Source organism: Rhinolophus hipposideros (assembly GCF_964194185.1).
Source record: "Rhinolophus hipposideros genome assembly, chromosome: 20".
NCBI classification, from domain to species: Eukaryota; Metazoa; Chordata; class Mammalia; order Chiroptera; family Rhinolophidae; genus Rhinolophus; species Rhinolophus hipposideros.
In genome coordinates, this window is record NC_138066.1 from 53,313,032 (window position 1) to 53,372,635 (window position 59,604).

The window sequence follows — 59,604 nt, forward strand, 5'->3', positions numbered from 1 at the left end:
ACGGGCACACGTCCCGCCCCCGCCGCCCGGTCACGCTCAGAGGCTCAGCGGCTCCGCCTTAAATATACATCCCTGGGTTCTGATTGGCCAGTTAGAATCATGTGCCGATCCCTAGCCCAATCGCTGAGGCTGCGGCTTGCTGTACTGTGATTGGTCAGGCCGCGTCAAGTGCCGGGAGGTGCGTTGCGGGTCCCCCGCAGGCTATCGCCGGTAAAGCGGCCGCGAGGGCCCAGGTCGGGCGGAGGCCCTCGGAGAGCCAGTCGGATGCGGGCTTCTCCGCAGCCTCCGGGCACGCGGGCCGCCCGGCCCCGCTCGGAGCTGCGAAGCCCAGCCTTCCGGCAGCCGTCGCCCGGGGCAAACCGGCCACCCAGTGGGGACAACCCCAAAAGACTAAGACTCCTGCCCGGCGCCCCATCCCGCCAGCGCCTGCTCGCGTTCTGCTCACCCGCCCGGCAGGGTTTTGTTTCGTGAAAAAGTTCGCAGTCAGCCAAGTGGAAGTAGTTTTACCTCGACCACCACCCAGAGTCTGCCATGAACAGTTCGTTACCTCCGTCAGGCCGTCGTACCGTTAGGCCTGTAAGCACGTCACAAACATTTAAAATACATAATCAGATACACAAACATGGGGGGAAACCTTTAAATCAAGAAAATGCTAACCTTTTTGGTGAGCAGGACAGGGAGAAGCACACGAATAGATGCAAATTAGTGGAAATGCTCCAGTTTGGGGGCTGGAGGTAGGTTTGCCGGTGCTCAGCATATAATTACGCCATTGTAGTAAACTATTGTTTTCATACGACTAAATCGCAAATATCAGTACTGCACCCAAAGTATTTCAGCGCACATTAGCATGCGGCGTTTGTTTATAGATTTGAAACGTTTCATTTACAATGAAGTACGTAAATCTTAATTATCCGTTCGCTGAATGTTAGCAAATACAACTGTGGAACGCAAGATGCCCATCACCTCGGAGAAATCCCGTGTGTCCCCCCCCCCGCCCCCCCGCCCCGCCCCTCGGGCAACCCCGCCCCTCCCGCTCTGGCTGCTCCCCCCACTCTGTCCCGCACCCTTCCCCCTCCCTCCCAGGCTGCTCCCCCCACCCCTTCCCAACCTGGGAGACGCTCGGAGCCCTGGACCGAGTTGGACGTCGGACGCCTCTGTTTTAGCGCCACGTGGTGGGCGGGTCTAACTCCTCTGAAGATCGCCTGTGGCGACTTTCCCTCCTATCGGTCTTCCAAAGCCGAAGAGCGCGGTAACTGTGCTTTCAAGTCAGACAAAGGCGCGTCCTAGCTCGCAGGCACCACGTCGCACCAGCGAGTCCCGTGTCCCTCTGTCCTGACCCATTTCCTACGTCATCATCCCAGGAATCACCTCCCCATTGCTCTGCAGCTTTGCCCACAACGACTGAAACAGTAAGGAAACGGAAGGATGACGACGTCCCCTGGAGAGTGGCGCAGCCGTGACATGAAGCTGGTGCTGCGGCCCCGCAGGGTGCAAGTACCCAAAGTCGCCCAGGGGACGCCTGCAGAAGAAACCTGACGAAGAGGGATCAGAGAGGAAGGGGCCGCGCAGCCCTGGGCCCTGGGCCCTGGGCGCCGGTCTCGGACGGCCAGGTCCTCCCCGCATGTCGCAGACTCCAGGATCACGGATGAAAAGTGCGTTTCTCACTCGGTGAGTCCTTCCCAGGCGCGGACACTCTGCCACCGGCTGGCTCTGGACCATCTCCTGAGCCCGAAAGGACCCAGGCCACTTGTGTGATCTCTTAGGAAGTCTGTGCTTCAAACATACTTGATACAAATACAAAGAGGCTTTCTATGTTTACATTCTTATTAAAATTTCTAATAAAGATTTTTATTTTCTTTTTATTTTTACTTGTGTGAATTATTGGTGATCTGAATTTAAAAATAAAAAAATAAAAGGGGACTATTGTCAGTTTCCTGGCACACAGGGCTGAGGACTGAGGACCAGACCACAGGTGGGGTGAGGGGAATGTGGAGGAGATGATGGAGGAGATGTGGCGCGAACCAGTGGGAGGGGTGGAGCTACGAGAGAGGCGGGGCTGGCAGGGGCTTGAGGGCGGGCGAGCAGGTTTCAGTGCAGGTTTCTGTGCACGACCCTCCAGAACCTTCACGCATGCCGCATGCCTGACAGTGGGTCTCCTGAACCAGGAGAGCTTCTTTTCTAGTTACTTCCGACGTGAGCTGAGTCATCTCGCAAGGATGTTTATGTGCCTGACAAGCAGGTTCCCATACTCAGTACCCCTGACTCCCCAGACTCATTAGTGAGCCCAGGCCAGCATCTACCTGGATGTGTGGGCTGGGAGCTCCTGGAATGTGAGCCGAGGGACGGAAAAGATAATGAAAGATGCTAAACCCAAAGTCTTTACTGAAACCCAGAGCCACTCTGCTTGAGAACTGTGACACCCCACTGTGCCCCTAGCCTTCCTGCCCAATGCAGGGCCACCCCTGGGGCTGGACAGAGTCCCAGTCAGAGCAGTGTCCCCCAGAAGCCCTTTCAGGCCTCAGGTGGGGTGGCTTTTTGGGGTCACTCTGCCCAGTGTGACCCGCACCTGTCCCCAGGCCTGGTGCAGGGCAGTGTCCACCCCCGGGAGGGGAGCAGCGGGCAGACTGTGTGGGGGCTGGAGGGAAGCATGAGGAGGGACAGCTATCTGTGGCCGCGGGATGTGTCCGAGGTGCCCAGGGCCTCAACAGATCAACACAGCCAGATGGTGGTTAAAGCGGTGAAAACGGATTTGGTTCAGTACGTGTCAGTGGGGACCAAGAGGAGCTCCATCCCAGATCTGAGGTCAGTGGGAGGATAAGGGAGCTGGGAGGGGGCCGGTTCAGGAGGGTCAGGCAAGTGAATAATTACAAAAGCAGGAAGGGGGTGTGTGTGAGCCCATGTGGGCCCCCTAACTGGTGGGAAGGCCCATCTTCAGGTGTTGGCCAGAACCACTCTCGGCCGTCAGAGGTCAGGAGTAGTGGGGTCTGGGAAGAGACAGCAATCCTCCATTCCACAGAACGCTGGCGGGGAAGGGGCAGGGACAAGCTGCAGGCCTAGGAGAGGGCATTGAAAACTTGAAGGGCAGTGGCCTTCCACACTGCTGCATACCCTGATATTAGCGACAGGCCTAACGCCCAGGCCATCACCATTACAGGTTTCATGCCCAAACACGAGGCCCAGGGATGGGAAGCTGACGGGGCCTCAGACCCTACAGGTGGTTGACTGTGTGTGTGTGTGTGTGGGGGGGGTGGACATCAAAACCCCAGCCATGGTCCAAGGAGCCAAGTGCAGGTGAACTGAGCCGGGCTCGGGCTGGGGGTGTTGTGCAGAGAGGCAGGGGCTCCAGATACGCTTACAGGTTCGCATGACTAGGGATTGTTTCGAGGATTCAGCCTCCACTGTCCATTGTGGGGCTGAAGGTCACAGGGAGGGCAGGTAGAGGTCGGGGGTCAAGGCCCCCTGCCAGCAGCTGGACCCCATGAGGGCAGCCTCCAACCTGGAAGAGAGGGGTATCCTGAGGAAGAAGCAGACGCCCCTTATCACAGAGCCAAACACACAGGCCCATCCTTCCTTCCTGGCAAGTCTCAGGGGTTACCTCATTCGCCTCAGCTGCTGTCAGAGACGGGGCCCCCCAAGCCTGGAGCCTGGTTAAGGCCGGGCTCAGGCCCCTGCAGAGGTTGCTGTGAAATGAACCAAACTGTGATGCCCCATCCCCCGAGTTCCCCCATGTCCCGGACCCCATTGACATCCTCTGTGATGGGACCCTCTAACTTCGCCCAGTTTGAGGAGTTTAAGTGCCCTCCGCCTTTGTGGTCATCAGCAGGAGGGCACTGATCTGTAAACCAGACCTTGTCCCCCACAGCATGGCCCATGTGTACTATGGGCTTTTGAGACATTTGCTAATTCTCGGGTGAAGATGGCATCTGGTGCCCGCATGTCTTTAGTTACAAGTGAGGCCGAGAGCTTCATGCCTGGCTGTGTCATTTCTTACATGTTTGAGACCTGCCTGCTCATGTGTCTCCTTCTGATCGACCTCAGAAGCTCTTTCGCCGTGAACAAATCGGGCTCTTTTGTCCTCTGTCTCCTGCAGCTCCCCACAGCACTGACTCTGGGACGTGCTCCCTGCTGTCCCCTACAACCCCAGATTTTAGGTTGAATTTTTTTCTTTTAGATTTTATTGGGGAAGGGGGACAGGATTTTATTGGGGAACAGTGTGTACTTCCAGGCCTTTTTTCCAAGTCAAGTTGTCCTTTCAGTCTTAGTTGCGGAGGGCACAGCTCAGCTCCAGGTCCAGTTGCCGTTGCTAGTTGCAGGGGGCGCAACTAGCAACCGCCAACCTTGTGGTTGAGAGGACACGCTCCAACCAACTGAGCCATCTGGGAGCTCAGCAGAACCCCTCTCGGCAGTTCCTGCCCACCAGCTCAAGGTGCCATGTTCAATCTTAGTTGCTGGGGGCGCAGCCCACCATCCCTTGCAGGACTCGAGGAGTTGAACTGGCAACCTTGTGGTTGAGAGCCCTCTGGCCCATGTGGGAATCGAACCGGCAGCCTTTGGAGTTAGGAGCACGGAGCTCCAACCGCCTGAGCCACCGGGCCGGCCCTAGGTTGGTTTTTAAAGTTCTAAACCTCAGATCACCCAAACTATCACGGAATGTTGTGGGGCTGTTCACTTCTCAAAGAGAGGGTGACAGCCTGCTGAGACCCTGTCATTGGCCCGTGACCCTCACCCAGCACATGGGGAAATAGTCTCAAGGCTGGGAGGCTCCATCTCTAGTCAAAGCCCCCTTCCACCTCTGGGCCTCAGTTTCCCCATCTGTCAAGAAGGGCTTGGACGCCAAGAATTTGGTGCTTCCTTCCAGGCCAGGTGGTCAAGCCAGGAAACACTGGCTGAGCCCTTCCCTCCAATGCCCGATCCTACCGCCAGAGGGCAGGCGGCCCTCCCGGGAGCCCCAGGGCCCTGAGCTGCATCGCTAGAGGGGAAGGCAGTTGCCACAGTGAGAACCCCTATGGGTTAGGGTCCCAGGATGCCCACAGGGGGCTGAGGGACCCCCTGCCCTGCTCAAGACCTGTCTCAGCCACCGTGATGCATGAGACAAGGTGCTTGGATGCTGTTGGGGAGTTTGTCACCCACGTGCAATAAAGGCCTGCAGAGGCAGGCCTGGGGCCCCAGGGATCCAGCAGACTGAAAGGCCAGGGCGGAGCAGGCAGGGCATGGTGGGGAGGGGAACGTGCAGTGCAGGGTGTGCCCTCAGGGCCCCTACCTGGTTTGGACCCCTGCCCTGGCTCCCCAGGAGCAGATGGACAAGCCTCAGGCCCCACAAAATGGACTCTGCCTGGCAAGGGGCCCTGGGGTCAAGGGAGGATGGCCAGCTGAGATGGGTGGTACCCAGGGTGCTGGACAGAGATGGTGGGGAGTAAGGGACCAGGACACATGGGCTGCACTGGACCATGTGCCAGGGGGTGCTGGGGCAGGACCAGACAGCAGTGGGAGCACAGAGAAGACTGGATGGGGCCGTTCGGTCCTCAGCCCTGACATGGGGGAGCAGGGATGGTGGCCTATCAGGGGCCGATCCAAGCTCAGAGCGGGCTCTCTGGGTGAAGAAGGAGCGATCCCTGCTCTCCACCCTGGAAAGAAATAGACGAGGCAGGGAGGGGCAGCGGATGACGATGGGCCTTACAGTCCTGGCACTGGAGCTGAGGGGGTCCAGCACACTTGACAGCTAACCTGGAAGATACACAATGTCACGGGGAGGGGACGTGAGAGACAACCCGACTTCTAAGCAGCCTGGCTACAGGTGAAATGATGTGACTGACCATGTCACAAAGGCCACCCACCAAGCTCGGTGACTGAACGAAGAGTGTCAGTGTGTCCCCAGGACTCATGGTTGGAGGATCAGAGGCTTACAGCCGGCTTCCAGGGCTGAGCACTGCTCTCCAGCCCCACGGCCCAGCAGGTGACAGCCCCTTAGCAGGGGGAGGTGGGGCCCAAGGAGATGGAAGACCTGGTGGGAAGGTCTTCTCAGCCTCAGCCTGGTCCCTTGGGCCAAAGTTGTGTGGGGTGAGAAAGGCAGGTAGAAGCCTCTGAGGTCAGGCTGGTCTCTGTGCTGAGTGTATCCTGCACCATATCTGGGAGAACGTGGATTGCCGCAAATGCTCTGCTCCTCCCCCAGGAATCCCTCTTTCCAGAGATCACGTGACTCACCCCCACACCAGAGGCAGAGCTGAGGTCACTGCTGCCACCCCCCTCCCCCCACAGCCCCCGACACTCAGATTATACACAGTTTGGCAGAACAGCTTTACCTCGTCTGGTGAAATCACTTCCATGGCGTTTGGGGTCCCTCCTGCAGGGGTCCCTCTTTCCTGGGTCACCCACTGGGTGGGGAACAAGTGGCCTCAAGCGGGTTGGGCCTCACTCTCCTGGCCCACACACCAAACTCAAGGCAGGCGCCTGGCCTTTAGGAAAGCCTGAAAGCTCCATCAGACCCTGCTGGGGGGAGGAGGAGTGTGGTCTCACAGGATGGGGAATCCTGGGGGGTGGGAAAACCGGCAGTGGGGAACCTGGTTGAGGCCAAGAACCAGGGCGAGGTGGGGGCCCTGGGGCCTGAGAGAACAGTGTCCCAAGATGAGTGTTTTCACAGACGCAAGAGTACTCCCAGGAGAAGCCGGATGTAGCCTTCCTGCCCACCTGCGAAGATCAGGAGAGAAATAGGTAGCCCGCCCTCACGGCATCAAACTGTGGGCCCTGCACCTGTGGACTTGGCCTTGAGGGGCTGTTGGCTGGCTGCCCACAAGGGTCACCCATGAGGCAGGCAGGCATCTCCTCTGGTCTCGAAGCTGTTCCCAGATCCCGCAGCAGCACCCCCAGCCCTGCCGTCTGTGGGTGAGGGAGAGGAGGGTGGGCCACAGTGAGCTTATGACACAGGCCACAGGTGACTCCTGTGCTCCAGGCAGCTGTGGCCTGGAGACCCCTCAAAGACCCCTGGGATGCCAGGCACCACATGTCCCCCAGCTGGCTGTCAGTTGTCAACAGCAGCCATCCTCCCACGTCAATGTGCCAGCTTTGGCAGGAGGATGGCTCCCAGGGGCCCACAACAGGTGTCCCCGTTTTCCGGTACCTTCCCTAAGGTGTCCCTACGGGCTTTGACCTTTGACTCAGGAAGCCCGACACTGTAACTGAGCTGAGATGTGAGCACAGAGAGGACCAGACCCCTCAGGGCCACAGTGTGAGAACCATCTTAGCCATTCCCTGTGTGCCACTGGCCTTCTGGGTCCCCATGTCCATTTGTCGAATGAGGAGATGCCACCCCTCTTGGAGGTCTTTGATTGAAGCAGAGCCCACTCCCCACACCCTCTGGGGCTGCGCTTGTCTGAACAGGGGAGGGGCAGATTTTGATGCTGCCCCTGAAATGCTTGTGAGGCTGAGGACGCAGGACCTGGCTGTGACTCCCCACTTCCTCAGGGGTGGGGGTCTCTCCTGAAGGAGCCTGTTAGGCATGGCCGGAGGAATCAGTGGAGGAATGAGTCGCAGGAAAACAAAAATGGTCTATAGGAATTTGTTTGGCTGTTTGAGCTGCGGGAGGTCAGGCTAGAGCCAGCAGAGGGAAAAGATCATAACCTCCAGAGCAAAGGGGGATGGAGTTTTATAGGAGGGTGAACGAGGCTGTGCCCCCGTCAGGGACAAAGGCTTTCAGGGCTTGACCGAGCCCTCCGGCTCCACACGCCGCCCAGGCCGCTGCTGATAGGGCTGATGACAGGCCCCGAGGAGATAAAGCGAGGCAGGATCAAGACAAGATGGCTTTTTTATTTTTTAAGATTTTATTGGGGAAGAGGAACAGGACTTTATTGGGGAATAGTGTGTATTTTTCCAGGATTTTTTCCAAGTTGTCCTTTCAATCTTAGTTGTGGAGGGTGCCATTCAGCTTCAAGTTGTTGTCCTTTCGGTCTTAGTTGTGGAGGGTGCAGCTCAGCTCCGGGTTCAGTTGCCGTTGCTAGTTGCAGGGGGCACAGCCCACCATCCCTTGTGGGATTCGAGGAATTGAACCGGCAACCTTGTGGCTGAGAGCCCGTGCTCCAACCAACTGAGCCATCCGGGAGCTCAGCGGCAGCTCAGCTCAAGGTGCCCTGTTCAATCTTAGTTGCAGGAGGCAGAGCCCACCATCCCTTGCAGGAAATTGAACTGGCAACCTTGTGGTTGAGAGCCCACTGGCCCATGTGGGAATCGAACCGGCAGCCTTCGGAGTTAGGAGCACGGAGCTCTAACCACCTGAGTCCCCGGGACGGTCAAAGACAAGATGGCTTTTAAGATGAGGTTTCTGCTCCTGGCCTAAATATGGCGTAATAGAGCCCTCGTCCTCCACAATTCATCAGGGTGGGGACCAATGTGGCCAGACCAGTCATTCAGCAGGCTCCTCTTGGCTCAGGCTTAGTTTTGTTAAAGGGGCTGGCGGGGCCCAGTGGGCTTGTGAAGACTAAATGCATTACATGATGAGTGAAGCCAGGAGCTTGGGCCTAAGAATCAGGAAGGTGCCTCGGGGGTGGGGGGGCTGAGGAACTGAGGGAGCCCCGGCCTGTGTCACCTGAGTACACAGGCCACCCGCCATGGCCCGTCTGTCCCTGGGAGATGGGAAGCTCCGGGAGGCCCTGGACGCTGTCGCTGTCCACGGACAGCAGGACAATCAGAGAATCTGAAAAGGGCTTCCTTCAGCCAGGGGCCTAAGGGGGAGAGGGGGAGGAGGAGGGAAAAAGAGCCGTCAGGAAACAAGCAGCAGGTGGGGGGGTGGAGCTGGCAAAGGGCTGCAGAGGCCTGGGCCCCAGGCGGAAGTGGTCTCTAGGGAACGGACAAGAGGACTACTTTTGCAGAAGGAAGTAGGATAGGAGGTTGGGTTCCCAGCCTGCTGCCGCCAGACACAGAGCCGGGCACACGTCAATCACAGACTGTCCGAGGCCCACTGAGCACAGAGTCCACTGTGGCCATTCCTGGAGCTAAACCTATCACAGAGTAGCCACAGGCTGTATCTTACAGAAGTTTCAGGTAAACTGCCCCTAGTGTGCTCTTGCCTTGCACAAGGCCCCCATACCAAAAGTTTCCATGAGGCAGAAAACACACATGAACCCCAGCTGGGGGTGGGGGGGTCTGTCTTCCACTAGCGATTAGAGAGCGCCACTGCCTCTGGGGGTGGCCTTTCTTCTCTTACTTCCTCTCTGCTAAGTACACTTATTTTCACTTTAAACTCTACACCCGCTCACATCTGAATTCTTTCCCACGTGAAGCCAAGCACCTTTTCAGCCCAGGTGTGTCCCCGCTTCTCGCCAGGCATCAGCGAGAGCTCACCCAGTGTGGGGGTGGGGTGGGGTTGGCGCTGGCCCACCAGGACTGTGGCCAGGGCCCCCCCAGGTCCCGGCCCACGTTGGGGCTGAGACCCCAGGCCAGGGGACTTGGGCTTGGGCCTGGCCTGCAGGTGGCTGTGGCATTGGTCTGCCATGGTGGTGTGCATGGGAGAACGTATTTTACTTATCAACCAGTTACCTGATTTAAGAGTGAGAAACACACAAGCGCCAGGATGTGGGTGCCACTTGTGATATTGCGGGTGTTGGGGGTGCTGGGCAGGTGGGGGTGACTGGGGGAGAGTGACGGGCTCTGGAGGATGGGCAGTGGGGCGGATGTGAAGCCAGTGGGTGTGTGAGAACTCGGTGGGGATGCAGCAGGCCCAGTACCTCCTTCCTGCCCCTCCCCCCCTCCTCCACAGCAACCCCCAGCCCAGTGGAACCGCAGACAGTTCAAAGAAGCTCGGCTCTGCACTACAGTGAGGGGCATGTGTGGGGGGATCTCCTGCCCCTCTCCCCAGGTCTGGCGACCCACAGGGGCAGTGAGGGGAGCAGATGAATTTACCTGCTGCGCTGACCCCTCTGCCAGTGCCGAGGACGGGCCCTGCTGTCCACTGAGGTCCTTCTCCTGCCCAGGACATCTGCTTGTGGTCTCACACCGACGGGCAGGGGCTGCATCCCGCTCTCTTTTCAGCCCGGCCAGCCCAGCCTCGGCCATGACCTCTACCCCTGCCATGCGCCAGGCTGTCCAGACTGAACGTCCTCAGTCTCCGTCCACTCCCTGCACTGCTGTCTTGGGCCGAGTCACTGCCTGCTGCCACCCTTGTCCCCAGCCAGCGGGACCCTCGGTGGGGTCACACATCTCCCAGCCCTCCAGGAGTGAACGTGGGGCCTGGCTTCCCCTCCTCTGTGCCACCTGTCCCACCCCTCCTCCCTGCACTCCCGCTAGGTCCCCAGACACTCGGGGAGCCCCCACCCAGTCAGCACAGCGCCCTGCTTCTCCACCATCTCAGCTATTTCTCTGCTGATGCCCCCTTGCCTCTCGGATGCCCGCCCTCTGAGGACAGAGTCCCTCGTTGGTTTACTCGCTGCCGTGCCCCCAGCACCTAAACCTGCACCCATGCAGAGGCTGCTCGGTCAGCATCCGGATGGATGTAGAAGTCACTCGTTTACAGGAAAGAGAAACTGCGGCCCTGGTCCCACCTCGGGCCCCACACTGATCAGGCATGGCCAGCCTGTTCCTCCCGCCGAGCACCCACCACCCTGCTGTTGGGGGGCCCAGAGCCGACCCACAGCAAATTCGGTGTGCGGCAGGCCTCATGGTTCCTGCAGTGGGACAGGGGCTCGGGCTGGCCTCAGGCCCACAGTGGGGTCTGTGCCCCGGGATCAGGGCTGCCTCTCAAGTACCCTGGCCCCGACCATAACAGAAATAGCCACTCCACCTCACTGTGCCTGGAGGCTGTGCAAAGGTGGGGCACACTGGAGTGTCACAGCACCTCCAGGAACAGGCCTCAGCCCCTCCCAAGACCTGGAGGGCAGGTGTGCTGTGAATTTGCTGGAGAACTTCTAACCACAGTGGAACCCCGCCTCCTTCCACTGATCTCGTGTCAGGCAGCCTCGAGGCCTGGCCACGGGGGAGTTGAGTGGGGACCTGTTAGTGGGGCTTAGCGGGGTCTATTTATGGGTGTGCAGTGGCTCCAAGATAGATGAAGTGTTTGCTACCTGGGGCCTCTGCTCTTCAGCACCCGTGAAAACACACGTTTTCAGCTCCAGGAGTGGGCTCCATGATGCAGCCTGACGCAACTATAACCACAACCCCTTCCTTTTTCTGTTGATGAAAATCTTGAAAAACAGCATTTCTGGGGTCCCTGTATCTGTGGGCACTTGTTATGTGTGTCCCCAGCTAGCCCAACACATCCCCCTCTGCCAGCACCTATTGTCCTGGCCAGGGCTATGCTTTCAGATGAAACAGCATTTAAACTGTGCATTCTCTTTAGAAAACCGCCTCCCAAAATCAGTATCATCTGAAGGGGCAACCAAAGAGGGGGCAGTGAACTTATGCAGCAAAAAGTAGAATGACTGGTGGTGTCCGCTAACTTAAAAATATTTTTACTTCCAGAGTATTTTGGATGCTTTCTAAAATCTGTGATTTCTTGTCTCGTACTAAGTATTCGCTTTTGTTCCTGATCTTGGGCCTGTGATTTCATGTTTGTTTCTCTCGCCAGCGCCTCTGTCTCCATGAGTTCCGGCCCTGGGGCTAGACCTGATTTTCCCCCAGAGCTGCTTGTGCTGCTCTATGCTTCCTCCTCTGGGGGGAGAAGGGCGGGGTGAGCCCCAGGTGGTGCAGGGTTGAACACATGGCCCCCAGGTGGTGCAGAGGGTGACAGAGGCCCCTCCAGATGTTCCAGGATAACTGAGTCCCTCCCTGTCCTCCTCAGACACCCTGGCACTCTCTCCAGTTCGGCCTATTACTTGTTACTCCTGCTCTCCCACCCCCTTCCTGCTCTCCCTTTTTTTCTCCCAATATTTAAGGGTATTATTCCATGTCTTCTTGAATTCACAGCTGTATCTGAGAAGTCTGATGTCACGTGAGTTTTGGTGTTCCCTCTACTTTTGAGGCACGTGTCCCTGGGATGTCTAGGCATGGGTTTCTGTCCCTCTCCTGGTTGTCCTCCACAATTCCTTTAATGAGAGTGCCCTCCCATCACCACCCCAGGAGCGCCATCCTCACCCCCTCTGTCTCAGGCCTCTGGTGGCTGCAGTTCCTTCTGTTCCCTGTGTCTCTCAGGGTCCCTTCTGTCTCTCTCCTTCTGGAGGATTTCCTGTCTTCCTGCTCACTCCGCCTATTAAGTCTTGGGTGAGCGATGATAGTTTCATCTCTAACCTGTGCACATGGATGTTTGGCTGACTCCTTTTTCCTGCTGCCTGTCTCTGAGGATGTAGGTTACTACCAGGTGGCTATCACCTCCTGCTGGGGCCGCCCTGCCCAGGACTGTAGGTGTCACACCACAAACCTGGAGGGGCCCAGGTCTGGCTGAGAAGAGAACACTGGAGTCGGAAAAAGCAGAAGAGAGGCAATTTATTCTTGGCAAGCCTGGGTTGGGGGCCTCTCCCCACCCTCTGCCAGGCTCCCCGCTGTCCTGGACCCAAGTCTGTCCAGCAGAGAAGTCCCTCCCACCATGTGAGGGGAGGGCAGCAGCAAGATACGGAGGCATTCTCCCTGGTGACTCCAAGGTGCCAGGGCAGCTGAGCAGGGTGAGCAGGGCAGCCTCGAAGGTGGGAGGCAGGCACGGAAGGCTTCCTGTAGGAGGTGCCAGGAGCCACGCCAGGCCCACTCCTGGTCAGAGGGAAGCCTGGGGCCTCACTGATAGTGGTTGGGAGTGGACATGGTGTTGTGACGGCTACAGGACATATCCTCGTACACCACACACACTGAGCTCTTATCCTTCACACAGCAGAGTTTCTTGATCTGAAAGATAAAGCCTGTCTTTCTCAACTGGGGGCCAGCTGGCTCAGCGGCCCCCTCTTTTTTCAATGTACACCCTCTCAGCAAGCTGGGCCTGCATGAAGCCAGCTCACTAAGGGCCTCCCAGCCCCCCAGGTCTCCTGAGTTGCCCTAGGCCTACTGTGTTTCCCTGAAAATAAGACCTGGCTGGACCATTAGCTCTAATGCGTCTTTTGGAGCAAAAATTAATATAAGACCCAGTGTTATTTTAACATAATATAAGACCGGGTCTAATATAATATAGTATAATGTAATATAATACCAGGTCTTATATAATGTAATATAATATGATATGATATAATATAAGACCGGGTATAATATAATATAATATCGGGTCTTATATTAATTTTTGCTCCAAAAGATGCATTAGCGCGGATGGCCCGGCTAGGTCTTATTTTTGGGGAAACACGGAAGGTGAGGTGGAAGGGGCTGGGCACAGAGGGCAGCAGTAGGGAGGTGGAGGATGGCGTGACCTTGCCCCTAGGAATCTGAACAGATACAGGCTTGGGCTGCTGCCAGGGAATGTGGGGCTGGTGGAGCTGCGCAAACAGCTGAGCGACCAGGGGCCCAGCTGACCCTCTCCTGACTCCTGTCTCTCACGACTTTCCCTCCCACCTCACACACACTCGCACACTGATTTCACTCCTATAGACCTCATACTCACACTGTCACACACGTGTTCACACGTGCACACTCTCAGTCACATGTAGGCATTACGATCTCTGAACCGGTCTTTCTGAACCGTCTTCTCAACCCCTCCTTTATACGTTTGACCAGCACGCATATACAGGCCCCGTGCCCATCCCTGCCCGCCTGCGAGTCCCTAGGACTCCTTGAGGCTCCAGTTCTGGGGTTTTCCTCCCGCCTTGGACCCTCAGATCTCCCAGGGACCGTGATGGAGGGGATGTAAGGGGACTGGGGTTTCCCACGCGGCCAGCTCCCTGGGACTTAACCACTCTCCTTCCCTCCTTGCTCTCTGAGAGGAGCTGGCTTACAGGGACACAGGTAACAACCAGGGCTCACACTGACCTGCGTCCTCCTCTGGACGCACACGGCCCCCAGCCCCAGCCCGATGAGGAGGAAACCTGCAGCCAGGGCCACGGGGAAGGCGACGTGTATCAGCCGAGCCTCCTGGCATGTGTTCGCTGCTTGGGACAGTGTGTCTAAGAAGAAGGAATGGAGAGAGGTAGGGGAGTCCATGAGAGCCTTCGGGGTTCAGGGCAGGGAGGGGCTCTGAAGTGGGGCAATCCAGGAGGCTTCCTGGAGGAGGCAGGCTGGAGCTGGAAGGAACAACCACAGCAAGCGTAGAGGGAAGGTGCCCCAGACAGGAGCAGGTGGAGCCGGCCTGGCCAGCAGGCTCTCAGGGGTGGGTTCGCTCCTACCTGTCACCACGACCAACGTACTGGAGTCACAGACATTCATGTGCGTGACGCGCTGGCAGACATAGGTGCCGGTGTCCGCCAGCTGCAGGTGTTGTATGGTGATGGTCAGGTTCTGCTGCGATACCAAGAAGGTGATGCGGCCCCAGAACCGGTCGTCCACAGTGGGTTCCATCCCATCCTCATAGTAAATGACGTTGGCCTTGTTTGACCCCCAATTTTGCTTCAGGTAGACCCCGCGCAGGGATGGATCGAAGGAGCAGGTGATATTGATGGAGCCCCCCTTTGGGCTGATCACATAGGGGGACTGACACACCTCTGCAGGAAGGACCCGCCACTGTCACCACTGGCCTGGCCAGAAGGGGCATGACCATCCTCCCTGCAGGGGACTGTGGCAAGAGGGAGAGGTCTCGTTCACAGGTCACCACAGACTAGGCACCTTGTGGGAGCCTTGGAGCAATTCAGGGTGCCAGCACCCGGTAGCTGTACTCAGTTCTGACGGGTCCTGCCAGGCTGCCTGCAACCTCTCCCCCCCAGGGTCGGGGGAGCTGGAGCAGGGCTTCTTTTTTCCAAAGCAGCCAGCCCTTCGCTGAGTGGCTCTGACCACTCTCCCTGCCTCTAAGCCTGTCTCTCTTAAATGACAGTCCCCAAGATAGCCGCAGGCACTGTCCCATCTCCCTCTTTCTCCAACGCTGGCTGCCTCAATTCCCCCAGCATTTCCAGTGGCTCTGTTAGGTGGGCACATCTTTGCTTGTCTGTGGGACACGCAGAAACACCCCTTGTCTGCCCAGTTGGGCTCAGCAAAACCACCTTCCTGATGCAAACACAAACCTTCAACGTGATTCAAACCTCAGCTTCTCTGTAAACTAAATTCTGCAGTGTTTTGTTTTGGGTTTTTTTGGCACAAGAATTGTGCCTGTGAGTCCCCCTGCAGCCCCCACCCATGTAACTGATCTTCCTGTCTTACTGCAGAATTTCACACACAGCTGTTGAAAAAAGCAAACTAAATTGTGGAAAGCCCCAGACATTCAGGCAGAGAACAGAGATGAAAGCCACGGGGTGCTGTACGAGACACCACCAGCATCTAGGCACTGGCTGTTTTGTGTCAGGCTCTGTGCGAAGGTCAGTTTCAGCATCCCCGACCACCCCCTTCCCGGGAAGGAGCACGCCCAGGCAGGTGGGGGCACTGAGCCCATTGAGGGAGGCTGCAGTGGGGGATGTGATGAGGGACAGTTGGGAGCGCTTACCTTCGGTGGCCAGGGCCCCAGGCAGGGCCCCTGCAAGTCCCAGGAGCATGGGGAGCAGACAGAGCCCTAGAGCCATGCTCACGGCCACCTCGCCCAGTACTGGGGAAAGGCAAAGTCCCTGTCTCGGTCAGCAGACTCTTCCTGCCTGCAGCAGCCAACCGTGTGCTACTACCTAGAAGGTGCTGCACCAGTGAAAGGTCAGCTCCTGGGGCGGTCAGGGTGGGGGTGGAACAGAAGGCAGGCAGGGAGGGGGGCTGGTGGGGGCCCCTCTGGTAGGACTTCCTGGAGGCAGTGCCGTGGTGAGTGGAGGCCCTCGTGCTCTCCCACAGTCCCACTGAGTGCCCACAGGTGACTGACTGTCCCAGCCCCCACCCCTCCTGCATGTCCGCAGTACACATCAGGGGATGGAGACAGGACGGTGCGAGGCACATGGGCAGGAGAAGGGGGACCTGGGTGGGGCTCAGGCTCCAGCTGCCCTGTCCTCTGGGTCACTTCCTACGAGGACCTTATTTGTGCCCAGGAATCTGGCCTATCACGTCAGTCACTCCCCGCAATGTGGGGGCTGGAGGGGGGGAGAGAGAGAGGAGGGGGACAGGCTCTGCACTGTAAGGGCCCAGGACTAAATCTCCTTTAGAGACATGCTTGAAAATACAGATCAGCAACAAGAAGAAATCACACTCGCGGACCCAGACCTGCTGTCGCCTTCCAGCTTTCCTGTTGGGGGTGTGCTGGGGTCACAAGGACTCTCTGCCCCCCCCATAATCTCAATATTAAAATGACCTTTGATTTAATTTTGAATGTAGAAACATTTTTGTTCTGTTTCACGAGAGATGGAATAGATTTCTGTTGCCCCCCCGCCCCCCCCGCCAAGCAGGAAGGCCCCGGGTGCCTTGCCCACTGTGTCTGACTGGCCTGCCCTGTGGTGGCACAATCCTAGCATTGCAGTAGCTGAGCCTTGTTTTAACACGCGAGATTCAAAAGCAGCCGGTTCCCGTGGGGCCACAGGTGGCAGCACCAACAGGGACCCCATGTGGGGTCCTTGTGGTGAGTGGGAACTCCCACAGGTCTGCGTCTCTTGGATGCCTTGGAACGTTGTGCCACTTTAAGACATGTGGCAGCTTCTTTTACATCTTCAGGTATTTTTCCACTTATTAATACAAAATTTTTATTTCCCAGCTCATTTGATGGTTTCTTTCTTTTCTTTTCTTTTTCAGAAAGATTTTATTGGAGACGGGGAACAGGACTTTATTGGGGAACAGTGTGTACTTCCAGGACTTTTTTCCAAGTCAAGTTGTTGAACTTTCAATCTTAGTTGTGGAGGGCGCCGTTCAGCTTCAAGTTGTTGTCCTTTCAGTCTTAGTTGTGGAGGGCGCAGCTCAGCTCCAGGTCCAGTTGCCATTGCTAATTGCAGGGGGCACAGCCCACCATCCCTTGCAGGAATAGAATTGACAACCTTGTGGTTGAGAGGACGCCCTCCAACCAACTGAGCCATCAGGGAGCTCAGCGGCAGCTCAGCTCAAGGTGCTGTGTTCAATCTTAGTTGCAGGGGGCACAGCCCACCATCCCTTGCGGGACTCAAGGAACTGAACTGGTAACCTTGTGGTTGAGAGCCCACTGGCCCATGTGGGAATCGAGCCGGGAGCCTTCGGAGTTAGGAGCTTGGAGCTCCAACCGCCTGAGCCACTGGGCCGGCCTCATTTGATGGCTTCTTGATTGTGTTATTTATTTTATTCATCTTAAGCATTCGTGTTATGGATGCTTGTCAAAGAATTGAATGTACAACTTGTAGAAAAAGCCCTCCAAGAGCTCAATAAAAGTGCCAGCTAATTTACCTACTTTCTTGTTTACATGTGGGGGCTTTAAAAAATGTATTTTAAGAAAATATCAAGGATCTGTTGCCATTAAAAATGCATCTATAGGGCTGGCTGGCCAGTGGTTCAGGTGGCTGGAGCGCCCGGCTCCTAAGGCCGAGGACACCGGTTCGATTCCCACATGGGCCAGTCAGCAGCGCCCTCTACAGCTAAGATTGTGAACAACGGCTCTTCCTGGAGCTGGGCTGCCCTGAGCCGCTATGAGCGGCCAACCTACAACTGGCAACCAATTTCCTCAGCCGGAAGGGGGCGGGGCGGGGGGAGGGAGGAACGCAGGCACCTAATACCAAGGTAACTATCCTGAGAAACAACTGCTTCAACCAGAGTGGGGGGGCGGCGACAACAAGGGGGGAAAACAGCAAAACAAAAATGCATATATAGGTATATGCAGGGGCGATTATGAAGACATCTGGCATTAAACGGGTTTGGGGTGGGGGAGGGCCAGCAGGCAGTGCAGACAGGGCAGGGGGGCCCAACCTGGGACAGACACACGTGTGGCTCTAACCGCCTGAGCCACCGGGCCGGCCCAGGTCAAGTGGTTTGAAATTTGGGATTTTCACATTTTGGGCGGCAAGGAGAGGGAGCAGAGACAAAGAGAGACACAGGCACACTGGAGACTGAGGTGGGCGAGGGCCTGTCTGGGTCTCTGGTGTGAGTGGCTGGGATAAGGCCAGGACACTGCAGCCTCTGAGTGAGGTCACCGTCCCTGACCTCTGTGTAGGACACAGAGGAGACCCCCAGCACACCAGTCTCCTGCCAGCAGACAGGGACAGGGTCCTGCTTCCTTCTGCCACCTTGGGCACCTGCCAGCCCAACGGGGGAGAATGTGCCCACGCTGTGCAGGCAGTGCTGGTTGGGGTGGGGATCCTGGGGCTGGATTCCGGATGCCAGATGGACTTCATCACCCTCCTGATGGGCGCCCATCCTCAGCTCAGAACTGGCTCCTTTGGGGGGGGGATGGGAGGGATGAGAGCTGGCAAGGAGATGTGTGTGCACGCCCAGGCACACTGTCGCAGACACACCACGTGCCCCACATCCTAGGTCTCGTGGAAGTCCAGTCCCCCCCACTCCATGCTGCCCTCCAGGATGTGTGGGGACACAGTGACAGCTTGGGGACAGTGGGGACCTGGTGCACCTGGCTGGGGTCCTCTGGGGGAGGGCCACCAGTTCTCTGGGACCCGCACTCCCTCCACCTTCCCTTGGGCCCTGGTGGGTACAAGGCCATGGGGCCCAGTGTCCACACAGGGTCCTTCCTGACCTTGCCCAAGCAGCCCGCGACCCAGCCCATAGACCAGGCCGAGAGCCTTGTACCTGCAGGAGCTGCTGGGTCCTGACAGAACGGCGCCTTCTGAACCAGGACAAAACAAGGCCAAGCCCCAGGATGGAGAGGATGATGATGAGGAGGATGGGGCCCATGGGAGTCCGCCTCTGGCTCTGGGAGATGGCTTTGGGCTGGGAGAATGTCATCTCTGGGCCTGCAGGAAGTGGGCGGGGCCTCCATCATTCATCACTGGCTCCCACAGGCAGAAGCCATTGCCCACCTTGAGCCCTCCCTGGGGGGTCATCACCACCATAGCCGGGAAGCCCAGGGAGGGAGAATGGGCTGGAAAATGGGGTATACAGGCACCCCTGAGGGTGGGAAAGCTCAAGGGGAGACGCCAGGCGGCTCCTTACTTGTAGCTCTGGAGAAGAACGGCGTGAAAGGTAGACCCGGTGGCTCTGCTAGGGAGAAAGGGGAAGACAGCCCCCCAGGTGTCAAATGACACCTGGGTACAGGAGTCCAGGAGGTCTCACTGGCCCCCTCCCAGGGTCTGGCCAGGCTGGAGACCGTTCTCAGCCACTCCCACTGCCCCTGGGGGTGAAGGGGACCCAACCAGCAGTTCCCTGTCCCCAGAGCTCAGTGACCACAATGGCATTAGAACCAGATGTGGGGACCACAGGCCTTGGAGGGGGTGGTGCAGACGTGAGGAGTTTTGCAGCAACGAAAGAGGGGGCAGTGGGTGAGGGGGCTCTAAGGGAGGGAAGGGATCAGTGCCCTTGGGGAGGGCGTCCATGGTGCAGGGGCCGCCCTGGGGAGGACATGGAGGGGAAACAGAAGAGGGGAAGGTGTTCTCTGCTGAGTGTTTCCATTTTCTCAGTGAATCAAAGAAGTGGCCGGGTCCTAAGAAGTGAGGGAGGGAGGGAGTGAGCTGGCATTGAAGGTAGGAGGGTGGTCAGAGAGGCATTGTGGGTCTGGGGCAGCGCAACTGGCTCTTGAGGTGGACAGTGTCCAGGCAGGCTGCGGGGGAGAGTGAGTGGACCGAGGGCGACTGCAGGAAGGGGAAGGGGCTGAATCTTGTCTGGTTTCCTTTGCAAGAATCAAGCCGGCCGCCCCACTCACCCCGCCCGCTGTCCTCCCCCCACTCACCTGAAATGTTCAGGGTGGTATATTTAGACGTTCTTTGGTGTCCAACCATCTTCCACGTGTACTGCCCCGCCTGGGTGTCCTGGGCTCTCTCTGTCACCAACTGCGCCGTGCCTCCTTGAACTCGGAGCTGCCACCCACCCTGGGAGAAGTGTCCCTGGGCTACGTCTTTGAAGATGAGCTGACACTCCTTCCCGGGGACAACCAGGCAGATGGTGATGAAGACAAAGGGGTTGGACATGTTGCAGGCCATCTCAGCACGCTCACCCCTGGACACAGAGACCACGCCACTGGTGCAGTTGGGGTTGTCCCATCCTGTGTGGAGGGAACAGTCACACATGTGGGTCATGACTGGGCCTCAGGACATCCACCAACAGCCCTCCCTGGGTCATGGTCATGACCTGAGCCTGTGCCCCGCTCCCTCCACCCCTGCCCTGCAGAAAGAGCGGGACCTCAAGACTTACCACCTTTATGAACACTCAGGGAGGCGGGCAGGAGGGCCCAGAGCACCATGGGAACAAGCAGGGAGGGTGCAGAGGTCAGCATGGCCAGCAGGATCCCGAGTCCTCCTCACTGGTTCTTGGGACACTCCCTGAGAAGAGAAGCCGATGGGTCAGAGGCCCCTCTGGCTGTTGTACAAGTGGCGGCAGCCGGGCCTGGGCAGGCAGGGTCCCTGGGCTCCTCCCTCATTGTTGATGCTGAGATGCCAGCGCCCCTGCCTGACCCTGCGCCATGCCGCCGCGCCCCTCCTTCCCTCTGTACCTTTCCAATGTGTGCAGTGCTGGCCACTGCGAGACAAAAGGGACACGGAGTGGCTGGGGAGCAAGTCCATGGGAGAGAAGCCGTTTACCCCTTTCATCTCTGTGATTAAACATGTGGAACTGCTGGACAGTGCGAGCAAGAGAGGCGACTCGGGCCATGGAGGGTCCTTGGATCTCACACGATGCTAAGACCACATGGATAGCCAGCCTCTTGCCCCACTTGTGCTACCCACAGCCAGGTGCTCCAGCTTATTCTGGACCCCATTAGGGGACACTTTGCCCCTTGCCAGATTTGCTCTCATCAACAAGACGTGACTTCAGGAGGAACTCACGAGTTGTGATCTGAACGCCACGACTCCCACTTCCTGAAGTGTGACATTGATCCTCGCTGCTTCAAACTAGTTAAAAGTGCTTTGGAATTGCTTGCCACACCATTTGTTAACCCTTGGAGGTAAAAATAACAGACTTTCTGTTTTGTTTTTCAGTAGCTTTAGGTTTGCAGGAAAGTTGGACAGGAAGTGCAGAGAATCCCGACTGCTGACTGCCTGTGGTCTCGCCTACTCCTGGCCTCACAGCAGGGCTGGTGGCCCTTGGGCCTGCATGTCCCCGCCAGGGTACTGGGAGGCCCTTCCCTCCCACTTCAGCCCTACTTCACGACCCCACCAGCCAGCCCCAGGGTCCCTGGTGGGAGTGGGGCAGGGTGGACAAACCCGCTGACTTGGGGCCAGGCAACCCAACTTGCCCTGCACGGTCTCATGATGGAAGGAAAACGAGTATGTCCAGATCTTGAAAGAAACATCCAAGTTGAGGTTTCAAGAACGTAAAATGCAAACCCCACGCTCTGCCATCCTCCTGAACGCCAGGCCACACCGCTGGGAGGACAGGCGGGGACTGACACAGGGAGTGTCCATGGCCAGGGCTGGCCCAAGTCAGGACACCACCCACAGGCCGACCAGGCAGAACAGAGGGTCAGATGGCCAGGCCAACGGAGGGATGATGGGTTCTTCTTCCCTCGATCCACAGGGAATTCGGGGGTGCTTGTGCTCTGGTCTGCAGTGGACGGTGCTCACTCTGGGCATCCTGGACAGGAAGCCATGCCACAGCCAGAGTGGCCTCCATGTGGTACGAGCCTATCCTCCTACGAACAGACCCTGAGTCTCCTCGACAGGGGCTTTGATGAACGGGCTTTGCTGTGCACACCCAGGCATCACGAGACTGTATGAGTAGCCAAGTTCTGACGTTTCACAAATCAGAGGCAACCGCCATGACCCAACGGCCGTGCCTTGACTACGCCCGGCGTCTGTGGACTCAGCAGCAGGACCGAGGGCTGTGCTACCACCATGCGTGTGTGTCATTGTCACCGCCACCCCCTCCATCATCTGCTCATGGTCATCAGCGCCATGGGCCCCCAGCACCTAACCTGCGCCCACCACAGGCCTCTCCAGCCGCCCACTCTCCCTCATCACACACTTGCTGTGTTAGGCATTGTTTGGTGCCCCCTCTGCATTCCTAAAACACAGAAAAGCTTTACTTTCCTTGTTTCTAACAGTGTGGCTGTGCCTGGTGGGTGGGCCTCCTTTCGCCATCTTGCCAGGCCTTTGCGAGCCCTTTGTCCATTTTTTGGGGATTGTCTGTCTTCTCCTTGCGGGTTTGTAAGATTCCCTTGTTTTAAAGCACTGAACCGTCATCCACGAGGCAGAAACATTCCTTGTGCTGTCACTTCTCCCTAGATTGCTTCTGGAATAAAAGGACTCCACACGAATACGCGGTCCTGCCCGTCTTTTCCTTAAAGTTTCAGGTTTCGTTTTAAAATTGTTTTTTGTTTGTTTGTTTAAGTGTCCTTTTCAAAAGGCCTCCTAGACTGTGAAGCAGCCATGGGTGGCCAGACTTTATCTACTTTTACGTTCAAATCTTGAATCTACCTCAAAGTCATTTTGCAAGTGACATGTGACAGGGTCCGACTTTGCCTTCTTCCAGTCGGCTGGCAGGAGGGGTGTGCCCCAGGCATTTAAAGGGTGAGGTACCACATCCCCTCGCTGACGTGCCCCTGGCACAGGGATGGGGGGTCCAGGTGCTGCCCCAAGTTTCCAGCCACTTTGCTGTCTGTTCCCACCCCAGGAAGGCAGGGCCTCTCTCATCGCTCTCTTTATGTTTCTTAGATGTTTGTTTCCCCACAAGGACATCTGTGGCACTTTAATCAATTTTTCTCTTAGAACCAGGAGTTTGGTGAGTGGATGGGTGGCTACCTGATCCTGCCTGAACCTGCTCAGAAAAGCATGACACAGGCTAAGATTTCACAGTTGAATGCCAACCACAGGCAGCCTTTTCGTTTTCGTTGCCTGTCAGCAAACACCAGGATCAAACACCAGGATCAGCATAAATCATTAAATGTTGCTGGAAACCTTACGTGGATGGAAGGTTCTAGAAAGAAATGTCACAACTTCCTGTGCTGGGGCTTTTCCTGGCACTGTAGATAAGATCGGCTCAATCTTTTTCCTGAATACTTTTACAAAACAACTTTTCTTAAGTTGGAAAGGTCTGACACACAAAATACACCCAGCGGCTCATTGGGTCTAAAGGCTTCCTGGCTGATTGGCGGCCGTCATCCCTGTTCCCCGGACAAGAGCCCACTGTGACCTCTGCCCAGGCCCTGTCCTGCCCGAGACTGGGCTGTGCCCTGAGCTGCATGTCGCAGGGAAGGACAGGGAATTCACCTGTGTGGTCTCAGCAATGGCCACTGGCCAGGACCCCAGGAAGCCTGGGGCAGGCCATCTGCATTTCCGTCTCCTTCTGCCTCAAGAACAGTCTGTGGGGCCTTTACAGGTCCCCTCATGTCCCTCTAGGACTTCTCTGGGCCACTCCCCTGTCACAGGGGCAGGGCTTCTGCAGGTTACGTCTTCCTCCCCTGGCGGCCTCAGCCATCAGAGGACTCAGCTGTCTCTACTCTGCCATCTCCGGCCAACCTCGACCTTGCTGGAACCTTTGGCCCCCACACTTCCCGGCAGATGGATGTGGGTCCCAGGACCCCCGTCCCAGGGGCAGGGGGAAGCAAGCCAAGCTGTCCCCTGGCCGGACATGGGGACACGCTCCCCAAGAGGCCAGCTCAATCCAGCACTTGCAGAGATAGGTAAAGGCACACGTGAGCAGGTGGGCAGGTGTCCTCAGGGCCGTGTGGAGGATTCATCCCAGGGAACCCAAACAAGAACATGCCCTGGGCGACCAGGTCCTGGGCACTGCTAGAAGGGTAGAACATCCTGTCGGAAGCCTGGTGCACCCACTGAATGCCCAGCGGCACTGATGGCACCCTGAGTCCTCTGTCCATACCTGTGTGTGGCCTCGGGATATAGCGGGAAGGGCCGGCGTGACCCCGGCGTGGGAGAGCCCTGGCCCTGTCCAGAAGGAAACCCCCCCGGGAACCTTCCCGGCACATCTTCCCGGTTGTTTGTCCTTCCTGATAAATTGGAAGTCATGTTTTAAGTTCCATGTGAACTTTCTGAAATGGTGACTGAGAATAAATGAAAACAGATGGGTCATTGCAAACCCTGTGAACCACTGTGGCTTCAGGGCCTCAATCCCTGCTGGGGCAGGGCCACCCGGCGTGACTGGGCCACCTCCTCTGGGGACCCTCCTATGATCCTATCCCTGCTCTTGACCCCCTGCATGCCTGCCCCACCCACGCCCTCTCAGGCACATGGCGCTGGGGGTGGGCGGGTGCTGGTGTCTCCCTCAGGGCCTCCCCAGGCTCTGCAACCAGTAGGTGCTAAATCTCTGGGGACCGGTCCAGCCTCCCTCAGGGCAGCTCCCATGAAGGGCTCCATCAGTAGCCACAGTAGGTCCTGGGCAGGCCACCTCAGCCCCCAGCGGAGCTGGGCAGATTGAAGCTCACCTCTGGTCCTCACCTGGACCCAGGTGGTATGAAGAGTTGCGTTTATCTAACACATGCTGACCTGCAGAGTTGGACTTGGGAGGAGTGTGTGTTGACGAGCAAAGTGAAAGCAAAAGGAAGGCAGCCTGGCCTCTGTCACATGAGGCAGGCAGGGTGAGGACAGCGACCTTTGCCTGCATGGCCGTGGCCGTCTGATGAGGTGGGCGTGCAAAGCCCCGAGCCTGGGTAAGTCCCGGCCTGGGCAACCTTTGCTCTCAGGTGTTCTGTCTGCCTGCCAGCCTCCTTGGCCCCGCCAGCCTGTGTGTTCTCACGACACCACGTACCCTGAAATCCTAACAATTACTTTACACTGACTCATTTTTCAAACCTCAACATGTTTTAGCCTCTCCTTAACAAATACACATCTGTCGTCATCGTGTGCTACATACACATAATGAAGTGGCTATGGGACAAACCGGGAAGTGCCATGGGCCTTCCTCCCCCAGCTGGTGTCCTCCCGCGGGGGTGTGACCCCTGGAAAGATGGCTCTTGGCCATCCTCTGCTGTGACTGCCAAGGGAGGCTGGAGCCTGTGCCCGCGGAGGGCATGGGCTCCCAGACAGGTACTGGCTGGGGCTCAGGCTTCTCCTCCCATCCCCCAAAGCCTGTGGCCTTCTCTGAACCTTTCCCAGGCCCTGGATGGCCCTGCCCTCGACCCAGACACCTCCTGGTCACTCTTCATGTTTTTCCTATGGTCCTGCCTCTCTGTGAAAGCCCGTCTATGGTTCCAGAATCTGGATAAAGGGACACCCTGGTCAGAATCCTCTGCCCCAAAACTGAGCGACCCTTGGGCTGGTGCCACAGCCCCCATCACAGTCCCCATCACCATCTGTGACAGTGGGTGGCATGGAAGGCCAGCTCTGCATCTTTGCCAGAGCCTGGATGGATGAGACGTTTGGCCAAGCCACAGTGCAGCCCAGGTGTCTAAGTCTGCAGGGCCCTGGTGAAGGCGGCACGGGCATCTGGCTGCGAGCCAGGGCCTGTTTCTGGCAGGCAGCCCAGCCTTGAGGTGGGGTGAGCTCATCTGAAGCTGGAGCGAGAGAAGGGACACTGGCCTGCAACTGTCCTAAGCAGCCCTTCTCAGTGACCTCCCATGCCAGCGACCCTCACAGCGACAGGTCTCCACCTGGGAGCATGCTGGGGTCCCTAGGAGGGTCAGACATAATAATTGCTGCCTGGACCTGCCCTGAGGGTCCTCACTTATTGGTCTGAGGGGCTTGGGACTCAGAACAGAGTCAAGGGGCTGGGGGAGACCCCGTCGGGCATTCCAGGGAGTCACTTGCTCCAGGCTGAGATGGCTGTTTGGTATGCAGGCAGTGCAGGTAGGGAGAAGGGGCTGGGTGCAGGGAGCAGCAGCACACCCTGGCAGGGGTCAGGTGTCAGGAGCAGTCCCCCTTGGGGCCAGCCCTGCAGACCTGTGTGCGGCAGGTACAGGAAAGCCCTGTGTCAGGAGCAACCCCCTTGGGGCCAGCCCTGCAGACCTGTGTGCGGCAGGTACAGGTACAGGGCTGCACAGCCCTGCAAGAATGGGCCCCCAAAATTGTTATCCTTAGTTTGAAAAGGACTGAAGGGCTGAGGAGACAGGAGGAGGGCAGCGGGGTGGGGTGGTGGAGTGGCAGGTCTGGTTCTGACCTGTCCGGGGTCTTCAGGAGGCTGCCCTCAGCAGAGGGCCCTGGCTCTGTCTGGATAGCAGCCCAGGTTTCATGGCATTGGGGGTGCCACCCAGGACCAGCGACTTGTGGCCGCTTTGTGGAATTTATCAGGAGAAAAGGCACTCTGGAGAAACAGGCCCCTCTCAGCTCTCCTGGCGCAGTACAGACCCTCACTCACGTCTGATCATCAGGTACGTGAGCAGTCACGCTGTAGGAGGAGTACGTCCCGTGTGATATTTGGGACACACCTATATTTAAAAAGTGATTTATTGGGGTGGCTGGTTAGCTCAGTTGGTTAGAGTGTGGTGCTAGTAACACCACGGTGCCGGTTCAATCCTCGCATGGGTCACTGTGAGTTGTGCCCTCCTTAAAAAAAAAACAAAAAAAAAACACAAAAAACACCCCAAAACCACATTATGTTTAAAAAAAAAAGTGATTCATTATCTGATACAAATGTGTTTGTACATCTGGCAGCTCCCCTCCCTCTGTCTGAGGCCTCACAGTTGTAGTAAATGCTCCAAAAGACAGAAAAAACCAGAGAGAGGGAGGCCAGAGCGACAGGGAAAGTGCCAGCAGATGGCAGAGACCCCCTGGGTGCAGCACAGGGGGGTGGGGTGTGTGTGTGTGTGTGTGTGTGTGTGTGTGTGTGGCCAGGACTGCGGGCCTCCAGACTTTGGACTTGGGAAAAACATGGAACAATTCAGATTTCTCTCAAACCATCCACCCACCAACTGGCATCTGTGAGTGGCGGGGCCAGGTCATGGGGGCCTCCATCTCCACAGCACCCCAGAGCACCTGGTGCTGCTTTAGGCGGCACTGGCACTCAGGCAACAGCCAGGCATAGGCACTGGTGTTCACCCAGGGAGGCTGCATGCAGCACTGACCCGCAGGCCGGCCTTTCACCAGCCACGGAGAGGTGACCAACCACCTCCAGAAGACAGCTGCTGCCTGCAAAGGCCGTGCAGCCGCAAGGCTCTGTTGCCCATGTCCTGTCCCTGCTGCTGTGGCTGGGAGGGGACCCCAGCTAAGCAGGACAGTCCCCCAGGCTAGGGCCAGGCGAGGCAAGCCTCCCCATCTCTCACAGCTGTGTCCTCCGCTCTGCCGGGCTGTCTCCCCCACTCCCCAGGCTCGAAAGCACCTCCTCTGAGAACGCCCCTCCCCCCGGGGCCCTGGGGCTGGAAGTACATCTCCCCCCACCCCACTGTCGCAGGCCCGGGACAGGAGGGCCTCCCGGGGCTCTGGCTCCGCTACACACTGGCACTGACGCTGGCGCGGAAAAGGCTTTCACACTGCAAGTCGTTAACCAGGGGCGGATTACTGATTCCCGCTGCTCCGCAAACTGAAAATGAAAGGGCCGGTGGGGTGCCCCGCGCCTGAGTCAGGGGAACTCCAGGCGTTTCTTTCTGTTTTGGCGACGTGAGTCCACGGCATGTGTGTGCCTCCACGAGTGTGCACACTGAGTGTGAGTGCCGCCATCTTGGCCTGGGTGGGAATGCCTTCGCCCCACGCATGGTCAAGGGGAAATGTTCAGACTTAGGGGACCGGTGGCCTGAGATGCCGCCGGCCTGCGCCTCCAGGAACGAGCCTGGGGATGCCCTGCAGAGACGCAGGTCCTCACGGGGACTCGTAGCCCCTGTCCTATCCCCTCCCCTGGCGTGCACTCTGCGTCCCTGGTCCTCTAGCACACGGACCCGGGACCGGCACTGAGCCCCACGTCTCTGCGGCAAGAGGCCGACAGCGCTGGTGAGGGGCGTGGGGTCCGGCGCTCCGCACGCTCTATCCCCGCGTGTATCCGGCCACCCCGAGTACACGGAACCCCAATACCCGGAGCCTCGTCCCCGTCCTCGGAGCCCCTCACCACATCTCCAGCCCCCCCGGCTGGCGCGCCTCTCTCCTGCGCCCCGGCTCCCGGCCCGCGCGCCCCTCACCTGCGCCCCGGCTCCCGGCCCGCGCGCCCCTCACCTGCGCCCCGGCTCCCCGCCCGCGCGCCCCTCACCTGCGCCCCGGCTCCCGGCCCGCGCGCCCCTCACCTGCGCCCCGGCTCCCCGCCCGCGCGCCCCTCACCTGCGCCCCGGCTCCCGGCCCGCGCGCCCCTCACCTGCGCCCCGGCTCCCGGCCCGCGCGCCCCTCACCTGCGCCCCGGCTCCCGGCCCGCGCGCCCCTCACCTGCGCCCCGGCTCCCGGCCCGCGCGCCCCTCACCTGCGCCCGGCTCCCGGCCCGCGCGCCCCTCTCCTGCGCCCCGGCTCCCGGCCCGCGCGCCCCTCTCCTGCGCCCCGGCTCCCCGCCCGCGCGCCCCTCACCTGCGCCCCGGCTCCCGGCCCGCGCGCCCCTCACCTGCGCCCCGGCTCCCGGCCCGCGCGCCCCTCTCCTGCGCCCCGGCTCCCCGCCCGCGCGCCCCTCACCTGCGCCCCGGCTCCCGGCCCGCGCGCCCCTCACCTGCGCCCCGGCTCCCCGCCCGCGCGCCCCTCACCTGCGCCCCGGCTCCCGGCCCGCGCGCCCCTCACCTGCGCCCCGGCTCCCGGCCCGCGCGCCCCTCTCCTGCGCCCCGGCTCCCCGCCCGCGCGCCCCTCACCTGCGCCCCGGCTCCCGGCCCGCGCGCCCCTCACCTGCGCCCCGGCTCCCGGCCCGCGCGCCCCTCACCTGCGCCCCGGCTCCCCGCCCGCGCGCCCCTCACCTGCGCCCCGGCTCCCGGCCCGCGCGCCCCTCACCTGCGCCCCGGCTCCCGGCCCGCGCGCCGCTCTCCTGCGCCCCGGCTCCCGGCTCCCCGCCCGCCGGCTGCGCTCCTGGACGTTTGGCTCCGCGGTGGGTGTGCGCGCTCAAGCGGGAGGAACAGGAGAAATTTGAGGGCGGAGCCAGGGGAGGAGGCTGCGGGCACCGGGATCCAGAACCCGCGTGAGGCGCCGCACCCAAGTCCTAGATGCAGGAAGGGAACCGGGTTCTGGGAAGTCACCCAGTCTCAGGAACTGTCCCGAGCTCGCAGGAAGTGTTTATGACTTTCTTGGTAGTGAATTCCTCACGAAATTTATGAGACGCTATGGGGACAGAGCCAGGAGTGCAGTTTCCAGGCTCTCGGCCTCACATAGAAAGGTGTTGGCTCAGGTAGTAAATGGCCATCAACTGTGATTGGATGGACATCAGCTGTGGCTAGTTGGTCGTCAGCTGTAAGCAGTGAGCCATTGGCCACTAATATAACTGCTGTGGCTACGCTAGCAGAAAATGGGGGCCAGCAAGAAGATGGTGGCTGAGCCTGCAAGCGGTGCAGTGACGGTTGCGAACAGTGTGGCTCCTGCTTCCTGTGTCTCCAACCCAGCCGCCAGGGAGAGTATAGTGATATGACTCCCCTACTTATGGCTCCGTGGGTGTTCCTTTTTGGCCTCACCATGTCCTGCGTTCTTATGTGGGGAGCAGGAGCTGAGACCTCGAAGGCCGCCCCGCACGACAGACGCACGTCATTAGATGGTCATTCTAAAGAGAACAGGGAAACAACAATGGCTGTTTTCCCAGGAGAGCCATACTTGGAGTTCTTCCCGCCGAGCTAAACAGATGCTTCTTTGGGGAGCTGGGTGGGTTCACCTCCCTGCCAGGATCAGGGGACCCCCAGTCCTCGCCTGTGTGTGTCACCCACACTGGAGGAGCTATGTGCCCAAAACCCACAAAGAGGTCGGGAAGAGAAGAGGGGCTGTGATTGGAGGAGGGGCGTGTGCAGGTGGAAATGAGAAGTAATGGAGGGAGCCTGGTGAGGGGGGGAAGGTTAAATTGCCCATAATTAGCCCTGAGCAGAGGGAGCCCTCCTGCCAGCTCTCTCTCCACCCAGGGTTCTGCGAGGGGGAAGGGGGCCCAGAGACACATTGTGCACAAGCTCAGGTATCCCGGGGGCACACCTGTGTGAGGTCATTCCCAGTGGGCATGGATACACGCAGAGCTGCCTGGGAGAAGCACTGGATGCTTTGAGTTTGTTCAGGGGGGTGTGCATTTCTCTGCACATAGTGGTTTGGGTGCTTATTACAAGGTCACTATAATACACTTACCCTCGAGTCTCCGGAAGTGGGAATAAGGAGGCCTGCGTGAGTTCACTGCAGTGAGAGCAGAGGGCAGAGGTGTCTGATCCGTTCTCTGCACGGCTCCGCGGCTGGCGGTTCTGGGGCTGCTGGAGGGAACCGGTGTATGGACAAGCGTGTTCAGCCTCACCGGCTTTCAGAAGCACCTTCGTCCACTTGTTTCCACTCCCCACTGACCAAACTGCTTAAACCCTCCAAGCTTCACCTTGCTCATCACAGAGGGCCTGTGTGTGGATCCTGCCCACAGACGTCTTTTCTCAGCTTCACCCGGGGCCACTGGAGCCAGGAGTCCAACAGCCACGGGAAACAAGGAGACCCTGGCCTGGCGCCTGGGAGAGGCGAGAGGCGTGGGGTGACAGTCCCAGCTGGGGGGTGCAGGAGAAGGGTTTGTCCCCATCCAGAGTGACCAGAGAAGCCCTGGGCAGGGATGCCCGTCATCGGCCCAACACTCCCAAAAGCCCACAGGAAGACAGAGGTGGTGAGGGGAGGGAGCATGGGGTCCTGCAGGGGCTGCATGGGGAAGGCCGGGGCTACGGAGGAGGCAGAGCCCACATGTATTGGTGGTTTAGTTGTGGGATGAGGTGGCCTGGAGGTTCCCAAAGCCTCCCCTTCCACGGGAACCCAAGCTGACATCCTCCCTGGCAGGCAGGGAGCAGGGTAAGGGACAAAAAGGTGTGTCTGGGGCCCCAGGGGAGCTGTCCCCACAGGCTGTGGACCCATGAGTGGGCAAGTCCTCACTTGACATGCAGCGATGCCCCACTTTCATGAGAAGAGAGGATGATGCAGAACGGAATTCTGGGAATCCCTTGAATTTCAGGGGTGGCCGAGGAGGGGCCCAGACTGGACACAGCAGAATGTCCCAGCTGCCTCACAGGTGATGTCTAGAACATCCAAGGTACTTCAGAGGGCAAGAAGGGCCAGTGCTCCAGCTGGACGTGAGGTCTGAAGGTCAGCCAGCAGCCTGTCCTATGGAGCTGGGCAGAAAAGGACAAAGTCCTCCAGAATGTTCCAAGGGGCTAGCCTTTGGACAGGTAAAATGCAAAGCCAGTGGTTCTCACAGGATGACCTCATAGGGGACATGGGCAGTGTGACACCTTCCCCCAAAGAGGCCCCCTCACACACACACCCAGAGCCAATGAAGCACTAGAGAGAGGCCTCACAAATGACAGCCCAGCCTGGGAACCAAAATGCCAGCCCTCTGTGTCCCCTCTGCCATCTGCTACCGCCATGCCCCACCTCTGGGCCCAAGGGATGGGCTTGTGCCTGACGCCACTTCCCAAGTCAGCCCACCCCTCTCCTTTCATCCAGCTCCAGTGGGGTCGCCCAAGTCACTGGGGCTGCTCAGGCAGGAGGGTGTGAGTCTTTCCTCCCTAAGCAGCAAGGTGCTACTAGGAGTTTGATGAACACCAGACCCTTATACAGCTTTTACGTATCTGGGTTTTTTCTTTTTGTTTACTAGCTTGTTTTTTTCTTTTTAAAGTAAGGCAGTAGCCTTACAAAGGACTCGAATGTCATTAAGACGATACAATGAAGCGAGCTGTGGTGTCTTACAGACTGGCCCTAGCGAACATTTCTTTATAGAGCTTTGTAGCAATTTTCTGTGTATCTGCAAACCTGCATCACCGCCAGGTGACAGGTCCTGGCTCCTCCTCCCGTCTCCTCCTCCTCCTGATGTCTCATCCTTGGTTTGTCTTGAATCACAGCTTCTCCTTCATCACATGATCCGTGAAATTTCACTTTCTTCTGGTTCTGGGAAGTTCTAAATTTCAGTTATGATTTCCTCTTTAACTAAAAAAAATCATCCAGCAGCATGTTCTTATGTTTCAGCAGTGCAGTGGTGTTCTCTGTCACCAGCGAGTGACTTCACCTGTCCCCTTCTCTGCGTCTCCACCGTTCTTTTTCTCTTTTTAATAAAAGTACAGATATATGAATGTTGATATAGCAGCTGTTCTTTATTTTAATCTAAGATTTTTGCTTTTCTGTTCTTGTTCTTCCAGTGTAATGTAATTCTAATTTATCTGTTTTGGAAACTTTTTAAGTTTTAAAATTTCAGACTTATTTTAAATTCTTGCCCCATCTACTATTTCTGCTCCTGATGGAATGAAGAACTGGCTGTAGTCGCACAACAGCCTAGACCACTGTCCCTCCGTGTCTTTCCTTAAGGAAAGAAGAGTCTGTGAGATCGTGCCTTTCTGGGACTTCTGTTCCTGTTCTTGTGTTTACACCTTATGTCTCTCTGTCTGGTCCCCAAAAGATGGTTTGCAGCCAAAGACGGGTAAGATATCTCATGGGAGATACAACCTAAGCCAGGCGGGACCGAGTGGGGACCCCCAATGAGCTGCCTTAGAAGAACAAGGGAAGGGGCCTTGCCTCCCCTTTCCCCTGCCTGGGAAAGTCTGTTGCGCGCCCTGGCTTTTCCCTTGCAGCTGTTTGTGAGAGAAGTCATGAGAACAACAAAGATCAGTTCTCTCCGCTTATCTCTACGGAGCTGTTACAATATGAGAGACTTGACCCTGAGAAGGTACAGACCTTAGGTAAGACATCATGGGAACTTGTACTTCGGCTGTTTGAAGGTTAAAATAATTGGCTTGGGATGTTTCTATAACGTGACAAGTGAGTCTCACAAACCGTGCCCAAAACACTGCTACTCCCTTGTACACTTATCAATAAAAGCCTCCAGTCGGCTTTGCTCAGGGCTCCAGTCCTCTGAGACTGAGAGACCCCTGGCCTTCGGAGAGATTTAACTGCATTAAGTCTCTGTTTCTTTCTTAAAAACTTCACCCAAACCGCCCCTTCTCGCCTCCTCACTGCCCTTGTTGTGCGGGACGCGACAACTGGCTGTTGTTTTCCCCATACACCTGGCTGGTTGGTGCCTGAGCAGCCCTGGAAGTTCACTGTCTTGGTAGCTTTCTCTACAATCAGTCTCAGCATTAACCCTTCCTTGCTGAGGCCCACTCTTCCATGTCTGCAAGCTCCTTTACTTTCTTCAAAACATTGCAAACTGCTGTCTGTATCAGTGTGCCACATTTCTCACTAAATTCTGGGGTGCTTTCCTTGCTGCTGTAGGTGTGTGTGCCCTTGGGGCCCTGCCCTTGCATGTTAGTTTGGTGATACTTTCCCGAGTCTCCCTCCCCCACTGGTCTTCCCAACACATGTACAGGAGCAGCATGTGAGGAAATGATAACAAGGGGGTATTTGGGGGCCCCAACGGTGGATGAGTCCTGGATGGGCAATCCCAAAGGGCCGGCCCTTAGCTCCTTCCTGGGCCCCAGTGCCCAGCTGGCACTAAGCACTCCAGTCTTTCCACAGCTGGACCAGGATGGGCACAGACCCAGTCACAGCTGGGCCACAGCTGATTGGACTGGGGACAAGAGCTTCACTTGTCCACATCCTTTCCTTTTGGGGACGTGCCTGGCCAGCACATCCTGATGTAGTGTTCCTGCAGTGTCAGCTCTTCCTGGCAGGGGGAGGTCTGGGGATGATGGGGGGCCAGCAGGGCAGGCTCTCCAGTGGGCGCCTGCCTCTGGTGGCTGGGTTTACACATTAAAACACGCTCTCAGTGTTCATGGTACAACATTTACAAAACAGATGCAAACACAAAGCTGACACCCTCCTGTGATGGCCTTCTGGGGATGGCCCCTCTGCTCACATGCAGAGGTTTCAATTGACAGGACAGAGAACATACACAGTGCCAAGTTGGTGGCCCTGCCCCTCTGTGTGCCAGGAGCAAGTGACAGGCGCTTTTGTGAGATGTGCTATCTGGAAGCCCAGGAGGCATCTCCCAGCCTCCTGTACTCAGAAAAAGGGAAGAGCCCCTGACACTCTGGGCTGTGGTCTCCACCCCCTTCTGCCCTCAGGGTCGGGTCGGCAGAGGTGAGAAGAACATTGCATCCTTGAGGCTGAGAGGTGCCCTCCCCTCTAACCCTTACTGTTCTGGGGCACACAAGGCCGAGGCCCCTCCCCATGCTGCTTTATGCCTGCATCCCCGCTGGCTTGCTGGGTCTGCTCCCTCTGGTCCCCAAGCAGCAAGACCCTGTCTGGTGCCTCAGAGCTCAGTGCATGCGGGCCCAGCTGGCGTGAAGTGGGCGCCTAGGGCCAGTCGGTGTGTGGGTCTGGCTGGTCTCTGAGTCAACGGGCCTTTCCCAGGGCCTGGGTGGGGCCTGCAGTGCTGCCCTCCTGGGCGGCCTGGCCTCTAGCCAGCCAGCTGCTCCAGACCCCGACACCCGGGGAGCACTTGGGGCCCTGCCAGGAGTGGGGTCCCAGTGGAGCAGAGTGTGGGGTTCAGACTCAGCGCCATGCAGTCCTCTTCTGTGGGGGCCGAGCACCCCCACGGGTTTTTTTCCACAACATGACATTCTCTTTTATGTCGTTAATATTTGCTGGACTCTGTTCTGATGATGTGGATTCTATCCCAGCCCAGTTGTTGTTTATGCAGCAGACATGGGGCTGAGTGGGGGCCAGCGCCCAGGAGACTGTGCCCTCCTCCCAGGAATTCCAGGGACCAGCGGTGGGAAGGGATCATGCTGCTTTATGGGTCTGAGCCTTTGAAAGCACAGCTCACCCTGCTCACCCGTCCCCCACATGCCCCGAGATGGTGCTGGTGCCGTCACACCCCCCACCACCCTCTCACTTTGGCTGCCAGCCTCCACTTCCCAGAATTGCCAGGGATTTAGGACACTTCCCCAGGAAGACTAAGGGCGACCTTAGTGCAGGGTGGGCCAGGGCTGGTCCTGCAGGATGCGAGCCCTTTGATCCGAGGCCTAGGAAGAGGGAGGAGCTCCAGAGGAGTCTCAACACCAGGGTCCTGACCCAGGGGAACTCCTCAGCTGGGCCTGGGCGACGGGACCCAGAAAGACCTTCTCCACGGCAGCTAGAAAATGTCGGTTAAGGGAGAGGGTTCTGGGTATCCGTGTGGAAGAGGGGCTGGGGAGGAGCTTCCCCAGAGACCCTTGGAAGCCAAACTGGTGGCTGGGTAGAGGGCCTTGGACAGACAGACGGCTGGCCCACAGAGGAGCCCAGCTGTCCACCTCTCTGTGTCCCATGGGAGAGTGACCCCAAGACGGCTGTCCTGGAGAGCGAGACATCTGGGCCCAGAGATCCACGGGTTCCTGGAGTGGTGGACTGAGCTCCTGCTCCCCCTTTTTCAGGAACCAGTAACGGTCCAGGTCTCCCAGGTAGGTTCGTAGGTTCAGAGGGAGGCTCGGTGGTGTCTGCCCGGAAGGGCTGAGTCAGGCCAGGCATCTACTTCCTGCTGTCCTCCATCTGTGCTGTTCTGTTACAGCAGCCCAAACGGACCAAGACACTGTGCAAACAGAAAAGGCTAGTTTTTAAAATTACAGAGTACAAGTCCATTTCATTGTAGTAAACTTGGCAAAATCAAAGCTTTGTGTGCAGAGACAAACCACCGAGAACCCCAGGCTCTGGAGAGCATGAGGTCCTTCACGTACCCCATGCAGCTTTTGGGCACCCGCCATGCGCTGAGCTCCAGCAATGATTTGACCATTTTCTTTCTGGACTTTTCTTGCCAGATCACTGATTTGTGACATCCTTTGTTACAGGTTCCTTAGTGGTGCCTAGAAGTGGCCCCCAAGTGGGCTGTGCTGTACCCCTAGGGAGGGCAACCTGTGGGTGAGGGACCTGCCTGCAGCTGGCTGAGACATCTGATGACACAGGCATGGGAGGGTTTCGGGCGGAAGGCAGCACCAGGGTGAGATGCTTCCTTGGGATTACAGTGAAAGCTCCAAGGTCGCAGAGCAGGTTGTGGCCTCATGCAGACTGCTACAGAAGCATCACATTTCTCCTTCTACCTGAAGCCCAAGCAGCCAGAATCAGTGGGACAGAAAAGCCGGCAGTGATGAGCCATCCTCCACGCCCCCGGCCCCGAATCCGGCCAAACAGCTGCCTAACGTGTCACTGGAAATAATGCAGCGGGTGGCACTTGTCAGGTTACAACTCATTGAAGAAAAGCAGGTATGAACCAAGGCTTACCATTTGTAAATATTTGGGTGTTTAAGCCAGCGTGAGTGGAGACTTCTGTCACCTGCGCCCAGACTCTGTGATGTGGCCACACCTGCCGTGTGCCCGCCATCCTGCTCCCGTTTCTCTAAAGCACAGACCGCATCTGGGCCTTGGCTTGTCCGTGGCCTCCCTGACTCCCTGCCACTCCTGTGGGTGGATGGGCTCCTCCACGGCCCTCCGTCCTTCCCTCCCTGCCTGGTCCTCTCCAGCCTCCAAAGAAGCCTTGGCCTATCTCAGCAAAGGCCCGGAGGCAGAGCCCTAGGGCCCCACTGGTGGGAACATGACGGTGCAGCCAGTGGGGGACACAGTGCGTTGGTTCCTCAAAAGCTCGAACATAGAGTCACCGCGTTTATGACCCAGCAAATCCACATGGACTTATATTCAGCCTTAAACAGGACGAGGTACAGACATGCTACTACACAGAGGCCTTGAACACACGGCCCTCAGAGGGAGAAGCTGACACAAAGGCCACACAGTGTGTGGCTCCACGAGCATGAAATGCCCAGAACACGCACGTCTGGAGATGGAAAGCACACTGCTGCTTGCCAGGGGCTGGGGTGGGCATGGGAGGGGCTGCTTAAGGGGTACGAGGTTTCCTTTGGGGGCACGAAAGGTCCTGAATTAGATGGGGGTGATGGCTGCACAGCACTGTGAGTGTACAGACCTGAACACGGGAAAAAGCCTGTCGGGCTGGGTGTCCAGGTGCCTGGACCTTGAGCGGGGCCCAGGAGCCCAGCTCCGTGTGGAGCCAAGAACGCTGGCACCACCCATCTCTGCTGGCACAACCCTTCACAACACGACCAGGTCTGGCTGGGGTCACAGCCATGGGCCGGCCCAGTGTCCATGACCTGGCCCAGGTCCTCCAAGCCCACCAGGGGAATGCCAGGTGACACGAACACAGGAGGGTCCCCTGTAACGGTGGGATGGAGACCACCCGCTTCCTGTCCTCACGGTGGGGCAGCAGGAGCAAGGCAGAGGCCTGGGAGCTTTTTATTATGTAAAAAGCTCAGAGTTCCACACAAATGAAGAGAGTGAACAAATCTGGATGCACTCCAGCCTGCTTTCCATTCCTGGCCTCTTCCGTTTCCTCTGCCCCACAGCAGCTTGGAACTAGGTCTGGGGCCTGGCTCCTCATGTCGGGAAACGGCTGGTTGTAATCAGCTCAAGGTTTCGCCACCTCCTACCCAGGGCCCTCCCTGATGTGTGTGAATTCAGGCCTGCTCGATGGGCTTGCGCGCAGCTGAGATGCGAGGGCGCGAGCAGCAGCATCTTTCGTAGAGGTTTTCTGAATGGAGAACTGTTCGAATCAGGCCAACGTCCTCGAAACCCATCAGTCCTGTCCCCCAAGCCATGGATGTAAGGGTGGCTTTTTGTCGCTATAATTAAGTCCAGCACTGAGAGCACGGTGTTGAGCCCCGTGGGTGTCTCGTGGCGTGTCGCCTAAGGCCGAGGACAGGAGCAGCCGGAGCGCTGTCCTGACAGTTGGTCTCGAGTCGCGACCTCCCACGGGGAGCAGTTTTGGGCTTTGCTGAGGGCCCTGCTGCGGGTCTGCATGGCATGTCGGCAGCCAGCCCAACACAGGGACAGCATGTCACTTTCCCACGTTACTGGATGTTTTCAAAAGCTTGGATGTTAAGGAGCTGGCGTTTTAAGCAGTGCCAGGGTAAACTTGGGGTCAAACCATTTCAGGGTGATATGAGCATTGTGTGGCGTCCGCAGGCTGCCCCAGCACTGCCCACTCCTCGGGGCCTCTCTCCAGTTCCCCTACAACAGAGACACCCAGGGTGCGAGCCAGTCCTTGTCATGCCTCAGCAGGCTGCCTGGAAGTTTCTGCAGCCAAGGGCGAACTTTGGCCTGGGCAGCAGGGCACTGGACGCGGGCAGGACGCCTCATGGCTCCAGTTCTAGGGTGGCTGCACCAGCCCTGTTTTCCACAGGATCGATCTCTGGGCACTGCATGTGCTCCCGGCTGTGACCTCAGCCTGACCTGCAGAGGGAGCCAGGGGCTCTGGGCCCAGACAGCCCGGGGAGACCTGGGCCTTTGCAGGCCTGAGACCCTGGGGGCAGGTGGGGCCTGTCAGCATGGGCCTCGCTCGCCCTGTCTCAGGGCGCAAGCCCCTGTGAGTGTGCAGGCCTGTCACCCAGGGCTTGGCACATGGTGAGCCCCAGACAAGCATGGCTGTCACTGGAGCTTTGTTTACCAAGATGAGGCTCAGAGCTCCTGGGGCAGGGTCGCCCGCTCACAGCACCACAGGGAGTGTTGTGGGGCTCAGTGCTTCCAACCACGGGCTGTTTATAGGGAGAATCTCAGCTGTCACAGAAAGGGGTCAAACCAAGGCAGGTCCACGGCCACAATGACAGCACAGAGGTCAGTCCTCATGTCAGTCCTGGCTGGGCGGCCTCCCCACCCCCGCCTCTATCCCCAGCAATGGTGTCCAGTACACCCGGGCCCCACTCACGGGGCCTCAGCTTTCTGTCTGCAAGGGACAGTTGGACATGTCACCTTCTTGGGCTTTCTCCATGCTTCTCCATGGCCCAGAGCAGCCTGCACTGTGGACACGGAGCTGCAGACAGCATGAGAACGTTACAGTCGTTTGGTTTCCTATTTCCACCGTGGCTCACATACATTTTAGAAGCCATGGAAAATAATGAGCAGAAAACGTGATTCGGACGTGCCCAACAGCAAGTGCACTCTCACACCCACACCACACACCCTTGCACACACTCACACTTGCACACTCAGCGCGCCTCTAGGGCCTAGCCTACAGTAGAGCTGGTTAGGGGGAGAGAGGGACCTAGCTTGGGGTGGCTGGGACGGGGCCTCCAGCCAGGCTCTGTCAGGAGAGGACTCTGGAGCCCAACACCCCACGTCCAATGTCCTGACTGCACAGAGCAGGTGGCAGAGCTGGGAGTTCTTGGGTCCTGGTTTCCTGAGCTGGGTGGGCACTGGGTCTGGGCAGGGCCTGCTTTGCAGAGGGCCGTTGTCTGGGGCCGCATAGCGCGAGTCCCCGCCGCCTGAAATGGCCACCAGGGGGCGGCATTGGCAAGCAGTGTGTCCGCGCCTGGAAAAGGATGCTGCGGGCCCGGCCCTCCCGTGTCCCTGGGAGCCGGGTGGGTCGCCACGGGCCTCCGCAGGCCACCTGGGGGTGGGCCAGGTGCACCTGGAAGCCCCGCTTCCGTAACCTTTTCATCACCAAAGATTTGTGGGCTTGTTTCGGTCCTGTGTTTCTGTGCCTGGCTTTCTCCAGTTGTGTGTCTTGAAAGAAAACGTGTGTGCCCTCGGCAGGATGGGCGCCTGAGGGCTGTCACACCCACACCCCTTCCTCCCTGGGGGCTTCTCCTCGCGGCCAGGGTCAGCACGTCCCTGCCTGCCTCCCCCTTCTGGCAGCCCACTCCCTGTATAGGACCCCAGAGCCTGCCCACTGGGAGCTGGGATCTGGACCAGTGGGGCAAAGAAGGAGGGGAGGCCATGTGTCTTTGGGGGGTCATTTGTGCGCCTGGGGTGTCCCCTGATAGTGTCCCCGGCATGTCCAGCAGTGGGGGCCATGGTGATGACTAGCACAGTGGGATTGATTTGTGAGCCGTGCAGGTGTTTGGCGGCCACCTGCAGTGGCAGGGTGGCCCCTGGGGTGCGGATGGGATCCTCCCGCAGTAGCAGCTGGGTGACTCGGGCCTTGGCCCGTGTCAAGCGTCTGACCCTTCCAGATCACACTGTCTGCGCAAGTTTGGTTTTGCTCTCACTTCAACATGAACAGGTTAAACTGAAATAAATATTTAAAGCAGCTTTTAATTAAAAAAATGTGTTTTTCATGGTGCGGTCTCAGATGACAGCAGCAATGAGCCGGCTCCCTCAAGGGCAGCTGGCCAGTGGCTGAGGTAAGGCCGGTGTGACCTTCCTGATTCACCCAAATGTCTGATCCAAGGCCTTTCCCCCTTAGCGTCATTTAACGTGTGTTTCTAAGGAGATGCCACTTCTGTCATCTCTCCCATCTCCCAGAAACCCACTCAGCCTGCAGTGACCCTGCCCACCTTAGTGGCATCGAACATTCTCATCAAAGATGGGGGGCGGGGACGGTGGTGCTGAAACCAGAATCTTCCACAGAGAAGAGGTTGTCGTCAGCTGAGGTGAGAAGGGACATCATCAGACACACAGGTCTCAGTTGCTCACCTCCCACACATGCTTTCTCAGAGAACCAATATTGCTACATTCCAGGGACACAAACCCAGTCCGTGTCCCAAGACAAAAGACGCCAGGTAAACCCAGGGGGTCTCATGGCTGTGGTACCTGGAGCTGAGAACTCCACAGGAAGGATGAGGGTTGTCAAGGTTGTCACATGGTCCCATGCAAAGGTATGTGAGGGACCCTCGGTGCCTGGTCACTGGAGTGGGGACACAGTCCATCTAGGGGGCAGCATCTCCCGACCAGCCTTCTTCTCAGGCTTTACTCCCAAGTTTTACTCCCAGGCCTCCCCTCCTGTCTCTCCTGCAGCCATTCTTCCTTCTTAAGGGTACCATGCAGAGACCACACTTTTAAAAACCTTTTTTTAAAAAAACAAAAAATTTGAGTTGCTCCTGTGTCCGGTTGCTGTGCAGCCCCTGCAGTCCTTTAGCCAAGATGCCTGAGGAAACCCAGACCCAAGACCAGCCAATGGAGGAGGAGGAGATTGAGATGTTTGCCTTTCAGGCAGAAATTGCCCAGTTGATGTCATTGATCATCAATACTTTCTACTCGAATAAAGAGATCTTTCTGAGGGAGCTTATTTCAAATTCATCAGATGCTCTGGACAAAATCAGATATGAAAGCTTGACATATCCCAGTAAACTAGACTCTGGGAAAGAGCTGCACATAAACCTCATTCCAAACAAACAGGATTGAACCCTCACTATTGTGGATACTGGGATAGGAATGACCAAGGCTGATCTGATGAATAACCTTGGTACTATTGCCAAATCTGGTACCAAAGCATTCATGGAAGCTTTGCAGGCTGGTGCAGATATCTCCATGATCGGCCAGTTCGGTGTTGGCTTTTACTCAGTGTATTTGGTCGCTGAGAAAGTGACCGTGATCACCAAACATAATGATGATGAGCAGTATGCCTGGGAGTCTTCTGCAGGAGGTTCATTCACAGTCAGGACTGACACAGGGGATCCTATGGGTCGTGGAACAAAGGTTGTCTTGCACCTGAAAGAAGACCAGACTGAATACTTGGAGGAGAGAAGAATAAAGGAGATTGTGAAGAAACACTCTCAGTTTATTGGCTACCCCATTACTCTTTTTGTGGAGAAGGAACGTGATAAAGAAGTCAGTGATGATGAGGCTGAAGAAAAGGAAGACAAAGAGGAAGAGAAAGAAAAGGAAGAAAAGGAGTCTGATGACAAACCTGAGATAGAAGACGTTGGTTCTGACGAAGAAGAAGAAGAAGAAAAGAAGGATGGTGACAAGAAGAAGAAGAAGATTAAGGAGAAGTACATCGATCAAGAAGAATTGAATAAGACAAAGCCTATTTGGACCAGGAATCCTGAAGACGTTAGTAACGAAGAGTACGGGGAATTCTACAAGAGCCTGAATAATGATTGGGAGAATCACTTGGCGGTGAAGCATTTTCCAGTTGAAGGACAATTGGAATTCCGAGCCCTTCTTTTTGTCCCAAGACGTGCTCCCTTTGATCTCTTTGAAAACAGAAAGAAGAAGAACAACATTAAGTTGTATGTTCACAGAGTTTTCATCATGGATAATTGCGAGGAGCTAATCCCTGAATACCTGAATTTCATCAGAGGTGTTGTGGATTCTGAGGACCTCCCTCTCAATATTTCCCGGGAGATGTTGCAACAAAGCAAAATTCTGAAAGTTATTAGAAAGAATTTGGTCAAAAAATGCTTAGAACTCTTCACTGAACTGGCAGAAGATAAAGAGAACTACAAAAAGTTTTATGAGCAGTTCTCTAAAAATGTTAAGCTTGGAATACATGAAGACTCTCAAAATCAGAAGAAGCTTTCGAGTTGTTAAGATATTACACATCTGCTTCTGGTGATGAGATGGTTTCTCTCAAGGACTATTGCACAAGAATGAAGGAGAACCAAAAACACATCTATTACATCACAGGCGAGACTAAAGACCAGGTGGCAAACTCGGCCTTCGTGGAGCGGCTGCGCAAGCTCGGCCTAGAAGTGATCTACATGATCGAGCCTATTGATGAGCACTGTGTCCAGCAGCTAAAGGAGTTCGAGGGCAAGACTTTGGTGTCAGTCACCAAAGAGGGCTTGGAACTTCCAGAAGATGAAGAAGAGAAAAAGAAACAGGAGGAGAAAAATACAAAGTTTGAAAACCTCTGCAAAATCATGAAGGACATCCTTGAGAAAAAAGTAGAAACGGTGGTTGTGTCAAACCGATTGGTGACATCCCCTTGCTGCATTGTCACAAGCACATATGGCTGGACAGCAAACATGGAAAGAATCATGAAGGCTCAAGCCCTAAGAGACAACTCAACAATGGGTTACATGGCGGCAAAGAAGCACCTGGAGATAAACCCTGACCATTCCATCATTGAGACCTTAAGGCAGAAGGCTGAAGCTGATAAGAACGACAAGTCTGTGAAGGACTTGGTCATCCTGCTCTACGAGAGCGCGCTCCTGTCTTCCGGCTTCAGTCTGGAGGACCCCCAGACCCACGCCAACCGCATCTGCAGGATGATCCAGCTCGGTCTAGGTGGTGATGAAGATGACCCCACTGCTGACGACAGCGGTGCTACTGTCACTGAAGAGATGCCACTCCTCGAGGGGGATGATGACACATCACGCATGGAAGAAGTAGGCTGAGCTCTGCCTGAAGGGTGGCTCGTACACGTGTTAAATATTTTACCTTCATTCCCGTCCATATATTTTCAAGGATTTTTTTTATTTTTGTGTTAGTTTGAAAACGTATGGCATGACAATACGTACTTAAAGGAAAGATAAGATTTCTTTCAACTTTTAAGTGTCTGCTACTGTGATACCTTAGGCACTAAAGCTGAGCTAGTTTTTCCTTTCTCATTTCATGTTGGTTTTTTTTAACAGATGGAGACATAGCGTTTTGTTGTAAAATGTCTGACCTAAATGTTACATTAACTTTGTGACCCAGGTAGCTATAAAGCGGATTCCTTAGTGTACCAAATTTTTTGTCACTGAGGTTCTGAGCTGCACCCTGTTGAAAAGAATATTGCTTAAAACAACTTGAATCTCCTAGGACCGCTGTAACCCTTCCACCCCTGTAGTTGTTAACTGCATGTACCCACCCCTAGAAATTAGTATATTAAGCTGAACCAACTTGATGGGAGTAACTATCCATAGGGTTTGTGTTCCAAAGAAGTGTTCTTTAGAGGAGCAGAATTGTAAGCCTGCCTCTGGAGGCACTTGAAAAGGAACCAGAGCAAGTTTTGTGAATGGAAACATTGTGCACAGTTCACATTTTGCTTTAAAAGGTGACAAATACAGATGTATGAAAAAACAAAAAAACAAAAAAAAAATTCTAAATAGCCACAGGAAAAAAGAGAGAATATGCACCAAATACAGATGGCACTTTCTGGGCGCTGCATTCCCGAGCTGGTCATTTCCCTTCCTGCTTACCTGTTTCCTAAGTTTTGGACAGTGAATGTGCATCAGTTTTTTTTTAAATTTTTTTATTGGGGAATATTGGGGAACAGTGTGTTTTTTCCAGGACCCATCAGTGGTTGTCCTTCAATCTAGTTGTGTGGGGGGGTGCAAGTCCATTTTCAATCTTAGTTGCAGGGGCGCAGCCCACCATCCCATGTGGGAATTGAAACGGCAACCTTGTTGTTGAGTGCTTGCGCTCTAACCAACTGAGCCATCTGGCCGCCCAAATGTGCATTACTGTATTTCCCTGAAAATAAGACCTAACCAGAAAAATAAGCCCTAGCATGATTTTTCAGGATGCTGGTAATATAAAATAAGCCTTAATGCGTCTTTTGGAGCAAAAATTAATGTAAGACCCAGTTTTATTTTCGGGGAAATACGGTAGGGCTTATTTTATATTACGAGCATCCTGAAAAATCATGCTAGGGCTCATTTTCCAGTTAGGTCTTATTTTCGGGGAAACATGGTATTTTGAAATAAGCAAACAATACTGGAAGGTGTTTCTACGAGGACAGTCTCTAAGCACAGGCTGCCCTTGAGGGTTCCCCTCTCACACAGCGCTAGGGAGACCTGGCCAGGGCACGTGGGTACAAGGCCACACTGCTGGCTTTGGTCCCTTGGAAGGACAGAGGACACCGACTGTCATGGAGCTCAGTGGGTAGGCAAAGCAAATGAGACAGGGGGGCAGGCAGAAAGTGGCGGGAGGCTGGCTGTGGTCCCTTGAACAGTGTCAAAGGGCCCACTTCCCTTGGCACATGTTTGTGCCCTTATGCGCCCCCTTCATCCTCAGTCGCTGTTTATCGTCTGCCTCCATCCTCGAGTGGAAGCTCCTCGCTGCACAGCTGTTTTGTGTGCTGACACCGGCACACACTCCTTGTGCGTGGTTGGTGCTGAGACACCTGTAGTGATTGATGGTTTCCAGCCCAATCACAGAGTGGTCACCACACAATTGACGGGCATCCTATACACCCAAAAGTCTGTGTGGCACATGCCTTTTCGGACGATGGCGTGAGTTAGTGTGAATGTGTATGTGTGCTGGGTCCCAAATTCCACTAACCATGCCTGAGATTCCCACCAGATGTTGATTCTGTTATGGAAGCACTCAGCTTGGCATTGTTTCCATCTGCTGGGAACTCATTCTTGGGGCCCAATCCTGTCCTTCCCAGGAATTAACAGGGAACCTAGCCTGGGTCACCCTCAGGTTTCCTGCTGTCACTGATCTGGAAGCTGCAGGTTCCAGCCATCCTGGCGACTGGTGAAGCTGGGATTACCAGAAGGGAGACGACAAAACAAACTGACAGGAATTTCTAAAGAAGAGTTCTGGACCCGAACTGATGCAAAACTCTCTGACTTCACTTAAAACCGACAGCCAACATCGAACAAGGTGTGTGTCATGCAGGATCTCTGGTCCCGCTCCCCACACAAGAACACAGGACATGGTGAGGCCAAAAAGGAACACCCATGGAGCCATAGATAGGGGAGTCATACCACTATATTCTCGCTGGCGGCTGGGTTGGGGACACAGGAAGCAGGAGCCACACGATCTGCAACCCACCGTCCTCTTCTCTGCCAACCAACCCCACTTGCTAGCTGCAATCCACCTCTCTGCAATCCACAATCTGCGCTTGCTAGCTCAGCCACGGCAGTTATATCAGTGGCCAATGGCTAACCGGTAACAGCTGACGGCCAACTAGTCACAGCTGATGGCCATTTACTACCCGAGCCAGCACCTTTCCACGTGAGGCTGAGAGCCTGGAAACTGCTCTCTGGAGCTCTGTCCCCACAGTGTGTCCCACTGCAGACCAAAGTCACCAGTGCTGATGACGGGTCCTATGGAGCCCAGAGACCATCAAGACGAAGGTGAACACGTGTCCCTGGGACTGTGTCACACCTCAGCCAGCCCTTGGCATGCCCGGCAGGGTTGGGGCAGGTTTCTGTCCTGCTGCCCACTTCGCAGGCTGCAGAGAAAATGTTCACACAGCAGTCATGTTCCGAACTGCATGACATCTGACACAGAAGTACTCCCAAAGGCCAACTAAAGGCATTTGGATCCCTTCCACCCGAGCCCATGGCAGGTCCCAGGTTTCAGTTCTCAGGGCCCTCCCCATTCTCCCACCAGGTACCAAGTCCTGTCCTTTGCCAGGAGACCCCATGGCTGCCATGGAGCGCAGCTGCCAGTCCCTGCCAGCGTCTGGGTTCCGGGGGCAGCCAGGTGGCCACCAAGGCCATGGTCCCTCATTTCTGGAGCCTTGGGTTCTCCCCAGGCCCCCTGTTCCAGGTCTCAGGGATGCCGGGACCCAGTCTTTGGGTGGAGGACTGTGGCCTGGATGCCGAGTCCCCCTCCGTTGCATCCCTTTCAACCCAGGGTGAGCAGGACAGGACGGTGAAGCCCCTGTTCAGCAGGGCAGTGTCTGCAGGGACCAGCCGTGCACTGTGCCCTGTGGGCGAGGTCTCCGGGACGCTGCGCCTCCAGTGCTGCAGGTCCTGGCCCTGGGCTGTATTTGGGAGTCCCATGGCCCACACCTCATCAGGCTCCAGCAGCAGCGACCAGCCCTGGTCTTGGGTCCCCTGGGCCCATCGTGACGTCATCCTCCAAAGGTAGACAGCATCAGCGCCGGCCACCAAGGAGACGAACTGCAGGGCCAGTAAGTGGGCCTCAGACTCTGCGGGTCCCCTGCCTGGGTGGTGCCCAGCTCCAGCACCATGGGCTCCCCCGGGGGCAAGTCAACTTTTGGCAACCACTGCCACGGAAGAGCAGCGCCCGGCCAGTGTGAGTAGGAAGGAAGCCCCCCAAATCTCCAGGGCAGGCCCTGGGTCCAGTCAGCGGCCTCAGGACCCAGGCCTAGCGGAGGTGCGTCCTGAGGGCCCAGCTCCGTGGGCGTTAGGTCGAGGCCCACCTCTTCCGACTCCCCCGGAAGAGATGCCAGGGTGCCCCAGCCCCTGTCTGCAGGCCCCCAGAGGGCCGGCTGACCTAGGCCCTGGCCCCAGCTGGGTCCCAGGCCGGGGGACGCCCCCTGCTCAGGCCCCGCCCCTGCCCAGGCCCCGCCCCTGCTCAGGCCCCGCCCCCTGCTCAGGCCCTGCCCCCGCGGGGTCCATTAGCTCAGGGTCCCAGTCTTCTTCCTGTCCTCTCAGTCCTCCGACACCAGCAAGGCCTTGAAGCTCAGAAAGGGAACCTTGAAGCACGCGAAGCAGATGCTCAGCTGGTCCCCATGTTGCAGCTGATACATCCAGGACGCATGCAGATAGGACATGCCCTCCCTGCCAGGCCACACGCTGGCGGGGTGGGGGGTGGGTTGGGGGGGAATGGCCACGCGGCCTGCCTCCTGTCGGGTGGACAGCAAGAGCACTGCAGGAGGCCTGGCCCACAGGTGCCGGGGAGCGTAGAGGACTGCGGAGGGCAGGGAGCTGGCAGGAAAGTTCCTCGCGTGGGGGCAGGGATGAACCGGGTTCAAGGCAACAGGGATCTGCAGGCTGGGAGGGGTGAACTTCCGGAAATGTCTCCAGCTGCTAGGATGGCTCTGCTCTCCCGGGAGCTGCAAGGGAAGCGCAGGAGGTCAGGGGCCCCTTAGCAGGTGGGGTGGGCGTGGCCGCACAAGGACTTGGGGGCAAAGGGGGCGCACAGGGGGCGCCGGCTTCAGACCCCGCCTTTTAAGACGCGCCCCTGCTCAGTGTAGCTGCTCCTGGGCCCTCACCCCCAGACTCCAAACCCCCTAAGGGACCCCAGCACCCGGTCAGCTTCGTGGGACAGAACCTGAGGGAGCCTCACAGAACCCCTGAGCTGACACCCTGGCCCCAGGCCACACTGACCACCTGGGAGGGTGCTGTAATCCCGCACTATGTGGGCCTTTGCCCCCCAAACCCTGGGCTCAGCCCCAGGAGTTCTCACTTGGCCCGATGCTTCCTGCTGTGGGCGTCCCAGGGAAAGGAGGGCGCAGAGCCCACCCGGGAATATAAAGGTCCATTTCCCATGGTGCTCTGGGTTCATCTGCATATCTCCCATGAGCCTCAGCTCACTGGGAATGAAATTGTGAGTCATCCTCTTCCCTCCCAGGAAAGCCACGTGCAGCATTGGAATGACACATTTGTAACAACTGATGAACGTGACCCGCACTTGGCGCTCCAAGTTCTCAGGTCACACAGGGCCCACTCTTGCTGCTGGACATGTTGGGTTGAGAACGTGGGACCTTCCCAGATGTAACCTGAACCGGCCCCTCTACAGGAGTGGGGGGTACGGAGGGACCAGCACCTGTTGGTGGGGCACTGCCTGGTCCAGGCCCAGACAGTGGACCCTGGGGGCAGGCCTGCCTCGCCCTCCACTCTTCCAGACCAGCCAGGGGCTGCTGCTCAGTGAATGGACAGAGCAGGTGAGTGAGCGCTGTCCCCACAGGGCCCAGCAGGGCTGGGCACTGCCTTCCAGGGTCTTCCCCAGTATGAAGCCCTTTGGGGACTCGAGAACCCTCAGAACCCTCAGGTCCTTCTCTGTCAAACCTTGTGTGTCTGAAGCTTTCACGTGTCTACTCTGGCCTTACATGGCTGTGCGTGTTCATCAGCCACGCCGTTGTCACCCTTATTTCCAGGCAGCCAGGGTCATGTGCTCAGCTTCCGCCTCCAAGAGAAGAGCCAGACTCAGGGTGAACTTCACCCTCCAGGGGAGCAGCGTGTCTTCCCCATGTCCCCACGCGACCACCTCCTCCTGCACACCGCCAGCCCAGCCCTGTGCACCCTCTGCTGGGAGGTCCCGCCCTCCTGGACGCCGCCCTCAGACATGGCTGCCTCCACCTGGGAGCACATTGGAAATGGAGTGTCCAATGTCCCCTACTCCAGAACCCCCAGGACCATCATGTCCATTCTGGGTGAGCCTCCAAGTACTGACTTCATCAGAACACACGTGGATCCTTTCCTTGATTATTACAGCGATTTTCAGGAAGGTTATATCTGGTGAGTCACTTGATTATCACACTTTTCTTTCTTTTAGGGCTTGATTCCAACTGTGTCACCTGTCCTCAGTGTCACCCTGTGAGGGCCTGAGGCTTCTAGGGTTTGGTGGTTCTCTGGGCACCACTAGCCGTGCTTAGATCAGATATCCGGACATGCTGGCGAAGCCTGTGCCAGGGAGCGGCAGCGGCCCAGGTTGGCTCTGAACCATCTGGGGGATGAAGAGACTGCCCGGGAACGCAGCGGGTTGGGAACGCCTGACGGCTATCCTGAGGACGAGGTCGCCAAGCCAGCGAAGAGGCTGGATGGACTGTGTCCATCCCACAAACATGCCCGGAATGTTCTCTAAGCCACAGGAGCTGTGCGGGGACCCGTGTGTGAGATCGAGATAACCACTGTTGCAAGCACAAGGGCACAGGGCTGGGGTTTGGCCTGTTTCCTCTCTCGGGCCATGGGCAGCGTTTGTGCCCAGCCCTCGGGACAGTGAGGGCCCTTAAAGTTGACCAGGGCAGTCGTCCTGGTCCTTTTCCAATCTCTCAGCCTTGTCCACACTCGTCTACTCTTTTTGGCTTCTTACCCTTTACCTTCTCCATTGGGAGAGCTCGTGTGTCCAAAGCTGATGGGAATGGGGCTTTGGAACAGGGCAGGTCTGGGCTCCAGGGCCTCCAGGTCGTGACTTTGGGCCCTGAGGGTCTAATGGGTTAGAAACCTGAGGCAGGACCAGTTACACACTTCCCAGTCTGTGGCAGGTCATGCTGAGGTGTCTGGGTCACGCAGCGGTGTGTGTGATTGGGTGCACCATGGCTACTGGGTATCGATTCGCCTCACACCAGGTTCATCGGAGGAGGCAGGAGGGATCAAGGGGCCCAGTACCTGTGAAAACTTCCAACTTCACCAGTGGTCGAGGCACTGGTTCTTGAATTGTATAACGTACTGGAAGCTCTGGAGTGTTTCAAACTGGAGAGTTCCCATGCCTGGATCCCATGTGACAATTCTGATATAACTGCCATGGGACAAATGTTAGTTTTCGGTTGCTGTGTAACAAAATACCAAACTTAGTGGCTTAAAACAACACACATTTATTTTTTTGTAGCTCTCATGGGTTAGGAGTTGGGACACACCTGGCTGGCCCATTATTCCATCACACGCAGCTGCAGTCAGTGTTGGCTGTGTTGTCGGCTGCAGAATCCATTTCCTTGTGGGTGCGGGACTGATGGCCTCGGCTTTTGGCCATCAGCTGGGTGCACCGTCAGGTCCCAGAGGCTACCCACGGTTCCCTGCCACAGTTCATAGCATGGCTATTTCCCTCTTAAAGGGCAGAGGTAGCTAGGAGTCTTGTGTAAATTGAGGGTAATGGCGGGCGGCCGTTAGCTCAGTTGGTTAGAGCGGGGTGCTCTTAACAAGGTCGCCAGTTCAATTGCCACATGGGCCACTGTGAGCTGCGCCCTCCACAAAGATTGAAACAACTGCTTGATGGAGCTGATGGGTCCTGGAAGAAAACAGTTAAAATAAAGTGTAAAGTTTAAAAAATAAATTGAGGGTAATGTCATTCATTGCAGGAGGGACACCCCTGCACATAATGTACCTCTTCAAGGTAGTGACGTCTTCCACCGTGACCGCTTCTGTTGGTTGGAAGCAAGTCACAGGCTTCAGCCCCAGTCACGAGGAGAGCATGACAAACTGGGGGGTTACCTTAGGGGTACCTGCCACATGCTGTGATGTGGGCATTGGGACCCCTCGAAGCTCCCCAGAAAGTTGTAATGTGCAGCAAAATTCGGGAACCACTTCTCTGAGGACCTCTGCGGTCATGCAGTTCTAGAGGCAGGTTTGTGCCTCCTTCACGGGGGCACTGCCAGTCCAGGCCCAACTGCTGACGGGAGCTGGGATGGAGACTCATTCAACTTCTAGGGGGAGACATCGCTGGTACAGAGAGATGTCTGTCGGAAGTTTGGAAAGAAAGATTGGATTACCTGATTGATTTGGCAAGTTCCTGCAAAAGCCATCTATCTACATTCTTGTATTGTTAATAAAAGCAACTTCCAGTTCAATTGACGGTTGCACAACACTACGAATGTTATTCATGCCCTTGGGCCCAGGCCCGCGGGTCTCTCACCCGTCCCCCAGGCCTCACTCCTCCAGGCCCTCCTTGCCCCACATCGCCCGCCAAGCGCCAGGGAGTCCAGGGCAGGACTGAGGGATGGGGGAGCAGGGGGGTGAAGGCGGGAAGTAGAGACGCGGGGAGAGGAGCGGCCCGGGGCAGGCGGGCTGGAGGCGGCGGCACCGCACTCCGCCGCCCTGGGTCCCACCGACGAGGAGCGCCGCTCAGAGCCCCGCTGGGGCCCGCAACCCACCGCCCTTGAGCAACTCGTCCTGGCGCAGGTCCTGGCGCCGACCCGGCCCGGTTGCCGGCGAGTCTTCCCGCCCCCCCAGCGCAGCCTGCGTCGTCTGCCCCCAAGACCCGGCGCCCCTCCACCCCCCCCCCCGGCGCCCCCGCCCCGGGTTATTAATATCCAGGCGCGAGCACCCGCTTGCATCGCATTCCCAGCTGGCGGCCAGGCAGGTGGCCACGCAATCGTGACCCGGCGCGGACCAGGCGGGACTGGCGGGGGGGCCCTCGCTCGTGGGACCCTGGGCCCCGCGCTCCCTCCCCAGCCTTTGGAGACGTGAGCAGCGGGGGCTCTGCGGACAGACCTGCCGGCCGGTGACCGAGGTGAGCGCGCGGCGCTGGAGTACGGGGTGCCCCGGTCGGAGCTGGGGCGGCTGGCGGCCGTGGAGCCGCAGGTGCGCGCCGCGGGCTCGGCGGTCTTCCCGTCGCTCCGGGCCCCCAGGCGGCCGCTCCGCCGCCGCCGAGACGCCCGACCGCCCGCCGGGAGGCTGGGGACCCCGCGCTCGCGCAGCCCCGCTTCCCCGCGGCCCCGTGGGGAGGCTCTGGAACCCGGGCCCGCGGGCGGCAGCGGGCGTGGGGCCTCCGGCCGGTGGGAGGGTCCGGGCTGCTGGCCTTCTCCTGCCGGCCGGGCGAGGGGCTGCGTCTCTGCACCCCGGCTGCCCAGCTCCCCGTGTGCACCGAGGCTGGGACGGCCCGAGTTCATCCTTAACATCCGCACAGGACGTGCCGAAGGGAAAAGCCTGGATGGAGCCCATTATCTCTGGATGTGGGGGAGGTGGGGCGGTCCAGGGACTTCTGGTTTAAATGTTCCCGCATTTCAGGTCTTTTCTCATGAGTTTGATCTTCATACTGAGCTCAGAGCCCAGGTGTGCAGCTCCGCGAGGTTTTACACGGGTCGATGCCTGTGTAACCACCACCGGTCAGGACACAGCGCATCTCCGTTCCCCCAGAGGGCTCTCCGCTGTCCCTTACAGTTGACACCCCGCAGGTAGCCACCTCATGCCGATTTTGCCTCCCCCCAATCTCCGGTAAAGGGACTCCCAGTGCATCCTCTTGCATCTGGTTTCTTTCGCAGAACAGCGTGTGCGAGTTTCGTCCACACTGTTCTCTGCAGCTGTTATCCCGTCTTCTTTGCTGGGGAGCACTTTTATGGAGATGTCACAGTTGGGTCATCCACGTTCCTATTTATGGGCGTTGGGCTGCTTTCAGCTCCTGGCGCCCAGGAAGAAATCTGCTGCGAACGTTCTCTCTCTGTCTCTCTCTGGGGACATATACACAAACGGAGGGGGGAATTCTGGGAGAGAAGCAAGCGCCCATTCAGCTTTAGGGAAAGTGCCCCATTGTCTCCTAAGCGGCTGCCAGTTCCCATTCCCAGCAGCCGGAAATGAGCCTCGGTCCTCCCCACCCCCAACACTTGGTGCCCCCCTGCCAGTGGTTTTCACTTCATCTCCCTCATGACCAATGACAGTGAGCATCTTTTCCTGGGCTTTTTGGCCTTTGGATATCCTCTTTGGAGAAGGTCCTGTTCAAATCCCATCTCCCCTCTGCCCAAACGAGCTGTTAGTCTGTCCTAATGTGTACTTCTTTCATATGTTTTGGTTCCTGGTTCTTTGGTGTCTGTCTTCTGGTCGTTCTTTTCCCAGCCCACAGTTTACTTGTTTCCTCCCTCAGTTTACTTCTTCATTTTGGTGAAGTGGACTTAGCTGGTCTCATCTTCTATTGCGAGTGTCTTCTGTTCCTCTTTGAGGAGCCTGCCCACCCAAGGCCACGCACATGTGCTCCTGTTTCTTCCTGAACGTGGCTGGTGGCTCCTTAGCCCCGTCCACACAGGCCCACACTCCATCGGGAATCAGTTCTGTGTACGCTGGGCGGTGGGGATGAAGCCTCGTTTCCCCCCCTGTGGACACATGGAGAGGGCTTCCCCACACGTATTGTCCTATTTGAACTCGTAAAGTCAGCAGATACCACTTTTGCCATCTGAGCAGGACATATTTTTAAAATGCACAAGACACATAAGTTGGGAGAGAGGACTGGGTGAGCAAGGCCCCCTGCTGGTACACGATGAGAAAGGAAGGCCTAGGGAGGACTCTCCACTCTGCTCCGTCCACTGCCCATCCCACCCCTGGGGGCTGCCTGCTGTGCTCTGGTTTTCAGAAAAGCCCAGTCAACCCCAGAGGCCTTTGGACTTGCACTGAGGCCCAGGGCGGGGACTGCTGGGCACCTACTGGGGGCAACTGGCCCAGGTGGTTCTCTGGTCCCCCTGGAGAGCTGGGAATTGAGGCAGCGTGCTAGAATTCTGAACGGAGAGTGCCCTAGGTGAGCACCGTCCCTCTGCAACCCCCTAACCCCCCCCCCCAGTGGGACTTGTGCCTTTGCATGGTCTCGAGGAAGTGGGAGGGGGCTTGTCTGTATCTTTAATGGGCGTCTTCTCCTGCAGGACAAGCTTTTGCCCACAGATGCCCTGGCCCCGTCCACAGACGCAGCCCGCCCCAGCCCTAAGCCCAGTGTGAGGCGGCAAAAATGGCCCTGAGCCCAGAGCCTGCCACCGGTGTCCCTGTGCTGACTACAATGGGCAGCCCCGTGCCCGAGCCGCCTGGTGGCCCCAACGTATCCCTCAACAGCTCGTGGGCCAGCCCGATGGAGCCCAGCTCCCTGGAAGACCTGGTGGCCACAGGGGCCATCGGGCTGGTACTCTTGGTCATGGGCGCAGTGGGCGTGGCGGGCAACGTGTACACCCTGGTGGTTGTGTGCCGCTTCCTGCGTGCCTCAGCCTCCATGTACGTCTATGTCGTCAGCCTGGCCCTGGCCGACCTGCTGTACCTGCTCAGCATCCCTTTCATCGTGGCCACCTACGTCACCAGGGAGTGGCACTTCGGCGACGTGGGCTGCCGCGTCCTCTTCAGCCTGGACCTCCTGACCTTGCACGCCAGCATCTTCACCCTGACCATCATGAGCAGCGAGCGCTACGCTGCGGTGCTCCGGCCGCTGGACACTGCGCAGCGCTCCAAGGGCTACCGCAAGCTGCTGGTGCTGGGCACCTGGCTGCTGGCGCTGCTGCTGGCGCTGCCCATGATGCTGGCCGTCCGGCTGGTGCACAGGGGCCCCAAGCGCCTATGCCTGCCGGCCTGGGGCCCGCACGCCCACCGCGCCTACCTGGGGCTGCTGTTCAGCACTAGCATCGTCGGGCCCGGCGTGGTCATCGGGCTGCTGTACCTGCGCCTGGCGCGGGCCTACTGGCTGGCCCAGCGGACCTCCTTCCCGCAGACACGGCGGCTGCCTAACCCCCGCGTGTTCTACCTCATCCTGACCATCGTGCTGCTCTTCTGGGCCTGCTTCCTGCCCTTCTGGCTGTGGCAGCTGCTGGCCCAGTACCGCGGGGCCCAAACGCTAACACCCCGCGCGGCTCGCATCGTCAACTACCTGACCACCTGCCTCACCTACGGCAACTCCTGCGTCAACCCCTTCCTCTACACACTGCTCACCAGGAACTTCCGCGAGTACCGCCAGCGCCAGCGCCAGCGTGCACGTATCCCAGCCCTTCCACGGTGCCAGGCCCGCTTCCAGCACCACTCCGGCCGATCACTGTCCTACGGCAGCCAGCAGGCCACAGGGCCCATCAGCCTGTCCCAGGAGGCCCCTGGGGGGGCCTGCGTCTGAGCGTTCGGCCTCCAGGTGGGTGCTGGGGTGGTCTGGGAGTGGCCAGGGAGGGGCCCCAGAGTCTAGGTCACTCCCTGGAGCCCCTCTCAGCTCCCCGTCCTCAGTCCTCTTCCAAAAAGTTCCCAGCTCTCCCTCTCCTCTGGCTCATTTCAGCTCAGTCAGCCCAGCACCTTCCTCATATACCCAGAAGCCCCCAGCCCGTCTGCGAGTGTTACGGAAGGCTCAGGGCCACGACCAGCTGCTGAAACCACAGTGAGTCGTCTTCACCACCCACAGCAGTGGACGTGAGCTCCTGGCCAGCGCCCGGCCTGCCTCATGGCAGACACACAGCTCCTGCACGGGACCCTCTCCTGGCTGTGCGTGGCCTCTGTGGAACCTACCCCATTCCTCCCGGCACTGTCCCAATAAACTCTAAGCTCTGATCCCCATCCTGCCTCAGCCATGGGGACAGGGTCACAAGGGGGGCCCACATCTTTTGGGGTCCTGGAGGACCTCCTGGATAGCCCCTCACAGCTTTCAGAGGAGCCTGTCGGTCTGGCTGAGGAGGGCGCACGTCTCCCTTTGAGGCCTTTGCTGGTGGCTGGTCTGACCCTCCTGACACCGTGGAGGGTGCGGTCCAGGCTGAGACCTGGGGTGAGGCAGGGAACAGCCACCCCAACCTGCTCAGGGAGGAGGAGGCAGCCAGGGTCACTCCACAGCAGAGACACAGCACCCACACTGAAACCAGGAGGGGGAACCCTCCCATTTGGAACTCACCTGCTTCTCCCTCCCCAGGCCTGTGGGTCCATCTGGTGCCTCCTGGGCACGCTGAGGCCACTGGCTTTGCCCACAGAGAGCCCACACAGGCCGGCCCTGCCCATCTGGGGGAATGAGCGTGCAGCAGGCAGAGGAAACAGCAGGGGAGGTTCAGGAGCAGGAAGGGCAGGCGGGGGCACCCAGTCTGTGACGGGTGGGGGCAGGGCAGCACTCACACCCCACCCCTCCCGCATCTTAGCCCGGATGGTGCCAGTATCTTCCCAAGGTTCCTCCTAACCCTGGTGGGTTTCACCCCAATGCACTGTCCCAGGGGCAGTGTACACTCGTGTACACTCACACTCAGCCACGTGGACACCCCACAGGTTCCACCCACAGCCCCCTCCCTCCCACCCCTGCACCCAGGCCCACTCTGTCAAGGCCAGGAAGGCATCTGTGGAGGCCTGGTCTCACTCAAGACCCTGTCTTTGGCCCGGCAGGCACAGTTTCCAGCCCTCTGGCCTCACCAGCCTCCTTCCCCGTAGCAGCCAGGCTGGGTCCTGCCCCCAGCACAGCTCCTCTCTGTCCCTGGGGCTCTGAGGCTGCTGAGGGGCTGGGACAGGAGGAAGGGAGGTCTGGGCTGGCAGGAGCCAAGCTGGAGGGGCCGGAGCAGGGCGGGCTGGATGGTAGAGGGCCTCAGGTGGACGAACTGAGCTCCAACTTGGCACGGCAGACAGTGCAGCTTTACTGAGGCATCTGGGAAACCTGGTTCTGCTCTTAAGCCCTTCAGCTGAGCAGATGAGGCCGCTCTCCATGTTACGGGAACTGCCTGCTTTGCTTGAAGTCAGCTGACTGGATGTCCGTCCACGTGGTGGCGTGGGCCGGCTCATGGTTCCTTTTCCTAGCTGGACACTCAGTGTCCTGTGATCACATGGGTTATGGGCATCTGAGCTGCTCCCACCTCGTCCCTGATACGGATGGAGCTGCTGTGAGCATGTCCGTGTGGACGTGTCTGGGAGACCCCTCAGTGGGAGGGTGACATCTATGCCCTGCAGACTTCTGGGGCTGCCTGCCCCCTGCCCCGCACCCCAACCCCCTGCAGTGTGTGCAGTTCCTGGTCCACCTCCTCGCCCTTTTAGTAAAGGAGCAGCTGTTCTGGGTAAACTTTGTGACAGCGATCGTCTCAGTCACACATCTATAAGGCTGGGGACTGTGGGCCTTCCTCGGGCCGGCTTGAGGTTGGTGCCAGGACAGTGCTGCCTGCGGGCTGGGGAGGGGAAGCACTGGGCCTCTCACCCTGTGATGCCCCCTCTGTCCCCTTCCCCTCCCCCCACTGGCCTTCCTGCGGGAAGCTTGCCCTTGAAGAGCTCTCACCAGACAGGCACAGCCCTCTGAGGCTGAGAAGGCATTGACCACCCACATCCCTGTCCCTGGGACGGCACTGACCACCCCCATCCCTGTCCCTGGGATGGCACTAACCAGGTCCTTCCCTTCCCACAAGCCTGGAGGGCTCACTTAGGGTGACCCCCTTCCTGGGCAGAGGGGCCTAGTGCATGTGTGTGGAAAGGGAGAAGAGGAGAGGGGAGGGAAGGGGGAGGGGAGAGGGAGCCACAGCACTCAATACCATGAGCTGAGAGGAACTTGTCTGGCTCCAGCCCCGGCCTCCAGGGCAGTTGGGTCAGCAGCAGAGAGGGGAGGGCCATCTGCTGTCTGATGGATGGAGGCAGAGGGAGACCAGGGTGATGGATGAGGTTTCTAGGCATTTAAATGTTCACCAACACCAGGTCCTGCCAATGGAGAAGCAAAACACGGAGGCTGGGATGAACCAACAGGCGGCCCCCCGTCATGCCCTGGTCTCGGGAGCCCTGTGCCGTCCATCGTAGGGTGCTTTTGGCTCCTGGGTCTCTAGAAGCTTCCAGGACAGTTTTCCTTGGGCTCTACTGACCCCTTCCACTTGCCCCTCCCACCTTGGTGGGGGGTCTCTGTCCAGCCCTCCCTCAAAGTGGCTGTGCTCTGGGGCCACAGGGTTGGGGGAGAGGAGGGGTAAAATCCTGCAGTTCACCTACAGAAACAGTGATGACCATAGTCAGGATGGAGGCGCCAGCATGGCTTCTCTGAGGTGGTCAAACGTCCCCTGAGGCCTGGGCTCAGGAACAAGCCCGCTGGGCAACAGAACCAGGTGTCTGGGCTGGGATGGAAAGGCACTGCCCCAGGGAGTCTCCAAGCAGTGAAATCCAGGTGGGATTTTATATGTAAATGTGACTCAAGAAATCACAAGAGTGAAAAAAAAGCACAGTGAATATATTTCTAACATAAGGCCTGAGAAGGCTCTGAAACATGACCTACAACCCCATCCCTCCAGGAAGAGACTGCTAACATTTGGCGACATGAGCCATTTAAAATTCCGATGCAGAAGACAAAAGCAACATCCTCAAGCTCACAGCTGGCGTCTCCTACGCAGAGGCACGTAAACATCACAACTCTTGGCCAGCACCCCCATTTGTAGGGTTTTGTCCTACATCAAAAAGTCCGAAGTGCATAGATTTATGTACAGAGATACTCCTTTTAGCATTACTTTAAAAGTAGGAGACACCACGGAGTGTCATACAGTATGACGTCATGCGACATAAAGACTTCGTTTTGAGAACAAGAATGGCTTCATGCTGAAGGACCGTTAATGAGATAGATCGAAGGATATTGGTGAATGGGGGAAAACAATTCAAAACTATAACGTCATCCCCAGGGTTATTTAAAACGTGTGTGTGTGAATGCATGTATGGCTCTGCTGTGTGTGCATGTGTGCACGTGTTTATGAAAGCTTCACAAAGATGCTTGAAAATGTCAACATTGTCCCATGTCACAAGAACAGGGATCCAAAGAGGCAGGAGGATGGCTGGCCGGGCTGCCCCCTGCATCCCGGCCACAGATGTGGCTGCTGTAAGCAGCGGGACATACATCTGAGATGCTGATTCTGCTCCATTGTTTCATAAATTTGGACTTTGGTCCGTGACTCCCTTGTAGCTGGGTGAATGGTGACAGCGGCCCCAGCTGGGTGAGGCAGGGAGCTCCTTGAGAAGACCTCGTGTGGGCAGCAGAGAACCAGGACAGGGACTGGCCCTGGGAGCCCAGCTGCACCAGGAGAGGGGCTGAGTGCCAGGCCTGGGCCCTCCCCCTGCCCCATCCCTTGTCCTCGTCCCCAGCTCAGCTCCCAGCAAAACCAGGGAGCTTGATAGTTTTGGGGGGGGGCTGTGGGCCCCTGGGAACAGGACAATGGGGGGCTGGCAGCGGTAGGGAATGAATGGACAGAGGGACTGTGCCCCTCGGCTAGGGACCTGCTGCCTTTTCCTATTTTGTCTTCCTGGAGGTGGTAGAAATGGAAGGTGGGGAAGAGCCCAGAAGCCAGGAATTCACAGCTAAGCCTGAAGTTTCTGTCCCAGGAGGCGTCCAGGACGAGAGCCTCGTGGCCGGTGATGATTTCAGCAGTTGCAGGGCACATTCCTGCCCCGCGGGCCAGTCGGTCTCACTGGGTTTGGCTACTGACCACTGCAGAGCAGTGGAGGTGGACGCCACGCCCTCCAGGCCAGGCCACAGGGCCCCCAGGAGCAGTTGTAGGTAGCCTGAGTCCGTGGGTCCCCAGTAGGGGGGCAGCACAGCCCAGCTTGCTGACCGAGGACTCCGGAATATGTATCACCAGGCTGCACCCAGGGCCACTGCCCTTTGTCAGTTATGTGTCAACAAAGAAACACCCACCCCTCCCCCCTCCCCCAGTTCCCTTTACCTGGAATCTTTCTAGGAACTCATTCTTGGGGAAATGAGCTGTTCCCACTGCTGCTTGCCCTGGGGGCTCTGCCTTTCAATATTGTCCTTACACCACATGGAGCTTTCCTGGGGGTGGGTGACCACTGTGAGTCCTTGTGCCGGGAAATGCGGCTCTGCCGGGAAGGTGGCCTGAGCTGTGTGCAGAGACCTAAACTCTTACCTGAGTCCACAGCTGTGCACGCCCAGCGGACACGCAGTCCTGACCCAGGTCGCCTGGAGGGCTGCTGTGGAGGGCAGGACACTGGGGCTCCCCCACCCCGAGAAAGCTTGCAGGAGTTTACCCCCAAGCTGTCAGGCACCTTCC

General features: G+C 57.6%; 4 protein-coding genes and 1 pseudogene across 5 annotated transcripts; 2 read left to right on the top strand and 3 right to left on the bottom strand.

The window, feature by feature from the left end:
• Positions 1-12,384: 12,384 nt before the first annotated feature.
• Positions 12,385-15,661, bottom strand: CD7 (CD7 molecule). Its single transcript, XM_081030111.1, has 4 exons — positions 15,455-15,661; positions 14,211-14,525; positions 13,858-13,991; positions 12,385-12,792 (listed from the first exon to the last, which is right to left on the bottom strand). The coding sequence occupies exons 1-4, from the start codon at positions 15,528-15,530 to the stop codon at positions 12,685-12,687; spliced, it is 633 nt and encodes a 210-aa protein (XP_080886237.1). The 5' UTR covers positions 15,531-15,661; the 3' UTR covers positions 12,385-12,684.
• Positions 15,662-15,995: 334 nt separating this feature from the next.
• SECTM1 (secreted and transmembrane 1) lies at positions 15,996-28,845 on the bottom strand (the record flags this gene model as incomplete). Its single annotated transcript, XM_081028045.1, has 6 exons — positions 28,776-28,845; positions 20,194-20,321; positions 19,733-20,044; positions 19,000-19,044; positions 18,637-18,800; positions 15,996-16,016 (listed from the first exon to the last, which is right to left on the bottom strand). The coding sequence occupies exons 2-6, from the start codon at positions 20,273-20,275 to the stop codon at positions 15,996-15,998; spliced, it is 624 nt and encodes a 207-aa protein (XP_080884171.1). The 5' UTR covers positions 20,276-20,321; positions 28,776-28,845.
• Positions 28,846-40,757: 11,912 nt separating this feature from the next.
• On the top strand, positions 40,758-42,958 carry LOC308488387 (heat shock protein HSP 90-alpha-like; annotated as a pseudogene). Its single transcript has one exon. The product of its transcript is annotated as a heat shock protein HSP 90-alpha-like (transcript).
• A 3,048-nt stretch (positions 42,959-46,006) lies between these two features.
• TEX19 (testis expressed 19) lies at positions 46,007-47,934 on the bottom strand (the record flags this gene model as incomplete). Its single annotated transcript, XM_081028046.1, is given in 4 exon segments — positions 46,007-46,437; positions 46,440-46,715; positions 46,902-47,304; positions 47,908-47,934. Coding segments are annotated over 4 exon segments (1,137 nt in total).
• A 5,678-nt stretch (positions 47,935-53,612) lies between these two features.
• Positions 53,613-55,621, top strand: UTS2R (urotensin 2 receptor; the record flags this gene model as incomplete). The annotated part of the gene is given in 4 exon segments (XM_081028047.1): positions 53,613-54,680; positions 54,682-54,764; positions 54,903-55,001; positions 55,582-55,621. Coding segments are annotated over 4 exon segments (1,290 nt in total).
• Between the last annotated feature and the right edge of the window lie 3,983 nt (positions 55,622-59,604).

Bases quoted from the DNA above. Each gene is read 5' to 3' on its own strand.
- CD7 (XM_081030111.1), bottom strand. From the start codon at position 15,530: ATGGCTCTAGGGCTCTGTCTGCTCCCCATGCTCCTGGGACTTGCAGGG. The intron at 14,526-15,454 runs GTAAGCGCTCCC...TCCTTCCTGCAG, and splicing joins TGGGGCCCTGGCCACCGAAG to AGGTGTGTCAGTCCCCCTAT. The intron at 13,992-14,210 runs GTAGGAGCGAAC...CCTTCTTCTTAG, and splicing joins TACGTTGGTCGTGGTGACAG to ACACACTGTCCCAAGCAGCG.